This window comes from Telopea speciosissima, chromosome 1, assembly GCF_018873765.1.
Source record: "Telopea speciosissima isolate NSW1024214 ecotype Mountain lineage chromosome 1, Tspe_v1, whole genome shotgun sequence".
NCBI classification, from domain to species: Eukaryota; Viridiplantae; Streptophyta; class Magnoliopsida; order Proteales; family Proteaceae; genus Telopea; species Telopea speciosissima.
In genome coordinates this window covers 86,164,073-86,228,023 of record NC_057916.1, presented here as the reverse complement: position 1 = coordinate 86,228,023, position 63,951 = coordinate 86,164,073, and the positions used below count along the sequence as shown (strand labels likewise).

At 39.5% G+C, this 63,951-nt stretch overlaps 4 protein-coding genes across 5 annotated transcripts; 1 reads left to right on the top strand and 3 right to left on the bottom strand.

Moving 5' to 3' along the window:
• Positions 1–13,615: 13,615 nt before the first annotated feature.
• Positions 13,616–35,697, bottom strand: LOC122664160 (molybdate-anion transporter-like). 2 transcript variants are annotated; one of them, XM_043859864.1, is made up of 9 exons: positions 35,683–35,697; positions 17,323–17,519; positions 16,463–16,607; positions 16,212–16,380; positions 15,589–15,859; positions 14,884–15,149; positions 14,532–14,747; positions 13,998–14,106; positions 13,616–13,775 (listed from the first exon to the last, which is right to left on the bottom strand). In XM_043859864.1, the coding sequence occupies exons 2-9, from the start codon at positions 17,471–17,473 to the stop codon at positions 13,714–13,716; spliced, it is 1,389 nt and encodes a 462-aa protein (XP_043715799.1). In that variant the 5' UTR covers positions 17,474–17,519; positions 35,683–35,697; the 3' UTR covers positions 13,616–13,713. The 2 variants fall into 2 exon arrangements, with proteins under 2 accessions (XP_043715799.1, XP_043715806.1); XM_043859871.1 differs by having other exon boundaries at positions 35,679–35,696.
• Positions 35,698–36,033: 336 nt separating this feature from the next.
• On the top strand, positions 36,034–54,430 carry LOC122665007 (rhodanese-like domain-containing protein 14, chloroplastic). The gene is made up of 9 exons (XM_043861063.1): positions 36,034–36,358; positions 36,478–36,524; positions 37,269–37,361; positions 37,544–37,682; positions 37,779–37,881; positions 38,960–39,070; positions 46,934–46,941; positions 53,355–53,359; positions 54,418–54,430. Exons 1-7 carry the CDS (start codon positions 36,148–36,150, stop codon positions 46,935–46,937), a joined length of 708 nt encoding a protein of 235 aa, XP_043716998.1. The 5' UTR covers positions 36,034–36,147; the 3' UTR covers positions 46,938–46,941; positions 53,355–53,359; positions 54,418–54,430.
• LOC122665000 (MYG1 protein-like) lies at positions 40,363–50,133 on the bottom strand. Its single transcript, XM_043861051.1, is given in 8 exon segments — positions 40,363–40,809; positions 41,274–41,345; positions 47,360–47,479; positions 47,654–47,845; positions 49,175–49,273; positions 49,597–49,743; positions 49,829–49,972; positions 49,974–50,133. Coding segments are annotated over 8 exon segments (1,107 nt in total). The 5' UTR covers positions 50,082–50,133; the 3' UTR covers positions 40,363–40,584.
• On the bottom strand, positions 53,461–55,211 carry LOC122664989 (AAA-ATPase At2g46620-like). The gene has a single exon (XM_043861040.1). The coding sequence runs from the start codon at positions 55,021–55,023 to the stop codon at positions 53,530–53,532; it is 1,494 nt and encodes a 497-aa protein (XP_043716975.1). The 5' UTR covers positions 55,024–55,211; the 3' UTR covers positions 53,461–53,529.
• Positions 55,212–63,951: the final 8,740 nt, after the last annotated feature.

The following is a 63,951-nucleotide window of genomic DNA, read 5'->3' as shown; positions in this document are numbered from 1 at the left end:
GGGAAACTGTTTGTATTATACTTGTGGATATTGATACTTGGACCTTCCATAGAACAGATGCAGCTTCCACCCCCCAACCCCCTGGTTCCTAGGTTGATACTTTATTATTATTATTATTTTGCTTTGCCTTCTCATTCTGGGATTGATCATTTATGTGAAACAGCTCCTTCAGTGTATATGTTTTATGTCCATCTATGCATCCCATATTTGGATTTTGAAGAGCTTCAGAAATAAATTTTGTAGTATAGAGTCATGAATTCAAGCACTTATACTCTACCTATCTGAGGAATGCTAACTCATTAATTAAATTGGCTGGAAGAGTTTGAGTTTTGAACTACACATGGCTGGATCCTCTAAGAAATGCAATTGTCAATTGTTGACAATCATTATTATAATCTCTTTTTGCTTAATTTGTGTTTTTGTTTTTTAGTTACTTGATGTTTAGATGAGGGGAAAATCGTGTAGTAACTGTTATAAGTTGGTTTGAAAAATAATTTATTGGGTTCTCCTTTCTTTTTGGTAACAATATTTGCAGAATTTTGAGACAAAAAGAAAAGAAACATGTAAATGAAAAGGGGAAATGGAATGTATTGTTAATTTTACTTAAAACAGGTTTGGTTGTTCCATGAACGAGGATTGGAAGTGGCTAAAATTGCTAGTGATTTGTTTTTTTTTTTGGATGAATTGCTAGTGATTTGTTATTCATTTCTTTTGGTAAGGATTCAGGGTTTTATTGTTTTTATTTTCATTTATTTTGTTTACTTTTTACAAAGGAAAATGGAGATTAGCCAGTTTGGAACTTTCTTTTTAAAATTCATTACCTCTGGCTCAAATCTGAAATCTGAGTTGCTTCATCAGTATTTGATTGGTTGTCCACATCATCTGGTGGTTCTGATATCAGTTCTCCATGGCACTTGTTGTTCTATAGTGGAGTATTGATATCTAATGCGATAAGTTTCTGTCTGTCTGTTGCGTTATTCTTCCTTATTGTTCTCCTTTTGAGTTTTGAGATTCTCAAATTAGACTTGATGGCAAGCATCAGCAGCTCAAAACCCCCACAAAAAATTGAATAAGGTACATACAAAAGAGTCTTATTTTTAGAACTTCACCAAGTGATTCTGGTATCCAGTTGGTGTCTGCCAGTGCATTCATCGAGATTTTTGTTGTTTATTTTTTTTAATGATGATTCTCTAACCATGGACCAGTTTCTACAACCCTAGTCTTTTTGCATAAACGTTATTTCTTTTTACTAAGCCAAAATCCAATCACATGTATTGCAGCTGACCACCAAACTCTTCAACCCTAGCAATCAATAAGTATTGCAGCCAACCACCAAACTCTACTACCCTAGCAATCAATAACTTTAAAACGCCATAATAGCTAACATGTCATTATCCTATTTCCATAAATTACATCATTTGTGTTGAATTCTAGTTCCCAAACCCAGAAACATTTTAGAAACCTTAACCCTAACCGTAGAATTGGTTGAACTTTATGCTAGAACACTTTCAAGATCAAACTGACTACTTATTATGAAGCATGAGGTTGTTTGTGATAGTCCTGTATCATCATCAATGAAAGAGGAATTGATGATGACACAAAATAGGCTAGGGAATCAAAATTTTAGATAAGATATGGAAGAGATTAAGAGAAGGCAGAGTTGGTGCAGAAGAACTAGATGGTGGAGAGTTGAGAGTTGAGAGTAAAGCAGTGTATTTATATGTGTTTTTCTTCTTCTTCTTGTTGTTGTCGGTGGTGGTGGTGGTGGTGATGGTGACTGAAAACTTGGAACTAAGGTTTTGAGAAGGCAACATAGTAGAAAGGAATCTGCATGCCACCACCAATGGCTGTCTTGAAAAAGGTATCATTCATATGGGATCAACAAATTCAGAGCAGGAGAAAGAAATAATAATTGTTAACAAAAAAAACCCATACGACAGGGAAATTGCACTTTGCAGCATGGAAAAGTTTTTCCCTTGAGGCTTATGTTTGTAATCCAAGAAAAGAAAGGTAATGATTGATTTTTGTCTCTCTCCCCTCTTTCAAAAAATTTGATTTTTTTTTCTCCCTTTCTTGCTTCCAAACATAGCCTTAACTAAATAGGATAGGAAAAAGAGTAGTGGAGATTGATGACCAAGATACTGCAAATTTTTTGTCATCTCAACTCTATAGCTATCAAAAGTTAACTATTCTTAACCCCAACAACACCCTCACCCCAGAAAAAAAAAAAAAAAAAAAGGTAGTGATTGGAGAGGATGTAACTCCTAGAACTGGATTTGGGTGAATGTTGTGGAGAATAGATTCTAGGTGGTCAGGGATCAGCATGTATCACTGAAAAGTTAACAAGGACATTTATTAGATGACTATGATACCTATCATAGAGGGTGGACCTTGGTGCAACGGTAAAGTTGTTCCATTGTGACTAAGTGGCCACGGGTTCGAGTCTCTGGAAACTGCCTTTGTGTAGCGGGGGTAATGTTGCATACATTATAGTGGCAGGATCCTTGTGCACTGGGTATGCCTTTTTATGATACCTATCATGCCTTAATGAAGCAGAATGTTTGGGCAGTCAAGAAATAGAAACATTGTTGGCTCATTACATGCAGCGAATATGAATACATTTATACATTGTTCTCTCACAAGTCCACAGTATGACGGGATGCCGATTGAGATGGTTTGTTATGGGCGACAAAGAGAGGCCTGTAATGGTTTGATACACACAGCCAGAGGAAGTGGCTGCGACAGTGGGAGTGATATGGAACAAAGGTGGAAAAACTGGGCAGGCCGTAAATATTTGAGTTGTAGTCAAGATTAAGATCCGAGGGCGAAGGATTTATGTAAGAGATAACATAGGGTGTTCTAATTGATGCATCTTTTAATACTACAATTTCTAACCATGAGAATGTATCAGTGACAAAGGCCAAAGTCCTGCTCACAAGGAATGCTACTAATCGATAACAGATCCTGCTGCAAATTTCTATTTCTAATTTGGCTATAACCTTTGACAAGTTTGTAACAATTTAGTATGCTAAAATTATGCTTTCTTATTTCCCATTTCACACACACTCTCCTGGCATATCCTGGCATACCATGGCACAATTTTTTCTTTTGATGTGAAAAGAAAAACTCAAATAAACTACAGAAACAGAAAGTTAACTCATGAACTTCATGTCTCTAGCTTTAAAGGCTAAGTTATGAGCTATGCTAATGATTGATCTGTCCATCTTCTTAATACATGCATACACAAAGTCTTTCAAATTAGATAGCAAATCAAAGACAATAGCAAAAAGCTCCGGTGGCCCCCAAATCTCTATGGTTTCGAATCCCATCGATAAAGCCCTTGAGGCTCATTGCTGGATCCTCTCGCTTCAGCTTCTTGGGGTGTTCTTGCATAACCAGAGTTGGTAGACATCAGAGAGTTCATAGACGCTAAAGAGAATTGATAGTTATAAATGATGATGGTTGCACAGCTGGCTTCCTTAGTACTTGGATTGAAGCTGGCCATCGGTGATAATGATGTGGTAAGTATTGGTTGGGAGGTTGAGAGGAGGTTGGAGTTGCGGTTGGGTTGGGGGAGAAGATAGTTGGAGATATCATTTTCCCACTTGGTAATCTGGGAAATGATGGGGCAAAAGGGTTTGAATTGGTATTCTTGAAAATCAGACTATTTCTCATAAGCCAGAGAAAATAGGAGGGTGATTGAAAAGGTTATGAGGATACGGGCCGGATTATCATATTTGGTAAACCTTAATTAAACTCGATGAGATCAGGAGTATGAAGGTGTTCAGTACGCAAGCCAAGGGAGCAAATAGTCCAAATCTTATTGGAAAAATTACATGATAGGAAGATGTGCAAATCGATTTCCACCTCGAAATCGCAAAATTTACATCTGTCATCGAAGTTAATGAAATGAGAGATCAAATTTGAGGTGAGATTTGAGATTCCAGATGGTCTTCTATACCAGCCTTTCAACATCAGTTTGGTGGAGCTGGTTGGAGATGCCATTAAAGAACGAAGCGAGCCGCAGCTTTGGTTGTAAGGATTCCAGATCTGATAGTTGGAGAAATCACTTGATCAAAGTGGGATTTATTGCTGAGAGGGATCCTAACTATAGTTTAAGCAACATTCTTGGGAGAAAGTTTATAGAGCGATTCCAGTGCCTATTGTTAATCAGACCTTTCACATTGCAATAGAAAGGGTGTGCAATGACCAAGAGAGAGAGAGAGAGAGAGAGAGAGAGAGAGAGAGATACAAAAACCAGCGAATTCAGGCAACCAAGGGTCGATCCAGATTTTTATAGAGCGGTCATCACCAACCCTCCAACAAATGAGGTTGTGTAAATCCAAGAAGGTGGCCCTTAAACTGTTCCAGACCCAAGAGCCATTGTTCCATTTAACATTCTTATCAAGGATGGATGCATACTGTGGCACAATACCGGTGGCTCGCTAGTCCATCCCAAGTAGGAGCCTAAGATCCTGTGGTTTGGGAGAGACAGAAATGACCCTTTCTGAACGATGCAGCAGAGCATCTTTTTGAGAACTTGGGATCGATCACACATACAGCTCGTAACAGGATAGTAATAGACAGGTAGAAGCTGGAATTGGGGCACTGCAATTCATTTATTTGCATGGATAACCTTAGAACCAAACCAGCAATATCATCAAAAGATAAAAGAGAGAGAGAGAGAGGAAGAAGAATGAAATGCCCCCCCCCCCCCCCCAAAATCCACACTGCAAGACAAACACCAAAACTATTGTCTCAGTTTAATACATATCGCATAGAACAGAAGCATGAGATGCAAATTTTGTTCTACACAATAATTTACATTATCAAAGTCTTGGGATGATTTACAATACTCGACTGCGTTTTGCATCTCTAGATGCAACCTCCAAGTCTCCGATGAAGAAAAGGATCTTGTCAAGAATCCCTAAACAAGGTTCCTCTGCTCTCAGAGGTTCTTCTCTGCCAGAGATCACTTCGTCACCTTTTCTAGAACCCAAATACCTCTGGATTTCTCCTTGATGAACAAGATAGTAGTTATCACCTTCCTTAATAATTTTCAATCCCCTGAAATCAAAATTTGCATCCCATCATCACCAAAAATATAGTTGTTAAAACCAATTTTCACTTGAGGTATGGCAAGATATATAAAACAAGAAAGGTTAACTTACACTCCGACTCGATCACACCGGTCTTGCACTTGATAAACATCTTTCCATAACCTAGAACCAAGTGGGGCGTAGAAGGCGGACTGATCTTCTCCCCACCTCTCCTTGAATAGGTTGCACCACAGATTATTGCTAGAGGCCAAGACCCTCCACTTCCTGCAAACTTCACAAGACAAATTATTGATTACTCATCAACCAAATTGCATTAAAAATCACAATTTGGCCCACAATTCAACCCAAAACTGGAGTTTGCAAGGCTACTGAATTGGGCATGGTTGTAGAGCTACGATATATGCTTCTTAAATCTGATCTGATCTAATCTGGTGATTAGATTAAAGAAGCCAATATATATAGTTTAGATTGTAAGCTATAGCCAGAAGAACCCTGCTCCAACTTTTGTCCCTGCGTTTCCTAGAAAGAGGGTCGATGAAGTATTTGATACGATTACGAATGACCCAACAAAATTGAAGTGGTAGACAACAAATCTCAGAAAATGGAACCAAAAGATCAGGGTGAAGATGTCAGAAAACACCCAATTCAAGATGAATAAGGCAAAAACAGGAAATGTTCTTTACAGGTAAATCCTATCCTGCCCCTGCTCGATTGCAAGGGAAACTGAAAGAAGATGGGATCTCGGGGTTCTAAGTTCTAACCTTGTTGGGCGGTTGCAAGATCCTGGTGATCCAAGAAGAAGAAGATCTTCAGTGAGAGATCTGACGGTAATCCCTCCATTGGTTGGATAATTCAGTTCCAGAAAATGGAGATGGAACGATGCAGTCATGGACGATCAGGAAATTCCTGCTTTGGAGTTCGGATTCTCCTTCCCATTTAGCGGTTGAATTAAGAAAAAAAAAAATACTAGTAATAAAAAACACACCCGCATAGAGCATGGAATCTCGGATTAATCGATTTTTGTACTCAAAACTCAAAAGGCACAATTCACATTCTCCAGTTAGTCAATTTACCGCTGAGGTTGAAATGTTAAATTAACTAGGCCCTTGGCCTTTTTTTTTTTTAATTGGTTGGCCTAGAGAGTCAGAAAGATTGGAGAGAGAGAGAGAGAGAGAGAGAGAGGGGGGAGAGGGGTGTTTGGTATGTATTCTCAAAATAAATTATGGTTTAGAATGTATTCTGGAATGAGAAAATAGAGAAAAATCAAGTTTTAAAATGCATATTTAGACCAAGAATCTATTCAAGAATGCATATCACACACCAGCTATAATTCTGCTTTGGGATGAAAAATGATTTGGATAAACTGCGCCTAACTCAAGTATCAATCATATGGTATGACTCACAATTTATAATGTATTCCTTTGGAAAAGTTGCAGGAATGTCCCATTAAACTTTAGGGATAAGGAACCGGTACTGTGTGTGGGTGCATGCCCAGACACAGTCTGGCGTAAAAAGACCACCACACCCCCTGGGAAGGTGGAAAGGTCCAAGGGTGCGGCAGTCTTTTTGCACCGGGCTTTATATGGACGCAGGAACACGCTCACACACAAAACTGGTTAGTGTTCTTTCTCCCTCAACTTTAATACGTAGTAGTAGTTGTTTGTGTGCTACCCGAAAAAATAACAAGTAGGGAAAAGGAACGCTAATCGGTTGCTGGGCACGGCGTGTACTTGTATCTACACCCAGACACAATCCAGCGTGAAAAGACCGATGCACCCCTGGTCCTTTTCACCTTTCAATTCCAGAGAGTGGACCAATCTTTTCCCGCTGGGCTGTGTCTGGGTGCAGGTACATGCCGCGCCCAGGGAGTTTTCCTCTACCCATAGAGGACGGTTCACCCACCATCTTAGGGTTCACAAACCCCTCCTAGGGTTTTATTATATTCCAAAATACCCTCATGATACCCATTTCCGTCCTCTCCCGCCCCTTGATGAATGGGATCCCATTCACAGTGGGTGGAGGGAAATTTGGTCCTACTAATACGTAATAATAATTTGTGGCATCTTTGGAACCATCCACAGGTTTTTTTTTGGAATTAGGAGCTTTATATATTTTTTTTTCTATAGAGGGGGGGATTGAACTGAGGGGGGATGGTACCAGCCAGGAGATTCGAACTCAAGACCTCCTAGAGAGCATGGGCATGAAGCGCACCACGACTCACCAATTGCACTAGGTAGATGTTGGTAACCATCCATAGTTTTGGACACACTCACTCGATTAAGTTTCTCTATACCGTACACCGCGAGTATCCAAAGAATCTTCAACATCGACTTCTATTGGTACCATTTGATTGCATTAGAGAGGAATAATTTCAACAAAGTCAACAAAATAATTTCAACTTCGTCTACAAGAGGGTTAAGGGTAAAAATGTAACAATGACCTAAGAATCCAATCACATAATCACATTCACTGGTACGGAAGAGATTTATCTATTTCACAGGTGAAGGAAAACTTGGTCTCACATTCTCACCCAATAACACCTAATTAACATGAATGGATGAAGAGGCAGTGAAGCGGAGTTACCAAAGTTATTTCTCAGCCGCTGCTTTGCCGGAATCCTTTGGATTTTGAGGCAAAATCGTCATCTCTTCAACTGATTCTTAAAGAGTGTGCCAGATTCTTTTGGTTTTCTGCATCATCATCAGGCTACAAGGGTGTCCTCATTCTTCTACCTTCCTCCTCCAAGTGTTTCACCCAATCAGTGGTAGGAAGTATTATTTCTGTTTGAGGGCTCAACTTAATCTCAGACAGCTTTATCTTTGCGATCAACGAGGTCTCATCTTCCTTCTTAGTCGTTGGATGAATATCCCTTTGGATCCCTCTGAAAGGCGTTCTATCTTCTTCACCATGTTGGATTTCTATTGATAATGAAGGGTTAGCAGTGATTCATAGTCTCTGGGGTTGGTAATCACGCCCTCTACTTGCAACGAATCAGATTACTGTAAGTCGATCCATCTACTTCTCTATTTCGTGCGTATCTGGAGCTTTTAGAAGCATGCCTGTGTTTTTAAAATTTTACCCTATTCCTGGAGATTGCTTAGTTGTTTTAAGGGTTCTTCATCATGTTATCACTACTGCATGTAATCATATTCCTTATGCAATTGGTTTTTATCATCACGAGTTCTTAGCTTCTGGCTGGAATAAGATACTTGGCTCTCTTAGTTTCACTGATGTTATGGAGCTATTTAAGTGTGGACTATGTGGGAGGGTTGTTAAACCTTCATTAACCCTAGAGTCATTCCTTGCTGTGAATGTTCTTGTGGCGTTGTCGTGTCGAGCAACTTCTAATCCTATGGCTAGTCCTTCAACCAATCTTTCTTCCTTTGTTCTCGGTGAATGCTCTGGAGCCAAAGTTTTCGATGAACAGTTCGCAGCTGAGTTCTCAAATAAAATAGAATTGCCTACCATGCAAACTCCTACTGTGCAAGTATCTGAACAGGCACTTCATCAAGCATGCACTAATTTGCAATTTTCTGTCATTGGATGGGTCCGGAATGCAAAATCGGATGGCAATATTCTTCAAGGACAGATTAAAAACCTAATTACTCTCAAGGCCCTTTCAAAAATAGATCATTCATGGTCATAGAAGATGACCCTTTAGCATTGCAATTGGGTACCCCTGGTTCTGGTGAAACAAGTAAGAAATACAAGCAGGATATGGAGGCAGGGAGCAGCGAAGACTCTGAGACTTTGGTGGTTGGCCGCAAACAACCACCCTACGAGAAATGAAGATTCTGGCGTTGAATTGTCGCGGGATTGGTCAGCCTGCGACAAAGCGGGAAATCCGCCAGCTTATCAACGAGCATCGACCATTAGTGTGCTTTTTATCCGAAACAAAGTAATCCAGCCCTAATGTTCGTAGTTTTTGTCGGTCACTTAGTTTTTCTAATTTTGAGTGTGTCCCTGCAAGCAATGGTGCAGGTGGAATGTTGTTGATGTGGGCCAATAATGTCAAGTGTAACATTTTGTGGAGTTGTGAATGGTGTGTGCATGTTCAGCTGTACCTTTCTGAATTCAATCAATGGGGACTTCTACTTTTGTGTATATGAGTTGCAATGATAGCATTTGTCAGCCCCAACTTACAACACTAACTAATTTAGCTTCGGGAATCGAGAATCCATGGATGTTAGTGGGTGATTGGAACTCTTACCTTGGAGTAGAAGACAAAACTGGGGGTAGACCAATTACACCCTCCCAACTTCAGCCTCTGAACACGTTTATCAATCTAGCCTGTCTTGGGGATGTTCAACTCACAGATAGCAGTTTTACATGGAATAATAAGTAGTTTGGTGAGAGACGCATCAAAGCCAAGCTTGACAGATTTTTGGTTAATGCAGAATGGACACACTTATTCCCTAATGCAAAAGTCACCTCTGAAGTACTTGCTAATTCTGATCATAAGGCAATAATTCTTTATACAGATAGCAACCGAAATTTCCAACCAAGGCCCTTTAGATTTGAAGCCTTTTGGTTGACCGAACCAGGTTTTATGGATGTGGTACAAGAGGCATGGCAAGCTCAGACATACAGGGGTTCCCCCTCCTTTTGGATCACCAAGAAATTAACAGCTCTTCAAACAAGTCTCAATTATTGGAATAAACATCAGGTTGGAAATATCTTTCAGAACATGGAACAAGTTAAGGCTTATCTGGCATCTTTATATAATATAAGGCCTTCATTACTTGATGATCACTGGTTCTTGGAGGCGAAACATCATATAGCAATCCTCAAAAAGTTAGCCCATCAAGAGAAAATATTATGGCAACAGAAATCCAAAAGCAATTGGACCATGCAGGGTGATCGGAATACAAAGTTCTTCCATCTCACCACAGTATAGAGAAGAGCAAGGAACGCAGTGAGATTCATCAATTTTGGTGGGGTGACAATAACTGACCTGCAACAGATTGGGCTAACCTTTCTAGATTATTATAAGGAATTGTTCTCCACCTCCAACCCAAGCATTGAGGACAGCTATTTCGAGCCGATCAGAGGGCGAATTTCCCAGGATGACAATAGGCGACTGCTGGCCCCAGTTATTGAGACAGAGGTGTACAATACATTGAAGAAAATGTCTGCCAATAAAGCCCCCGGTCCAGATGGCTTCTCTGATATGTTCTTTCAGAAGACCTGGTCGATTATTGGAAGGGAAGTGTCGAATTCCATTATCAAATTCTTCAATACCGGTTCTTTCGCCCTCTCCATCAACCAGACTTATATTGCTCTTATTCCTAAGGTGGATCACCCTTCCTCGACCTCTGAATTCAGACCCATTAGTCTCTGTAACTTTATTTATAAGATCATCTCGCGGATTCTGGTGAAGCGTCTGCGTCCACTTCTCAACAAGATCATATCCTTCAATCAGAATGGCTTTATTAAAGGTAGACACATCTAGGATAATGTTTTGATATGCCATGAACTTCTGCACAGAATCAAGCATACTCGGCGAGGCAATAGGGGTTATTTTTCACTCAAGATCGACATGAATAAGGCCCATGACAGAGTAGAATGGCAGTTTCTCAGAAGCACACTCTCGAATTTTGGTTTTGATCACACATGGATCCAAAGAGTGATGTTTTGTGTGGAAAGTACCCAACTAGGCATACTACTCAATGGATCCCCACTGCCTTACATTAAACCTTCAAGAGGATTGAGACAAGGGGATCCCCTTTCATCCTACCTTTTTGTTCTTTGTGCTGAGGTTCTCTCAACAAAACTGGCCATAGAGTTGCAAGAAAGAAGGATTCGGGGTCTGCAAATCAAACGAGGTGGAGAACGAATATCTCATATGGCCTTCGCAGACGATCTTATTTTCTTCGAGGAGGCGACTATGACTGAAGCAAGAGTTATAAATAGTGTCCTTGATATATACTGTAAGGCTTCAGGGCAAAAGATCAAGCTCAGCAAGTCTATGGCCCAGTTCAGCCCTAATGTTCAATCGGCCACGAAGCGTCAGCTCAGGGAGTACTTTCAGATCATTCCGACTGCCTCACTCGATAAATATTTGGGCATTCCCTACACCAGTGGCAAGTTATCCAAGCAACAATGTACCAACCTATTATCCAGGGTAACCACCAAGCTTCAACATTGGAAAACGCAATACCTCACTCCTGCAGGCAAGACTATATTAGTCCAAGCCTCTCTTTCAGCAATGCCCCAGTATGTCATGTCTTGCTTCAAAATTCCAGCTGTAGTACAGAAATCATTGAACACAGTCAGTCGTAGCTTCTACTGGTCAAATGGGACTTCTTCCTCTATTCCTACTATCTCTTGGACCTCCATTTGCCAACCCAAAAGAAGAGGGGGATTAAACATTAAACTCTCTGCACCGATGAACCAGACACTCCTAGCTAAGAAGGGTTGGGAACTCATGTTTCCTCCTTCATCCTTGTGGGCTAGATCAGTGAAGGAGAAGTACTTCCCCAATACTAGCTTTCTTCAAGCCAAGTGCCCCGCGAATGCTTTATGGGGATGGAAATCGATTTGCTCCACCCGCGATCTTCTGAGGCTAGGCATATATCATCAAGTGGGTAATGGCACCACCATCAATCCATGGACTGATTATTGGATCCCTTCTGGTCCTCCCTCTTCAGCCCCATTCCCCCTTCTGCCCCATGCACCATCCTCGGTGGACTTCTTTATTGATCTTCACACCCGACAGTGGAGCAGAGAGAGGATTTTCCATTGGTGGCCCCCAGACATGGCTTGTAAGATTCTATCCATTCCAATCCCCATCTTGTACACTGAGGATTGTATCGTTTGGCATATTACATCATCAGGAATTTTTTCAGTGGCATCGACATATTCACTGGCGATTGACAAGGGTACATAGCCAACTGATAAGGCGTGGCTTAGAATTTGGCATCTCCCAATGGCTCCCAAGATACAACATTTGATTTGGAAAACTCTCCATCAGAAACTCCCTCTCCCAGATCTTCTTAATCTCAGAGGATTTAACCTAAATCCATTATGCCATATTTGTCAGCATCAGTCATAGACAGCCTCGCATTTGTTCTTCTCGTGTGACAGAGTATGGAATATATGGCAACAAGTGGGCTTGCTACATCTCTTCAACACAGAGGACATTCGCTTTGGAATTATCTCGGCCTTACACAGTCCACTTAGGACCAGTAGAGATAACTGGAGCCAAGTTTCTCTTTTTTGTGGTATTATCTGGCAAATTTGGATAGCATACTGGGATCTTGTCTTTCGACAGGTCCCCTTCAACCCTGCGGCTATTACCCTTAGAGCAATTGTGACTGCTAGGGATCAGGAGAAGAACTTCACTGAGCCTCCGAGGCGAGAAGTAAGATTGGTTCAATGGCACCCACCAGTAGCACCTTTTATGAAATTTAATGTGGATGGAGCAAGTCAAGGCAATCCTGGTCATGCAGGAATGGGAGGAGTTTGTCGATCTCCTAATGCCTCTTTCATTTGTGGTTTTTCTCAAGAAATAGGTTGGAATTTCGCATTGGTGGCAGAAGCTCTTGCTGTTTAGAAAGCCATGAGCATAGCTCTCCAGATGGGTATCTCCTCTAACATCGTGGAAAGCGATAATCTCTTGGTGGTGAATATTCTTCAGAACAACACTTTGGAAACACCTTGGAAGATACACTCTATCATTCAGGATTGCAGAGTTTTAGCTACTTGTTTTAATCATATCAGCTTTGTTCATACTCTTCGTGAAGCTAATTCAGTAGCGGACAAACTAGCCACCCTTAGAGCCTCTTTCCAAAATAGCCATGTCTGGATTGGTTCCCCACTCCCTGAATGTATCCTCCCTCACTTCTCTGACTCATCTGAAACATTGTTCCATCGTTAATAAAGGCTTTTTATCAAAAAAAACAAAACATGAATGGATGACGGTTGCAAGTACTATGTTTTCTCCGCCATGGAGGAGTAATTCCTTCACCATTAGTAATGTGACCATATATGATTACTAAAGTTTCAGGATTCAACAATGGAGGTTACTTCTAATATCCCCGTGATGCAAGTGAAACATCACTCAAATAGAATGAACGCAGCTGAACGATCCTCTTAATGGTTGAATAAAATGATCATGGAAATCTGTATACGCAGAAACCACCACATTTAAACATGTTAGAAAGAGCCTCAAGTTTAATCCATCTTCAAGACAAAGAACAAATCCTGCGCCAAAAATCCTCTCAACCCACCCAACCCCCAAAGAAAAGGAAAAAACATCCTTCAACTAAATAGATAAAGAGAAAATTACAAAAGGGAAAATTTAACTACTACAACTGAATAGATCATCGAAAAAACAATAAAATCTACAACTGAGATATACTGATACTAATATGGTGCTGAATGACCCGTCACAGCAGAAAGAGCACTCCCCATTCCGTACAGCACGAATGGCTACTTTTGAATTAGGCCTTCATCTGCAGAACATCACTGGCTTGAAAGGAGAGAGAATCTATCCATCCATCCCCCCTCAATCAATAAACAAAATATTTTATAACTTCCCCACTTCCTTATTCTATAACGTTGCCACAAATGCAACACCATTATGGCTGGAAAAGCTGGCTTTGCTTAACCATTCCCCGTATTTCCCACACTTTCATCTTCATACTCTCAATCAGATGTTTAATGGCTCTGCCTCCGTGTCCCTGTCTTTCATTGAAGCCCAGTCTTGTGGCTCTGTAAAACAAAGGGGCAAATGACAAAAACAAACAAACCCATAAGTCCATAAAAATTATAAAGACATCACCTGCTGTACGTACTTATATTCCATTGTTTATTTCATTTCAATGGCATAAAAAAATCGGCCAAAACACAGTGCAGAAACTCCAGATGCTACAACTAGAACTAGAACCATGAATTGGAATAAATTTACGCTGTATCATCGGGACCTGAACTTACTATGCCTGTGGCTCTCTGCAACTACCATGAGCCGCCTCTGTAAGATTGTTGCCACGAAGAGGAATATCGAGCACATGCCCAGCATGACAGTGATAGGAAAAGCATTAACCTTCACATAAAAAGAAAAATTTTATTCAACAATGGATAAAAACACAGACAGCTTCCTTGACACTTCCCAACATCTTGTAAAAAGGAAGAGTAAGAGAGAGATGAATGCCAATGGTGGTTAAGAAGCTGCATAGAAAGAGCTAGCAACGCAAAAGGTCACCCATGCAGACCAAAATGAAGAAAGAGACAGAATGGCGTCTGTGATAGCAATCAAGAAGAGCTTGCTGGTGCAAGGGGAAAATGTCCACTAAGATCACTGAAAAGCTTCTACGCACACATGGTAGAGTACAACTTTTCTGTTCACGTTCCCCACCTCCCCCCCTCCCCCCTCCCCCCTTTTTGTTTTCTTTTTTCTTTTCAACTTTCAGCAGTGAAACCCATAGTAAGTCAAAACAGTTAATGCAGTAAAGGTAGTAAGATACTTACATTGTACAACACGATGCACACAAAAATGTTAAGAGGGATGCGAAAGAAGTTCATGATGGTGCTTCGTGCCTCCTCTGGAATGTACTGTGACCTCATCTTCATGATTGATGGCCAGAATATCCCCACACAAGCCTCAAAGGTACAGAAGCCAAAGAGAAGAATGCAACCTGTAAATGATATGCTCCCACCTTTCACTTTTGTGGGAGGTACAAAGAACTGTTGCGAGGTAGAGTAACAACAGATGAAATCATGATAAAAAATGAATCATTAGATAAGAGTTTCTTTCATTTTTTTTAATAACAACCATTAGACAAAAATTTTGCATGAAAGAACTGGGTCCATAGGTACATACATTCGCAAGAACAGGAATCAGAAAGGTGAAGGCTGAAATCATAAAAACAATCTGCATGTAACTCTCAACTTTGAGGGATGCGCGGGCCATGAGCCTAGATGCGATGGAGCTTCCCAACATTGAAGCCAACATGAATGTTGCAAAAATGAAACCATGTGGTATGTCCTCATCATTTGGGCTCAAAGCAGGAGTCCATAGAAAGACAAATGTATACATTGAACCTTCAAACAATGATTGAATTGCTCCCAGTAGTGCAATCTTCTCATCTGATTTCACATACCACAAAAATTATGAAGTCTTCACAAGGAAAAGATGAGAGAAAAGCGAAGCAAAATTTCAGATAAATCAGGAATGACCACAGAAAGTGGAAAAGTGCCACCATATTAAATGCAAACAGCAAGGGTGTTGATCTCAATTGAAGCATTTAACCCAAGCGACTGAATCCCTCCCTCCCAAACCCTGTACTACACCCTTACAAATTCAGTTAAATGTACACAATAATTTAATTAATAAAGGCTATGACTACTTCATGATAGTGTTATTTGACACAGCAGATCTCCCAAATATAACTCATCAAAGATCAAACAGAGCCATCTTATCAATGCATGGGACATTCTTAAGACATACAAAATGAATATCCTAATGCCTAGTCTTTCTCAAAGAAGAACAAGGTACACACAAGCTAGAAAGAGGTTAGAGAGTTACCAGAAGCAATGGCTACAGCAGCACCCTTGAACTGGGAGAGCAAGTCCTTGCTCTCTGAAGGATCCCCGTAGTTCTCACTCCATGATGACAATATGATGGCCATCCCAATTGCAAGAAAACATGCCGCAGCATCAAAAGGAGCAACCGGGCCAAAGCCAAGAGTGTCAGCAAGCATATTGCCAAGCAACCCAGAAACAATGGCAATGAGACCATTACCAAGAAATATTGCCTTAGAGAATGTCAGGGACAGCCACTGTTGGTCAAAGCCCCTCTGCATGAAAGAAAAACATGATAAAATATCTGAACAAAACAAACATATTGATTGCACACACAAGACCACCACATAAGTAAAAGAGGCAACCCATCATATAGATGGTGGCTTCCATACTTTCAACCCATGGGTTTCACTACTTCAAAGCAAGCTGATGGTTGCCTCATGGTTCAAACATTCAATTATCAGAGAAGTCACAGGATCAGGTTAAGTTCAAAGCTCAGACCCACCAAATGTTGTGGACTTTCACCAATGCACAGAATCCCTCAATTACCAAGCATACAACAGATGAGAAGTCCACTCACAATGGGGGTGTACTTGCAAATTGAAGTGCGGAGTCCCAATTGCTCACCTTGTTGTGTTCTGCAACAAGCCATGATTCGAAGGCAGAAAAAAGAAGAGAAGTGGCGATTCCTCCTAATACACGCCCCACCATAAGAACTCTGTAATCAGGAGAATGCTTGGTGATGCAACTTAGGATGTAAGTTATGCAGTAAGTAACACATGCCCTCTTACGGCCCCTGTACATGGTGCACAAAGGTATGAGAAACCAGCAAACCAATTTGATCACTAACAGATCAAGTTCGGATAATGAAATCTTACTGTTTGTCCGCCAAAGATCCAACAATTGTGCCAAACAACATTGATGATCCAAAACCAGCAATAAAGAGGCGTCCAATCTCTCCCTTCCCAAAACCATATGTACTGTAAAGGTAGTAGACATATGGACCCTGCAGCCAATCCCCAGCTATTTGCCGCAGGAACCGTAATTAGTCAAAAAATGAAAAATTAATGGACTTAACTGCTTAGATATTCAACTTTCTTTAACATTTATAGAGCAACCGATTTATGCCATTTTGCAATTGAAAGAGAGCGAACCATCTCAGCTGCCTAGATCCATCACATACATTCTTCAAGAGAGCTACAGATTAAATTAGCCGATATATATGTCATTTCTTTTGGGTTTTTTTTTTCTATTGAGGGGGGGGGGGGGGGCGGCGGTAGGTGGGAAGAATTTAGTTTATTTAATTCTTTAAGGAAGAATCTAAAATCGAAATAAAAAAATATCACCGACGTCGGCGAAAGAAAGAAGGGAAACGACAAGTCGACACCACACAGACAAACTTTTTTGCTTCCACAGTAGTGAAAACTGAAAACTGAAAACTGAAAACACCGCTGGATGTAGATCCCACGTCTTAACGACTGAAAATGTTGATTACGAAACCCAAAAAACTCCTGGTTTCTCAAAGAGAAAGTGAGGGGCTGACTCATTCCACAGATCCGAGGAAAATAAGGCACGCATAGCATTAGAGTGCATTGTGTATAACCAGAGATACCAGATCCAACCCGTACGAGAAGTTTTAAAATTGAAAAAGAGAGCATGAGAGAGAGACTCCAAAATTACACCAAATTTTCGAGAAATCAAATGGGAAAATGTAAAGGGAAGATCAGATCTGGCTTACCCATCATCAGAGAGTACACGACGAGGTAATTGTTCTTGAATGAATTAAAAGGAGCAGAGGTACTGATGCGATCTTTGTTGGTCTTGCTGAACTCGAGGGTGCCGACAACCATCACGAGAACACCAAAAACAAGGTAGTAAAACACCTCCATTTCAGCAGATGGATCTGCTCGCTCGCGCGCGCGCGAGACACAGAGAAAATTATAAGAGAAACGACGAAGTAAATATGGCTTCTCTACCTTTCCTGGGAACTCTTTTTATGAGAGCGAAGGGGGAAATGAGCTGAGTGAGAAATCAAGTGTGTGCGCGTGTAGGATAGTAGGAGACACAATCAGTGTTTTTACGCGTACACGTGGCTACATCTGAGCTGTTGAAGCTTGTGATCTTTGTAGTTAGCTCTTTTATCTCTAGGTGTTGGGATCCACCCCTTCATGGAGGGGGATGAATGTTCACGTACGTGAGCATAGGTGAACAACTCACAGTCGCCATTCAAATGGAACATTCCCACAGAATAGATTCCATCTAAACAGCTGTGAGTTGTTCACGTGTGCTCATGTACCTGAACATTCCCTGCACTACCGTTCATGTGAGGGGTGAGGTCCCACTCTGTAATCGTCGGTCGTCAGGGAATGAGAGTGTGACAGTCACTGTGACTAACTGATCCATTATTATTGCTTAAGGTTGTGTTTGGTTGTGTAAATTAACAGAACGCAACTCTGTCGGATCGCAATTCTAAATTATTATAACCGTTTGGTTGCTTAATTCCAATGGATGACAAGAATTACATGATTCCGATTTATTTTTACCTCTTTAGGTGAACTTAGATATGCATTACAAATTCTAGGCTTAGTACAAATAGCATCATCCAACTTTGAATCATATGTTTCTTACCCTAAATCTTGAAACGATCTAAAACGACGATTTTTGTTTCTACGACGATCGTCGTCTTCCTGAACCTGCATTGTCTCTCTCTCGCTCCCTCTCTGCTCTCTTCCACACTGTCGACGAAAAGCTTTGTGGAAGCTTGGACGAAGCCTGCTACCAAACTGCTGAAAAAGGTAAAAATCTCACTCTCGCTCTATCACTACTCGCTCTCGCACTCACTCCCTATCTTCATCACTCTCGCTCTGCTCTCTTTCATACCCATCTTTCATCTCTGCTCTCTCTTTCTCTCTCGCTTTCTGTCCTAGTCTATTGCATATGGTGTCCTTTGTTTAGGGTTTTAGTTCTAATTTAGGGTTTTATTGTTTCAGGTTAAGATTGAAGATTTCCGACTAGGGTTCCTATTCAGGTGAGGTTCTACTTATCTTCTTTCCCTGTTTCAGATCTAATAATGGTAAAAAATTTCTAAATAGAAAGGGATGATTTTGAGTATGGTATGTGTACACTGTTTATTCTTAAGTGTGTTGGTAGAGATCTTCTTTCACAATTTTGCTGCATGATGGGAAATGTGTTTAGTTTTGTTTTGTACTGTTTTAACATGTTTTTTTTAAATTTTTTTTTTTTTATTGTATGTTTTTTTATGCTAACTTTTATGCATCAACTTGCATCATATTTGCATACACTATCATACACCATTGGTCATCCAACAACGCATGGTTTAACCCCATTATTTACACCTCGTAGTGTAACCCTGGGCCCGGTGTGTAGACATACGACTTACCCGTGGTGAAACTACAACTCTTAACACCGTATCGTCTGGTATATTAAAGAGGCTTGCACCGTCGTATCGCTTGATCATCTTACTCGTAGAAGTGGTGAGAGGAATAAAAGAGCACCTTGCTAAGGGAATCCTTTTTCGGTCCTATTATCCTCTAACCAGCATTCATCATAGAGGGATCTAAAACCCAACACTTAGGGGGAGGGAGTTCTATTTATATTGGTGGTTTGGTAATGTGGATCCTTCTTTGATACGTGTTCTGCTTGAATTAGTAGTTTCCGTTTAAGAATAGGAATCATTTTTGGAGAGTCTAATTGAGGCAAGCTTCTATGTCTTGTAGATCCGATAGGATTCCTTCCCTTAGTAGGGAACCGGAAGCTTAGATCTTCATGGTTTCCAGATTGGAATGTATCTCCTTGTCTTTCGGAGTTTAGCTCTTAGAAGGTTTTCATATCGGGAAAGTGAGACGAGACTCAGTGGATTACATTTCCTATTTTCTTGTCTCCACGTTTCTCATTATGAGTGGTTGGAATATTTAATGGGTAAACACAATCAATTATTACTTTAGATAGAGTCCTATCATCCTATGTATGGAAGACTTAGCAATGCATGAGATATTAAATCCTCTTATGAGATAGGAAACTAAGAGCCCGCTTGATAACCTTACGAGAAAAAGTTTCTGGTGAGAAACGGAAAAACACTTAAAAATCGTTGGATAACAAAGTGTTTTTTGTGACTGTTTTTAGAAACATAAATCAAAATTTATGCTCCCTGGAAGACTTTTGACAGAACATGTTTGACATGTTCTATCGTTTCTTGGCTGAAAATTGGAAAAGTGTGCCCGATAAAAACTCCTATATTCGTTCACTATGCTCTTTTGTAAAATTGGAAAAGTGTGCCAAACATATCCTTTTGTTAATTTAAAAAAAAAAAAAGAAAAAAAAAAGGTTTTGCTTGTTTCCAAGAACAGGTATACCAAGCGAGTCAAAAACGATTTCTCAACACAGAAAATGAAAAAAAACTGTTTTGCAGTTTCTCAGCATATAACTAGAACAGAAACACCTGTAAGGTTATCAAGTGGGCACTAAGCCCCCGTTTGATAACGTTTCTATTCTGGGAACGCCGTTACGTAATTTCCATCACGTAGCAAGCCAACATTAACAAAAATGATTAGAGCGTGATTACAATCACTTGTAAAATCCTGTTTTTTCAATCCACTATTTTAAAAGCCATGGTAATTTCGAGCTAATTTAGAGGGGCTTCATTTTGTTCAGGAGATAGTGTTCTTGCTCAACCTGTTCAAGTGAAATTTGTCCTTGCATTACCAAATAGTTGGCATATTCAACAAAATTTTTCTTCATAGAACCCATTGATGATCCAAATTGGGTGTTCCAACTTATTTCACACAACACAACCTGAGAAAAATGATTTTTTTGTAAACTACCAAAAGCAATTCTACATACACATGTCTAATCCAGCCAAGAATTTCACCAACTATTTGGTGGGTTAATTAAGCATTTTAGTTTGATTTGAATTGTAATCTAATATCAAATAATCCTTTGTTTAAATGAGCAAAATGCCAAAGATTAACCAGATTGAAATTATCTCCCCCAACCCCTTCCCCTTTTTTTGTTCATTCTTAATGGGCACTTCAAAAAAGGAATTGCTCGTGTGTCTTTCTACTCATAATATCTACTATATTATGATAAAATAAATTGAAATAATTCTCACAACTAATTATAGCAGGACAGTTGAAGCGTGGAACTAATCTCTATGCTGCTTAACCTGTTATCATCATGATCATTGCCTTCATCTTGATAGAGATTGGAATCATTAGGTTGGTCCATATGGGTCAGTGGCTTGCACCATTATTTCCTGATTAACAACCCTTCTAGTTCTGTTGATGGTTAGAAAACACAAGAACACATCATCTTCTAGCTCTCCTAGCTGCTGCAGGAACCAAGACTCATTACTCTTAAACTCCCTTACCACCTCAATCAACATTTGCCTTTGCCTCTTTAATTTGATTCTTCACACACATCTTGGCAATAGTCTTACTGTGCGCCATCTCATCATTTAACTTCACAATTAGCCTACTCATATTGTCCAGATCCCTATTCAGTATATAAACCCCCTTAGTTGCCTCATCAAGCTGTGCACCATGCCTGGCAATTGTGCTTGAATTAGGCGCCGTTCCTTCGACCAGACATAATCCTCTTTTTCAAGCCAGCTCAATAAACAGTGAACATGGCTGGTGAAGCTGCAAGTCCTACAATGTTGTGCACCACAAGGACTAGTATTGCAATTGCAAGTTCACCACAAGCCATTCCATGGCTTAATCCTGCAACTATCTTGCATAAGCTAATCAATTTTGTTATGAAAGCTTCCTTATATTCCTCATTTACATTTGAACTTGCCGCGTAAATTATTAAGTTGTTCCATTAAGGAGCAGAAATCTTCTTAGGTTAGATAATTAGAAACTTGTCTTTACTTTCAGTAGAAAACCACCCATGAAACATCAATTAATTAAAATGAAGATTCTTTCCTCCAATGAAAAGAATCAAATAATTGAAGCAAAGAACTAACTGTACATGGAAGGCAGTTGTCTTCGTTTTCTGTTTGATCAAAGGGTTTCTGGGATTAGGCCAAAACATAAAACCAAAAATTAGAAGAAATTCAGGTGAGGAGAAAAGCTTCATTTTTTAGTCTGCTATCTTCTTCGGATTTCGAGAGCTTCAGCTGAGGGAGTACTTCGGTCGACTGAGATGAGAAGGGGAAGAATTTCAGGTGAGGGAGAAGAGCTTCATCCGAGGTCTGCTACCTTCTTCGGATTTGCAGGGACGTATCACCATTGATAATGTGAAGAGCTTCACAGTATAATAATATCCATCCAAGACCTGTAATTATATACACACATAACTATACATCTATCATGTGTATTCTAAAATTGTAATCCATGAAATTTTATCAGCAAAATAGTCTGGAATATCCATCCGAGACCTGTAATTCTGTATCCACATAACTATCCATCTATCTTGTGCATATATTCTAAAACTGTATTCCATGAAATTTTGTCAACAAAACAGTCCAAAACAAGTGTTCATCAACATCCGTCAGATAAGTCCTAAAACCTGTTCGACATAGCTGTCCAAAATAACTATTAGTCCAAATTAACTACCTGTATCTGAGAATTTACATAAGAAATCTGTCCATCTTAGTTACATAACAAAATATCCATATACACAAAAGAATATTATGTAGCTACTCTCTGTCCAAATCCTCTACTGGGAAGACTGGACACCCTTTCCCTCTTGCTTTCCGTATGCAATTGGCACACTGGCACTCCACGTGTGCGTGTGCTCTGTAAAATGGGGTGAGCAGCTAACTCTGTGAGAAAGAATACCATTCATACCATGCTCATATGATGAAATCATGCTATGCTGTGCAAACTTATACTATGCACATGTCGTAAGCATAATCAACAATGATGCTATCTTGGCTACTGATACATCCAATATTCACCTGGCCAATCAACGGCCGCCATGTGTCACAGGGCGACCCGCTCCAGAACCAAGGGGAACGAACCGGGGTCCCAGCACCCAGGCGCGGCCTGCACCCAGGTGCGGCCACCACTCAGGCGCAGCCTCACCAAGGCGTGGCCACACCCAGGCGCGGCCTGCACCCAGGCACGACATCGTGGGCACAGACGTGAGGGGCACAAACATCGGGGCTACTCACCTATGACCCGATCATATCGCTACAGACTCATGTCACCACTAGGACTCTAGGCCACCGCTTAGAAGTCACGTCACCCAGACGGATTCAAGCACCAATGACGTTATCACCACACGCGGGTATCTATCCACCAAGGATCTTGATACCACTAGGACACTCCCTCCCGCGGGGAGATGGTCAATCAGGATAGAGCCCCGTTACCCAGGGCCTCTATCCACTCAACGGCACATTCGCCATCAAACTGGGACTCTCCACACCGCCATACACTACTATAAAAGGCAAGGTACACAACCCCATCAGGGGACATCAAAACTCATACTGAATAATCACTATTCATCTATTTGCGCCAGAAGATCTAACTTTGGCATCGGAGAGCCCTAGGCCGGAACCACACCGGTTCTCTCTGTTGACCCCTTGGTCCACTTGCAGGTGACGACACTCGCAGGACCGCTCGACGATTTCTTGACGCAACAGCTACATTACAATTTTTGCGAAGAACCATCCAGTAGTTCAATTTGGCAACAAACGGCATAGTCCAGGAAGTTATAATCATATAAAAACTGCTTGTGCATAACAGTGAACAACATTTACTGTTTCACCTCATGAACGGTAGAATGTTGATTTATGATATAATATACCACTGAATTAGTTAATACTACTTAACCAAACCTCAGTGAAGAATGCCATTTAGGATTTAATTTACAATCAGAGTTCACCACTGCCATCTTCCTCCAACAACAACAACTGCCAATGCTACTATCAAGTATCAACACAACAAACAGGGGGATTGTTCTTTGTGTGGGACATAGGGGCCACGCTGCTCATGGCAGCCAATGAGAGCCTGCAAGCTGGAACAATAGGAAGGTTACAAAAATAATAAAATGCATGTCTTCCATGTTCCAGGCAGCAATAACATCAGAAAACCAACCACCCTGTTGACATAAACGCCAAAACCACAACCAAGGGCTTAAATCATAAAGATCACTAACGGGGCTCCAAAGATACCTTTGGTGGGTAAATTGGGGTTTTGACAATTATTTCAACCCGTCCATAAATTTTATTTATCATAACTACTCGTAGAGCCTAAGTAAACAGTTTGAATTCAAACTTGGATCAGAAAAGGTTTAATTCACGGTCCAAAATTTAGGACCCTAAAGTTCCACTGAAGCTGGATTGAATTCCCAAGAGACAAGTCTGCTTTGACATACCTTCCTCCAGTTTTGGATGCTCTGGCATTTACATCCACATACCACACGATTTTATGTTTGGTAAATGTTTTGCAATAATCAAGGAAACATCCTCTTCGTGATGTGTGGGTACGCCATTCAATGTTTTTTAGGGATATCATTGCTTCTTTGTGATGAACCACAAATCATCCCAACCTATCAGAAGATACCACGTGTCTTGGAACAACGGGAGATCACCCGGACACCAACAGCATGAGATCCACTGGGGGGTCACCCACACTTGGGCGCCACCCACACGGGCGTCACCCACACTTGGGCGTCATCCCCCTTGGGCCAATGTTGACTTGTACATCCTTCCCCCTCAGGCCTTATCCACTGAAGAGTTGGGACCTCGACAGGGTGCAAGTACGAGTTGGACTACATGACCACCACGTCGCCAACAAGATACACACCACCACAAAGGCTCCGGGCCCTCACCTACCACTTGCGTAACCTAGATGGACTCAACCACCAGGGACCCTATCTACCACGTAGAAGGATCTATCCGTCGAGAAGGACAACCCTACTGGGACACTAAGTCTCACGGGAAGACAATCAACCAGGGAGGAGCCCTGCTACTCAGGGACTCTATCCACTCCGTGGTTCACTCTTCCATCTACGACGAAGACTCCACATCAACTAGGGACTCTCCACTCAGCCATGCACCGCTATAAAAGAGGAGGTATGTCACACCCTCAACCCATCTTGAATAATCTCTATTCATCTATTTGCTCAGGAGATCGCACTTTGGCATCGGAGAGCCCTAAGTCGGAACCACACCGGTTCTTTCTGGTGACCCCCTGGTCCTTTTGCAGGTGACGGCACTCGCAGGACCGCTCGATGATTTCTTGATGCAACACTTTGTTTTATTGTTTTTGTTTTTTTTTTTCCTTTTTCTTTTTTTTTGGGGGGGGTGGTGGCTAGAAAGATATATTTTATTTAACACCCTCCTTATAGGATTTATAAAGTGGATATGTGTGTCGAGAGTGCTATATGATCGACGTATTCCTTTAAAGCTTTCAAAAAAATTTTATAGGACTGTCATACGACCGGCTATGATGTATGGTGAGGAATGTTGAGCAGTTAAGAAGTGCCATATAAATAAACTATGTGTACTACAGACGAGGATGTTGACGTGGATGTGGCAAAACCAGGAAAGGTAAAGGAATGACCATATTAGAGATGGGTTGGGAGTAGAGACAAGGATGTTTCAGTTATTTTATTTTTCTTCTTTTACTATATTGATCCTGCTGCAATCGATCTCTTGCTGGTTTTCCTGGTTCGAGGTCGAGTTTGCAGAAATGAGTTCACGCTTTTTCTCGTTTGAAAAGGATTTATAAGGAAAGATCTTTTAAACCTTGGTAAGTCAATCAAGAAATTCCTCTTGCCCCTTTTCACCACAAAACTCTGGAACCTCAACTTTGATGCTATTGTCCCTATCAGAAAATTGTCGTGCGATGTCTTGGGGTATAATTGGATCCGGTTGATGCCTTTGAGGTGTATCTTTGATCCGTAAGGTATGAACCTGAGGAGCCGAAGTAGATGTTCCAGCTTCAACCTGTTTGTCGGTTCTCATCATAAAAGCAAGAGTCTCTTCCATAAATTTGTTAAGTTTAGCCTCATTCTTCTCAAGTCTTTCCTCAAGTTCGGCCTCACTCTTTTGTTGATTCTCAGCCAATTCCAAGTGCAACTCTGCGTTGGTGACATGACCACCTGTTATGATTGGTAACAGCCAGAAATTCAACTTTGATACCAATTTGATGCGAATCCGGGGTTCGAAAACCCGCCTCGGATCGCATACGAGCCCACACAAGAGTAAGATAACTAAAAACATAAGCACAAGTGGCATAACAGTAAATATTGCAGGTGTGTAGGAGCAATGGCAAAATGGTAAATAATGGAAGGTTTTAATGGGATGGCAGCACCGTAATTTAGGGAATCCTAAAGGACAGAGTGTGATTAAATGGAGAAGGGATATAAAGGAAATTCGAAATAAAGAGCAAGGGTAAAGTTGACATCAAAATCAACTAAAGGATTAAATAGGTTATGAGGGGCAAACCTGGAAACAACATGTAAAAAGGATTAAAGCACAGCCGAATGGTTATCTTCAACCTTACGAATAACCTAGAAAACAAAAACAGCTGCAGTTTGGAAGAGATTACTCCATCGTGGGTTCTCGGTTGACTCCGAAAGTTCATGGATGAGTCGACAATGAAGATCCCTCTTGGATGCACTTCATTATCAGCCCAAGCAAAAAGCAGAAGAGATGTATTTGATGTCTGAAACTGCTGCTGGAGGAGGAGTGTAAAGCCTGATCTGAAATTAGCTTCACAACTCACTGTTACGGAAAGGTTTGGAATGGGAATCCACAGGTAATGTCGCCCTAGGTTAAGTATTAATCCCCAATGTTTGAGACTAATAGGAGCAGATCTCAGAGAGATCGATGCCTCCCTTACTACACCCTGAACTTGTGTCAGAAACAAGGGAGGTTATACCGTTTTAGGGTATGCAACAGGGAGAAGAGGAAGAGGAAGAAGTACATCAGAGGAGAGAAGAAAAGCAAGCACGGCTCATGGCAGCCATAGGTTTAAACCAAATAAACTTTCATTCAAAATTCTCTATCCCAATTGTTGAGTACAGCCAAGTATTTAAAGGGAATAATTGCCTTAAACTGAAACAAAGAAATCCTAACAGAAATGGACTCAACTGAAACATTTTGACTCAAACTCTACTTCTATTTATGGTTGAAATAAGGAAAATAAAATAAAAACATTAATTCCTAATTAATCCAACGTTTAACTGCGAGTTCTTCTCATCGCAAATCTCCTCCCTTCCGCTGGCTGCTGCCACTGTCGTTCAAAGGTTAGGGATGACCACTCCCACGTCCCACAATATTAGTTTTTTTTTTAAGTTAGTTCCCTATTTTGCCCTCAACTTTATCCTTTAACCTTATATGTCCTATTTTTACCTTAATTCCTAGTTTACCGTCATTCTTTAAATGGTAAGCTCAATTCTGTCTTCTCCTCTGGTTTACCTTTATTTATTTTTTAAGATCTCCTTTAATTAAGATACTGGCATCCCATTATAAACTTCTGTTTATTTACAATTCTGCCATTGATTATCTAAACTCTACATTATTTGCTATCAGAGCGAAATCCTCTATTTCCGAAGGCATTAGACCCTAAATTTATTACTCTTTTAGAGCGGTTCGCGAAGGAATTTCGGGATTGATTGCCCAATATCAAATCGAATTTTGGGGACCTATGATTGGGTTTTCGAGAACTTACTGGTAGTACCAACAGCTTCTGTAATAAAGTATGCAGAATGCTAATAGCCTTAGAGGACGAGTCAGTGGTAATAGAAAAAGTGGATAACAAAAGTGACGATCAAGGTGAAGAGAACGGTCAGATCAAAGGTGCGGTTGAAGAGTTTATGGACGGTGCGATTCTAGTTGTGAAACCCTACAATCAGATTCCCATCGAAGAGATGTCATTTGCTAATGACCATCAGGTGATTGTAACGGTTGATTGTTATATGTGTATCATCGCCCCCATCAAAACCGGTGTTTGTGATTGCCGATCAAGTGGTGCTGATCCTCTCATTTTATGAAATTCATGGTCGAGATTTTCTCAACACCATGAGAGTTGATGCAAGAGCAATTTCTTGGACCGGGTTAATCCCATTGAGGGACCCATATGAAGACAAACCGGGTTCAAGTAGGATATTTAATTTATTATGGGCATGAGAACTCTACTTGGTCGCATGGTCTCTACACAAGCGTCTGAGCCAATGGGGTAACATGCCTAGGTATCTACCCAGGGGGTAGAGGCAATAAAGCAAAGGTGGCGTTGCTCCTAATAACGTAATGCGGATTCGGATCTTAACCACGATAGGTTGCTTTCACATTAGAGTAGTGGGTAGGTGTCAAAACCTAGTCCGCTCCACCGTCAGGCCTGACCGGACCAGGCGAATAAAGCCCAAAACCAAACCATCTATTTAATTGTGTTTTTGGTAATATACCATCCGTTTAATAAATAAAAGGGAAAATTACACGGCAACCCCCTGAGGTTTACTATAAAAAACATGGAGTGGATATAATCAAAGAGGATGCATCAATATCTGAATCCATATTCAATTATCATCCAAATATAAAAAACTATCCGAATTTACACCTGATATCCAACTATTCGAATATATAGATACAAATTTAAATTGAATTCGGATTTTCGATTATCCATTTATACTTCTAATTTTAAGAGGCTTTGATGAAAAAGAAGTTCATTCAATCTTCATCTAAATTAGCTTGTTTAATAAGTTTAATTGCTATAATCATCTCTAAATGAAAAGGTCTTCACAGAGAGGATTTCTTCTCACATCCTCTCACATTATGATATGTAAGATTTACATTAAAACACTCTCTCCTTAGAGAAAATGTAGGTTTCCTATTGAACAAATCCATCTCCTACCTTTCATTGGTACGATTTCTCACTTTTGCATCATAGAAAACTTCTAATCAGTCATTTTGCATGTCCTTGTGTCCGGCACAAGGGTGGCGTGTCTAGCTCGACCGGATGGATGACGTTGTTTCTCCCTAATAATAAAAAAAAGAAAAAATCCATTTAAGTACCTAATTAACCCACTCCCTCAATTCCCCTCCCTAGTTGAGATCAACTGACACTCCAAAGGCGTGGTGGATCATGGATGTGGTTAATGGTTTTTGTCGTTTCAGTGGACTTCCCAGTGGACCATAGACTCGGTAGTCGGTACTACGCCTGAGATCGAATTTTGAGATCACATTAATTAGTTCACATTAACAAATTTGGACTTTGGAGATCACATTATTGCCTGTATTAAAAATAAGGGAAAAATAATGACGGACAGTTTGTGTACGAGACTAATATTATTGCTAAAGAGTATTTTCACAGTACTTTAGTTCTGATTTTAATTCTATTTTTAGGACATAAACCCGTTGGACTAGGTGTTTGTGGAATGCCTCTTTTGTCTTGGTTTGAGTCATGAATAATTATCATCTCCAATTTGCAGGCACCTCAATTCGTTCAATTCCTCTAATAGGGGAGTGGACTCCATCTTGAGCAATGTTTTCGGGTAGGGGGTAGGGTGGTCATTTCTGTCCCCACGTGAAGAATTGAAGGAATTGGAGGGAGCAGCGAATTAGAGGGGATACCGATTCGTTGAGTCATTCTTGACAACGAAAACCCCATAGCTCTTCTTTCTATTGAAGAAATTAGACTAGCTGTTTTTAGTATAGGTTCTTATAAGAATAACTACCACCTCCAATTCACTGCCTACTCCAAATCCTCCAATTCCTCTAATAGGGGGAGTGGACCCCACCTTGGGCAATCTTAGGTAATGTGTTCGGGCAGGGGGTAGGGTGGTCATTTCCACCCCATATGTGAGGAATTGGAGGAATTGGAAGAGATAACGATTGGTTCTTATAAAACCCCAAGTCATGATGGTGTATCTGTCATCTTTTATCATAATTATTTCTACCAAACAAAAACGGAAAGAAAAACCTAAAAACTCAAAAATGCCCTAATAAAACTCCATTCTGGGACTTATTAGTTATCTTATTTCTTCAGTGACTTATTCCATCAAGCTAAAATGAGGGGCTTTTGACTTCTCTGAGCCATCTCATGGCATCTGACAAGGGTACCCTTCAAATCCTTATCTATTCATTTTAGCTATGGTAGTTAGAGATTTATAGAAACCTTAATTTATTCAAGGATATCAAAATTACTAAGAATGCCCTTGAAGTTACTCATCTACTTTTTGCAGACGATACTTTCATTTTTTGTCGTGCTAATCTTGAGGATGTTAACACTATTCAAATAGTCTTGAGTCTTTTGAAGCCCTCACAGGATTGTAAATCAACTATAATGAGAGTGAAGTATTTTTTAGCAAAAACACACCATCTCATTTGAGAATATATATTTGTCGTCTATTTGTATGCATGAAATATCTCCTTTTTACCTCAGAGATCCTCTTTTCATTAATAAGGTCAAGAAACAATATTTTCGACATTTAATTCATAAAGTCCAAAATAAACTTACTTCTTGGAAATCTTCCTAATTCTCCCAAGCTAGTAGATCTCTCCTAATTAAATCTGTGTTGTGATCAATGCCTACCAATTTAATGTCGTGCTTCCTAATTCCTAAGAGTGTCTGCTCTTCCTAAGTGCTAGGTTTTGGAGGGGGAAGTCCAAGAAAAGTAGGAAAATTTCTTTGATACCTTGGCCTCAGATCTGTAGGCCCAAAAATTATGGTGGTTTAGGGTTTAAGCTTGGTCACATTCATAATCAATCTTTGCTTCTTAGATTAGGTTGGTGGTTACTATCTAATCCTTCGGCCCTTTGGGCTAGAAGCTTAAAAGCTAAGTGTATTTTTATCAAAGAGAGGACAAGTGCTTGATAAACTTTGGATCTAACCCCTACTTTAGAAGAATCCCAAAATGGTGGAAATTCTAATGAGAGCTTAAGATTCATCCAAAATTAAAAACTTTTCTCTGGAGAGTGTTGCATAATAGTATTCCAACTACGGATTATTTAAAAAAATGGTTGAATGCAAAAAATGTTTGTGTTTGTGTTTTTTTTTTTTTGGTAATAACTATAACAAATCGGTTTGGCACATTTTTATCTCTTGTGGTATTATAAATCTAATATCAAAAAGAAGGAGAGGACGGACAGATTGCCTAAGTCGAACAAGATCGTTCTGTCATTAAGATAGTATTTGCACCCTATGACTGCAATGGGTTGCAGTAAATCTGCCTCTCAAGATAAATCAAGCCTGACTTGATTACTGTTTATAGAGACAGAAATCACCTTGAAACTATGAGATTTGTTAGTACCTGACTGACTGAATTCGTGGGTTACATATAGGCCCATGACACAATTCGGATGAATCAAATCCATTGGCTCATATGGCTTGATCTGATAGGTCATGACTATTGGGCTGGGCTCTCATGGCTATACGTATGGGGCTGCAACCATTGGACTCAACGTTGAACCAAGGGTTGCATCCCTCCTCTTTGATCAGCCACCGATCCAATGGTTGGATCCTAAGCACCCTTTGATCAGACACCATCGATCCTGAAAAGATTAAGGCGATATACTGCGAAGTGCAAAGTGTACCATCAAAGCGCCACATTGTGCCTCACGCACACACACACTTAGTTAGTAAGTTCGGGAACGACAATTGAACGGGAACGGATACGTACGGCAATTAAACGGACTAGACGGTAATAATACTTTTCAAAAATCCGGCTTCATAAAAAGCATACGATAATAATACGGTACGTGTTTAATACGGGTATAATACGGCATAGACGGCAATAATACTTTTAAAAAAACGGACATATATTCATTATATAACATGCATGCATCACCTAATAAACAAAATAATATCATGATTTTATGAACTAAAATAAACACAATAATATAATATGCTATATAACATCTCTAAGATTATCATTTAACATACCAAAATATCAATAATCTACAAGAAATGAATGTAGATTGTCCGAAAATGAGATGAGCAAATTGATTACCTTATCATTAAATCATTCTTCCAACATTACATTTCTTATTATCTACAATGAGATAACCATATATTTTTAACCGGATGTGTTCTTGTGAAGGGGGATGAATTCCCACTTCCCACTAATTAACCAACACAAGACAAGAGGGAGAGTTCTAGATATGGATCTCCACTGTACACATTAGCTACAAGAGATAGAAAAACAAGAATAAAATAGAATAGAGATTGAGTTGTTCTCGTCAATATCACACGATTCATTTGCTTCACTACCACCATCAAAGTTCAAAGACCGAGAAAAACAAGAAGAGAGTACAAGACCTAAGTGCCGCTTTGTTGAACGGAGATGGGGAGGATGATTGGAGATGGAGGGCGGCTCATCGCTTGCACCTACGGTTGGATGTTCAACGCAAATCGAAAGGGATGAAAGGGAAAGTGAAATCGTTTTCCTAAATTCTAATCTTTTGGGTATTTTTTTTTTTTTTTTAAAAAAAATGTATAATACGTATAATACGCATCTTATACGAGTATAATACTCGATCGATTAAAAAATATATTTTTTTATAAAAATACGGGAAAATACAGGGACGAGAGTATTATACGTTTAAAAATTTGGGTATGTATATAATACATGTATTATATGCGTATTTACTAACTAACCACGCACACGCACGCATGCCCATATGCGCGACGATCACCGTCCTCGCTTGCAAGTGCACTATACAATTTCTTCTAAGCACATGTGATAATAATAACTAACACATATAAACCCAATGAACTTTTCTTTCATACCCGATGTGGGACTAAAAGTCCCACACCAATATTTTGAAAATTTTGGTTTTTCCCAATTTTTAAAATAATTGAGTCTCAGTCAATAACTTCTCTATACATTTAAATCATACTTACATAAAGGTATCTTTCGACTTGAACCTTCATGTTGTCAAAATCAAAGTAGTCGAGGCCTTGAACTTAGAATTTATAGCGACAAATCTAATATACTAGACATATGACTTACTTGACAGAGTTTCAATAATACCCGCACATTTATGGTCTTGTGCCTTCATTTTAGGTTTTCATAAGTGCCTTAGAGATAAGCTTTGAATCTCACAGAAATTGCCCCACTTCCTGCACTTAGATAGATGAATATAATAATGTGCAAATGTATGACTTGCATTTCTTATAGGACATAGATTCATTAAAGGATTGATCATATCCTCTGTCAGTTTCTCCATACAAACATGCACTACCTTGAGATGACAAGAAATGCTACCTCTACTAGTTAAGTGCATAACCGGTTATTACTACAAGTGTTTTTCCATTGAACTAGTTGACTAGATATTGGTCTAGTGTCTAGTTGATTTTCATTTGCATATTATCTCTCATTTAAAAGCCTTAAACCCATCTCCTTGGAAGTCTTCCATACCACATCCCTACCTAGGCCTTTTGTAAAGGGGTCAACCAAATTTTTCTTTGATTTTACATAACTAATAGTCACAACTTCCTTGACGAGTTGTTCCCCTTACATAACTATGTCTTAAACTGATATGCCTTGACTTTCCATTGTAAACTTTATTATAAGCTCTTGATAATGTTGCTTCATTATCACAAGATATTGATATAGCAGACATTGGATTAGGCCACAGAGGAATCTCTATTAATAGGTCCCTAAGCCATTTTGCTTCCTTTACTACCATTGTTAAAGCAATAAATTCAGACTCTATAGTTGAGTGTGAAACCACAGTTTGTTTCTTGGATCCCCAAGAAATTGATCTTTCGCCCAAGGTAAATATCCAACCACTTGTGGACTTTAATTCATCAAATTCTATAATCCAATTTGCATTTGTATATCCTTCTAGTACTGCTGAAAAATCCTTATAACTGCATTTCAATGAATTTGTCTAGGGTTATGAGTAAATTTACTCAAAGCACCAACTGCAAAAGCTATATCAAGACGAGTGCACTGCATGACATACATTAAGCTGTCAATGATACTAGAGTATTCTAATTGCGATACACAATTTCTTTCATAAGAAGTTAACTTTGATAGAATGATCCTATAGGGTAGCAACCGGTTTACAATCCTCATGGTTGAATTTCTTTAATATTTTCTTTATATAATAAGACTGTGTTAAAGAAATAAAATCAGAGGATCTAACAATTTTGATTCCCAAAATTATATTTGCTTCACCCATATCTTTTATATCAAAACATGAAGATAGGAAAGCCTTTGTCTCTAATACAATGTTTGAATTAGTTCCAAAGATTAACATATTATCAACATATAAACATATTATAACACCATGTCCATTCTTGAATTTAGAATAAACACATTTATTAGATTCATTTATTTTAAATCCATTTACTACAACCTTTTGGTCAAATTTATCATGCCATTGTTTAAGAGCTTGTTTTAGACTATATAAAGATTTAACTAGTTTACAAATCTTATTTTCCTGGTCTTTCAATACAAACCCTTCCAAGTTGTTCCATGTAAACTTCTTCTTCTAAATCTTCATTTCTGAATCTGAGTTCGATTATTGTTTTTTCAGTCATTCTATAATGCTTGCGGGATCAGAAATAGAAAGAAAAGGAGGGCTTATGGTGGAGGTGGTGCCGGAGGTGGGGCTTCACGGTGGTGATGGTGTTAATGGTGGGTGGCGATGGTGGTAGTGGTAGTAGTATTGAGTATCTACATTGTAAAAGAAGATGATGATTTGGGAAAGATGAAGGCATTTTGGTCTTTTCAAATTTTAGCAAATATTTAGGGCAATTAGGTCTTTTCAAATTTTAGAAAAGATAGAAGAAAGGGTAGTTTGATCATTTTTTTTTAGCATTTAACACCTAGTGTTGACTTAAATGGCTTTAGGGGGGTAAAATAGGGGTGGTACGTGGACTTGTCGAACCTTAGGGGGGTACGAGGAATATTGGGTGCATTATAGGGGGTACGCGTATTTAACCCTTTTTAATATGGTGCACAAATTTTTTTTCAAATGAAGTTAAATATTATCATTTCAATTTTCACATGTGTATTTGAAATATGTGCATGACAATGACACCTTGTGAAAATGACATAACGATATGTCACTTAAATTATCTTTGAAAACATTTTTATATCCTAATTTAAAGGAGCAATGATCTTTTCGTATGTTGCTAAGCGCACAGATGGAATCCAAGAGAGTGAGTGGATGTCATCTGTGCGCTTAAAAGTGTACTAGAATGGTTGAATCATTCTCAATTTAAAGAACCTTTGAGAGTAAGACAAAAGACAATTAAAAGAGGTGTCGAGTTTTAAATACACCTATAGAGATATCATTGAGACATTCTCTTTCTTAAATTTTATTTTGGGAAAGAGATTGCTACCTGGGCCTCAGAAGGTCGTGCTTGGCGCGTTGGTCAAGTGCTCACTTGTTGAACGCTTGGTCACGGGTTCAAGTCTCAGAAACAGGCGTAAGTAGGGGTGTCAATCGGTCGGTTCGGTCCGATTTTTTTTGTTTCGATGCGATTTGATTTCGTGTCGGTTTTGATTTATAATAACGGATTGATAGCGGTTTGGTACTGGGTTTTTTGAACAGGTTGGGTTCGGTTTGTGCCTATTTTCTTCTCTTTCTATTTTCAATTACATAAAATATTTCATTAGCCCCACACTTAAAAAGGAGATCAATGGAAAAAGTATTGTTACAAATCAATTTTCCTATTTTCATAACCTCGTACTCATTGATTTGTAACATTTCCCCTTACAACCATAAATTTTCTCACTAATATTGAAATCAATTCAATTATTCATAACCTTATACTCATTGATTTTTTTATCGGTTTCATTCGGTTCGGTTTTCGATTTGTTATCGATCAGTCCAGTTTTCAACTGGTCCCATCATACCCCAGTCTAAAACTAATCCAATAAAGATCGGTTAGGTTCGGTTCGGTCTAGGGATTTTTTGGTCGATTTTGATCGATTTTAATGGTTCGGGTTAGGTTTTGACACCCTTAAGCATAAGGCTGCGTACATTTGACCCTCCCCAGGCCTTGCGTGTATACAAATCCCAAAATGATGCTTGCATGATGCAAGTTGCAAACATCATCTTGAGCGGGATTTTCACATTTTCATGGGGGTAGCACCGTACTTTCGTGCACTTCTATTTTATTAATTTCTGCTTAAAAAAAAAAGGTTCACATAGAGAGAGAGAGAGAGAGAGAGAGAGAGTGAGAGAGAGATTTTGGTTAAAAATCAAATCATAGGGAGATAAATCAGTAAAGAAGTTATGAATTTCCTAGGAAAAATCCATTGAGAGGAAACTTGATGAACCTCTGCCACGAATTTAGATTCTATGAGTAGAGAAAAATCCCAACAACAACTCACGACCAACCAATCTTACTTGGGCCACCACCACTGACCTCACAGTGCTACTGTTCATAATCTCATCGGGAGAACAGTAGCACAGGAAGGAGGAGGAGCCAACCCAATTAACGAAGAAGGAAGAAACAAAGGGTGATTAGTAGTACTGCAATCTAATTAAACACTCTTGAGAAATAGACAAATTTTACAGAGAATTTTCTAGTTTTTATCCGTTTCTTTATTAATTGTAACCATCATTCTCCTCCCTCAACCTTCTATTTCTCTCTCTTTCCGTCTCTGTTCGTCTCTTCAAGTCTGAAGAATGATCGCTCTTCGACTGATCATCACTTCATACCCAGCTCCTCCTTCACATCCCAATTCATCCATCATTCCCTTCTCAACTCCTAAATTTGGTTCTCTTTCCTTGGCAACAGGAGCCCTTTCTCCGTTGGGTGTGAAATTGTTTTCCCACTCCCGATCTACCTCCATTTCGACAATCCGAAGTGCTGCCACCAAGCCCGTGAAATCGCCAGGTACTTGCCGTTTTCGTTAATTTTTCAAAACCAAATGCTTATTACTCTGATTACTGGGAACAATTCGGGTTAAATTTAACCCCTTTCTCTGGAACTTTCTCTCTGGTTCGTGAGAGCAGCTGAAGAAGATTGGAAAATCAAGCGTGAATGTCTACTTCAGAAAAGGGTAATAAACTCCACCTTCTTCTAGCTTTTCTGATAATTTACTCTGTACTTGTACTCATTGGTATCTGAATTAGAGTAGTCTCAAATTTCCAAAAGTGGGCCTTCCAAGTACTGTAGTTAGAACGAAAATGGTGCACGCACGCAAACTTTATAGCTTATTGCTTCATGCAACTTCACAGCTTCTTGTTTCAAATCTCTTACTTACTACTAGCGTGGTTCATCAATCAATTGATATGTTTCATTGAACACATGAAAGATTCTGGATGTTGAATCAATTGCAGCAGCAGTGGGCTCTTTCCAGTATCGCCTGTGTCATGGAAACCATCTTCTTAGTCCTCGTAAATTCAATCACAGAATGAAATTCCTCTGCAGAGAAAACCAGTGGTATATGAGTAATATTACCTGGCCTTCTGCGAGTAGGTTAATTCTAGTTGGATCACTGCATTTCCCACCCATTAGAAAGAGAACTAAGAACACCACTGTTCTATGCATGAAACACGAGCCCTAGCCATTACAAACCCACTCCATTGCTTCTTAAAAAGATGGGGGAACCAAAAAAAGTCTTGAAGTCATGTTCTGTAATTATTATTAACCAGAAAGATACAGAGATTGAAGAAGATTGTATAATCTGCATTAATTACTTGCCCAGATGAGCTGCTAAGAAACTAACAATGGATACCAGTGTCTGGTTGGCTTTACATGTGACATGTTAAAACTTCTTACTGATGAACTATTAACACTGCAGGTACGCAGTGTGGATGTAAAAGAAGCCCTACGTCTTCAGAAAGAAAATAACTTTGTAATCCTTGATGTCCGTCCTGAGGCAGAATTCAAAGAGGTAATTTGAATTCTCTACACTACCACTGGAATTAGGCTAATTACTTCTTAACTTCTCATAGGTCTTTGGCAATTCCATGCAATCAATCAAACATGATATATCATCATACATGAGTTACAGATAGGGAGATCTACTTCTTTTATGTGATTATCTCTTGACTAGCTATTCCTCTTTCTATATAGGGTCATCCACCTGAAGCTATCAATGTCCAAATCTATAGACTCATAAAGGAATGGACAGCCTGGGATATTGCTAGGCGTGCTGCATTTGCATTCTTCGGCATCTTTGCTGGGACAGAAGAAAACCCTGAGTTTATACAAAGTAAGCTGCAGTTTTGTTAGTTCTGTAACAATCTACATTTGTTCCTTACGATTCTGAACTTTTCAGCATAAACTAAATGCTTGTATCTCTGAACAGGTGTGCAGTCAAAATTAGATAAGAACTCAAAAATAATAGTTGCTTGCTCATCAGGAGGAACAATGCGACCAACCCAAAATCTTCCTGAAGGCCAACAATCAAGGTGATTTTCACTCTCACTTTAAATTGTTATGCTTCATTATATAATAGGCTCCATTTCTCAGTGACTCTACTTGACTAAAAAACATGTAAAGACACTGATATTTTCCGAGTCTTTACATATCATATATCTAGATATTTACTTTTTCTTGCTTCTAACTTGTCAAATATGAACAATTTGTTTATATATATATATATATATATGACATGTATACGAACATAGAACTATAGAAATAGGGGAACATTATCTAGAAATCCCCATTTCTAAATGTAACATCAGAATGCTACCCAATTATTTTAAAACTTACCCATGATTCCAAGATTTGGGAGAGATGGAGTTTGAAAGGGGTTGGATAAAGATATTTCGATGGTAGGAGATGATTTTTGAGAAGAATGATGAGGATTTCACATCCAGTGTAGGAAGAGTTACTTTGGTAGTTAAGTGCATCTTATGAAAATAAGTTGATGGTTAATGCAGGGCCCACCAGGAATTTTCTCCTTATTTAACTGCACATGTGTAGCTAGATGATGTAGTAGCTGAGAATAACAAGAAGAATCAATATTTTCCAAATGTTTTTTAATGTTGGTGCAACTTGACATGGGAATCCTCATGCTTTATATTGAAGGGAAAGAACCATTATTGTTTTTGGTCTGAGCTAATTCGATCTTTGTGGTATTCATGAACATAAACATATTGGCAGTTGGAAAATTAACATAGCCCTACTTTGAGTGGTATCAAGAATCAAAGTTCGCCATGGATAACTCTGCATTCTCTGCTATGAATTGATTTTTTTTATCTTCATCACTTTTACTCCAAGCTTGTGCATGGTGTTCCCTTTCAAGTCTTGGTTTTAGGCTGTTGGACATGTTGGTAGTTCCATGTATTTCTGGTGTAATCTTCTCTTTCCCTTGTTATTCTATTCTAGATGAGTTCACTAGCCAGGTTTCCCCTAGAAGTAAACTGTTACAGTAGTGTAAATCCTAATTATTAAATCAACAACATTGCCGTCGTCTTGTCCTGGTTAAGGTCACGTCTTTGCAATGTCATTTAATTAATAACATGTTTACACTGTTTGGTGTAGGTCTCTAATAGCTGCTTACCTGCTCGTTCTCAACGGATATGACAATGTTTTCCACTTGGAAGGAGGTCTATACTCGTGGTTTAAGGAAGGATTACCTACAGTTTCAGAGGAGTGAGACAACTTGATATAAACTCCAGCTTTTGACACAAGTGAGACATTATTTTTCAATTCTCAGCACCAGTCTTCTCATCCGTTGCAAGAGGAAAAGATAGAAGAGGCACCAATCTTTTGTTCACACCCTGAAGCTGTATCCAGTCTAGTGTGATTAGCGGAGGTTGTACCTAAATTGGAGATTTAGTGTTTTTTTGGTGGTTTTGCTGATGCCCGCATTTTATATGATTGATGGAAAACTGTTATCTATGCCCTTTAAGGACCTCCATGCAGTGGACTGCTGCAATACGCTCATACTGGATCCCAATTCCGGCCAATTCGAAGCAACCGATTCTAGGGTTTTTTGGTCACCGGATCCTTGAGTTTTCAGATTTGAAGGCTGATTCTAGGGACCGATTATGGCTGATTCCAATCTGGGATCAATAGATGGGCTGATTTGACCCCTGATTCTGATTCTGATTCTGATTCTAATAATCCTGGATCTGCAAAAAGGGTTATTGGTTGTAACCATCTAACTTGGATCAAATAAGACAATCAACAATTGCATAATCTGATGAGTAATACAATTTTTCGGCCCTTCTTGGTGTAACCAACCATTGATTACACAAAAGAAAGACTCATTCTTCCATTAAAAAATGGCTAATTTCAATGTCCCAAAATATTTTGGGCCTCAAAATTGCACCAAATGAGTCGCATAGACTGAATGGGGGATTCACAAGGTATAGGGTAAATGCTCAATTCACTGACCCACCTGCAACACCCAAACCAAAAATCAACTCAACCGCATATCCATAGCCAACTTCCTAATCTTCCACACACGAAAATATTCTTCAAAGTTCAAACAGTTATGAAAATGGATGATGCATGTTCATGCATCCACACATGAGTAAATGCTCAATTCACCGACCCACCTGCAAGACCCAAACCAAAAATCAACCCAACCGCATATCCATAGCCAACTTCCTAATCTTCCACAAGAAAATATTTCTTCAAAGTTCAAACAATTATGAAAATGGATGATGCATGTTCATGCATCCACACAAGTACTTCAGTCCTGTCACGCTAAGTATTAATTAGTTAGAAGCTCCGACTGCTACAGATTTCTGGATTCTTAACCTATACGGTGAGATAATAGCTGGTATGATTTAATCGCATTGGAAAGTATTGAGCAAAGGTGGATGTGTAGACAAAAATTCAAACTGCCTCTATCAAATCTTTTTTTTAAGTAACCACACATCAGTTTACGAAGACTAACAAATAAATGGGAGTTCTCTGCCGATATGGTAACTTCAAAAAAATGATACATACCTTGTTAATGAACAACATATTCTGTGAAGAGTAAATCTAAAAACCTGAACCAAACCAATGTAGCAGACCAACTTGGTCCTTGGACAGCTGTTTAAATGTGCCAAAAAGGTCAGATTACCATAGAACAGTCGTCATGACATCCAGCTCAAACGGTACGATAATACTTGCTTTCAATACTTAAACGCATGCAGCTCATTCTTCACTGATTAAATCTTCAAAGAAGCTCTAGCCATAGCCAAAGCACCCTCGTAACTTGTGTTGCCTCCAATAAAACCACTCATATGGACAAAAACGCAACCAGAGATACCCGCTTCTTTGGAGAGTTCATCATCCCTTAAACCCCTCCATTGAGAAGGGAGGGGCTTTCGGCTCTCAAATTTATCAGGAGATACTGCCATTGCCTGCACTCGCCAACTTTTGCTCCTTTCATCCTACAGATTGCAATTAAAAAAAATCATAAGCATGGAAGAAAAGTTGCACAGATTGAGGAGAGGAAGTATTATTGCGACCCAGTTTCTCCTCACCCATGGTGAAGAAAGGATCTCCTCACCATGGAGATCTGAACCCTTTAATTACCATGGGGAACGGTATTTTAGACCCTGTAGAATATAGGGTGGGAGATAACGATGACACGGGAGTCCAATCGTAGGATCACATCACCAGTGGAGAGGAGATTCCCTCTTCCACACAGGTGAAGAAAAACATAATCTAAATAAAAATGGGAAACATGATCCAGTTGAGTTTTAAGAACACAGGGATTTCGAGTCATAATGATGATCTTTCCATATGAGAATTAATCTTTCATGATCCATAGTTCAATAGAGAATCGAAAAAGTCATTTCATCCATTAATATTGATGAGTATCAAATTTTCAGATGCAAGATGGCTACAATACCTGATAAATAACATATTTGATTAGAGGATCAATCTTCATCTCTTCCTCAAGCTCAAATAAGTGAAGCTTCCACTGCAAAACATGTTAAATAGAATGAGAACCTTCTGAGCTTGCAGACAAAAACATAAAAGAAAAAATACACAAGAACCAGTTAGGTACATTCTCATGAATCTTCAAAAACCAAAAGCTGCTTTCATTCAAGAAGAATCAAAAGGAGTAAGTCACAAGAAGCAAAAGGTAACACTCAGCCAATAAACACCCACACAATTACCCCTAACTACAGTGAGGCCAACTTGGCGATATGCAAGAAACTGATTAAGATAATTTTACAAATGGTTCTCCATGTGAGCACAGAAAATTCCAGTCCCAATAATGTAGAACAAGAAGCAATAGGTGAAAGGAAAAAGCTCTTTTGCTGGGCGTTCCAATACATTTCATCTAGTTCTTGTCAACTGATGACATGGCAATTCCAAATTCAATCATATAACACCATCCCCGACCCAAAACATATAGGCTTTGTGCCCTCTATTTTCAGCCGTCCATTCATTATTTACCATTTTCTGAAAAACTGGAATCTTCTGTGTGTTTCATCCCTTATTTTACCATGTTGTCAACTCCATTAGGGACCATGAACCCTAAATGTCCATAAAATTTGTGCCCCACCTAATCGACAAGTGGCAGATATTAGGGCCAACCAAGGCGTTGGAGAAGGTCCAAAATCAAGCCGACACCAACAAGGCAGACCAAGGAGCCCGCCTAGGTGACGCCTTGATAACTATGATTAGGGCCATAGAGAAAACGCTTATGTGGTCCATGCAGACAACAGAAGCCCCAAATGAAACTATTGCTATATTTTAAAAAAATGACAAGTAACAGTTCATAGGATTATATTAATATCAAATGATTGTGACTAAATAACAGGAAATAAGTGAAATGCTAATAAATGAACAGTCACTTCATTTTTACAACTTCCAATGAGAAATAACCTGTGGAAAAAATCATACAACATGACCCTGCCACAAGAAACATAACGCATAAAGCTGACAAAAATTGCCTAGAAGAAAGTGTGCATTGTTGGTTCATAAAACTAAAAAGCGAAAAAACATTAGATGTAGCCACTAGCATGAAAATTTAGCCTCAGTTTCTAAAAATTCATGGAATAAGAAGCAAGCTAAAAGGGAAAAATTTTAGTGTGATTAATTTGGTTACAAGTCACAGGACATTCGGTTCAAGAAAGCAGTACTTGACCAAATGTCCCAAACTTGTATTTTAAGGGTTAATTTCCAGCAACAAAATGACAATTATTCCAGGTTTTATCAGTACATGTTACATGGGTTCAGGTATTAGCACCAGGTATGAATATGTTGAAGAGTCGAGGTACGACATGCCTCCAAAACCTTATGATAGTAGGAAAATGTGTGACTTGACAAACAACAACAACAACTCAGCCTTATCCCAACTAAATGGGGTCGGCTACATGGATCCTTGCAAAGGCAAAAGATTAATAAAAAATTTAGAAAGAAAAAGAACAGAACAACAATTAACAACAACAACTCAGCATTATTCCAACTACATAGGTTGGCTACATGAATCTTTGGCCTCCAATCAGCTCTATTCAAGATCATACCTGAAACAAGACCTAAGCTATGCATGTCTTTCCTCACTTCTCCTAGGGTCATTTTAGGCCTGCCCCTAGCTCTTTTAGTACATTCAATCTGAATCAAGTCATTCCTCCAAACTGTAGTATCTGAATTCCTCCATTGAACATGGCCATGCCACCTCAGATGACTTTCTCGTAGCTTATCTTAAATCGGGGCAACTCCCAAATCAGCACTAATATGATGATTCCTTATTTTATCCTTCCTAGTTTTGCCACACATCCATCCCAACATCCTCATCTCTGCTACTCCTATCTTATATACATGACGCTTTTTTACAACTAGCTTATATACATGACGCTTCTTAACTGCCCAACATTCCATACCATACATCATAGCCGGTCGTATGACTGACCTATAAAATATTCCTTCAAGCTTTAAAGGAATCCGTCGATCACACCACACTCCGGATGCACCTCTTCACTTCATTCTACTATAATTCTCTGTGAAACATCATCTTCAATATCACCTTCCCTACTGATGATTAATCTCAGATACCTAAAATAATCACTTTATGGGATCTCCCTCTCATAAACTATCATCCCCTAACTATCCATCCTAGAGTTACTAAAGTTACACACCATATACTCCGTCTTCGTTCTACTTATTTTAAAATCTTTTGATTCCAAGGTTGATCTCCATGACTCCAGCTTGGCGTTAATTCCTGCTTTTGTCTCATCCATCAAAACAATGTCATCAACAAAAATCATGCGCCAACGAATCTCATCTTGGATGTCCCTGGTTAACTCATCCATGATAAGCCCAAACAAACAAGGACTTAAAGCCGATCCTTAATGTAACCCCATTGTAATTGGGAATTCACTACCATGACCCCACACAGTTCTTACAATAGTTACTACACTATCATACATACCTTTAAATATGTCTACATACATACTTGACACTTCTCTTCCCTGGCACATGCCAGATTAAATCTCTAGAGACTGATGCGGATCCAAGATTCAAAACCCGACTCAAATCGCTAACGGCCCACTTAGTTAACAAAAGTCCGAACAATAGACGGGCAATGGAAATCTTGTAATAACCAGAAATTCTAAGGTTTAAATTGGTAGATAAAGAAGAGAGTACCTAATAGGAATTAGCATTTATCTATCAAGGACATACTTGGAAGCAAATAGGGCATGGGACAAAATAGAATTAATGGAGACAGGAGGGGCACTCCAGGGAAAACAAGAAATAAGACAATTAATAGAAGTATTATTGTCAGTAAGGGGGCTATCTTCAACCTCCTGCAACTGAGTCAATGGCGGAAGCTCAGATTTGGTTCCAAAGGAAGAACTCACTCAATTGGCTTCTGTTTACCTTGAGATTTCAATCGAAGAACCATAACCGAAAATCCTTCTGAACCCCACTAATATCAGACCTAAGCAAGCAATATAAGTCAAGTAATGAGGGGCTGAAACAGATCTGGAGAAAGGGTCTTAGACCAGATCTGATTTCTGGTTATTGTTCATGATAGGGAAGTTGAATGGGGCTGAGAAAACTAGTATCTGAATCACCCACGGAAAGGGTTTTCACACCCTAAGTTTCAAACCAAACCAGTATGGGATTTCAAATCAATGGACTCCTCTGTTCGGTTCTGGTTTATCGCTAGTAGCAACAAGGTGATGAAGTTGCAGGAAATAAAAAGAGCAAAGATATAGCCAGGATAAAGAAACAGAAGAAGAGAGGAGAAGAGATTTCAGAGGAGGGGAGAGAGAGGTCACAAGACCTTGTTATCGTACCTATCCAGCACAACTCAAATAAACTTCATTCTCCAATCTGAATCTTACGTGATTACAAACTAATATTTAAATAAGAAAATAAAAGAATCTTAATAGTAATCTAAAACTGAAATTAAACTTGACCCTAACTGGGACTGGGACTTATAAACTCCTAAATAGACTTTATCACTAATCGCCCTTGCATTCTTCACAGTCTTCCTAGCTTCATTTCCGGCAAATTTATACCTTTTTAAATCTTCCACATCCTTAGTACTTTGCCAAGCCTTAAATCTAGCTTTCTTAGTCTTAATGGCTGCTTGGACCTCATCGTCCCACCACCAAGTCTCCCTAGGGGAATAGCGGATTTCTTTCGATTCCCCTAGTATCTCTTTAGCCACCTTCTTAATACGCGTACACATCTCGTTCCACATCAAATTAGTCTCCCTCAAAGTCCCACTTTCCTTGTTTGACCGCTTTGTCAGTAAATGACTTCAAGGAGTCTCCTTTCACGCTCCACTACCTTACCTCAGGGCAAGTAGGCTCACCTATCATATGTAATGAAACACATATCCATGACCACCAATCTATGTTGAGTGGCTAAGCTCTCCCTTGGTATAACTTTACAGTCCTTGCAAAGAAATTTGTTAGACTTTCTAGTTAGGAAGAAATCTATTTGGCTATTATGATGTCCACCTCTATATTAATTTTCTGTCTATACTAGGATCCATGTAGCCAACCCCATTAAGTTGGGATAAGGCTGTGTTGTTGATGTCCACTTTTGTAGGTGACTAAATGCTCTTCTCTCTTATCAAAGTAAGTGTTTACAATGGATAGATCATACGCAACTGCAAAATCCAAAATTGAGATACCCTCCTCATTCCTCTCTCCAAATCCATAACCTCCATGCACGCCTTCATAGCCTCTATGATCTCTCCCAACATGTCCATTCATATCACCCCCTATAGTAATCTTTTCTCCTTGACTAATACCTTGCACTAAACCATCCATGTGTTCCCAAAAAAAATGTGTGATTTAACCAAAAAGTGCAAAACAGAGGCGGTAAATCTTCCTCTTCATAGCCATGACCAAGAGTTCAACTACTGAGTGCATGCAAGACAAATGTACTGTTCCATACATGCGTTGTGTCATGTTGACAAGAATGAATTGTTCAGCAATAAGTGATAGCAGTGGACATGAGAGAGAGAGAGAGAGAGCTGAAATTCCACAATGAAAAGAAATGTCACCTAATAATCCATTTGGGCAACCTGTGTCAATGGTTCTTATTGGTAGAAATTCAAGTGAAAGGATTGATAGTTTCCCAGCTTCTGCCTTTTCCTTTTATAAACTAAGTTAGGGGAAGACTAAAGCAGTGTGGTTATTATTATTTTAAAGAGTTATTTTTATAGACGAGTTGTAATGGTCCTTTCTCCTCTTTAACAGAAGCCACACTGCTTATTCTTCCCCTGCTTAAAAATAAAAATAAGAAGAATAGGATTGATAGTAATTATTTTTTATTTTAAAGAGTTATTTTTATTAGTGGTTTAAACTGAGTTAGGGGAAGAATAAGCAGTATCGTTTGATTTCTCTTTAAAAATAAAAATAATAGTATTCTTCCCTTGGTTTCTTCTCTACTTTGATCTCTGATTGACTGGTTACTAAGTTCTTCTCCTTGCTACAAACATCATATATTTCCCAAGGATTTTCCAAATCATTCAATCCTTCCTACAACTAAAACATTTCAGAAAAATAGATGTATGAGATTAAACACCAGCATATAAATATTCAGACAATTAAAACATTAATAACATAAAACGGATAGATGATGATGTTTCACACAAAGAAGGTGACATAGATGATGATGTTTCACAAAGAATTAAAGTAGGATGGATGAAGTAGAGAGGTGCGACCGGAGTTCTATGTGACTGATACATTCCTTTAAACCTTAAAGGAAAGTTCTACAGGACTATTGTCCAACTGGCTATGATGTATGGGGTGGAATGTTGGACAGTCAAGAAGTAGCCATATAGCGAAGCTATGTGTTGCAAAGATGAGGATGTTAAGATGGATGTGCGACAAAACTAGGAAGAATAAAGTAAGGAACAAAAGTATTAGAGTTGATGTGGGAGTTGCCCCGATCAGTGACAAGCTCTGAGAATATCGCCCGAGGTGGTTTGGCCATGTGCAACAGAGGCCTGGGGATGCCCCAGTAAGGAGAAGTGATCCGACGCCGATTGAAAGAGAGCTAAAAGAACTTGGGGCAGGCCTAAAATGACCAAAGGTGAAGTTGTGAAGTATGACTTGCATAGTCTGGGTCTTGTGCCAAGTATGACCTCAGATAGAGCCTATTGGAGGGCAAGGATCCAAATTATCGACACCATGTAGTTGAGATTTTCTTGAATTCCTGGGCTATCCTCTTTCCTCTTACTTTCATCTTTCATTTTCCATAACTTACCTTTCTTATACCATTTCTTTTTAAGTTTCTCTTACTGTCCTTTCCCTTTTTGAGGACCTCAGTTTTCTCTACTTTATTTTTGAAAGGATCCATGTAGCCAACCCCATTTAGTTGGGATTAGGCTGTGTTGTTGTTGTTGTAATAACATGAAAGGGATAATTCAGAAACATGAAAGACAAATGCTGAACCCGCACAAAGAAGCTAAGCTGCCCTTGCCTCTAAGAAGCAGCATCAAACACACTACTGACTTACAGGGCAAAAACTATTCAATGTCATGATTTCTCCACTGGGGTCAATATCTCTCCTTGCAGCAAGACTCTCCATGACAATCGTTCGAGCTGGTAACCATGACCTCGCATGATATTGAACGTTCTGGGAATAAGAATACAAATTGTTGTTAGGAGGAGAAAAAATATACCCCTTAAGCCTTTCAACCATCAACACTTTAGCTATTTATTGCTTATTTGGGTTAAGAACACACTCTTTTCCAAATCAATTAGCAGGTGATCCGCAAAACAATCTCAATAGAGAAAAACAACAGATAACCTCTAAAAATTCACTGCCTGCCAGATTCATTGCGCGTTTAAAGGCCTCATTTTCCCTTTCAGCTGATTGGTCGGGATCAATCCAGTCCAAATTAAGTTTTCCAATTCTTGAAGACAAGTGGGTATTATTCACAAATCTTGGCGGCTGGTCTGTATCATACTGATTAACCCCATTGTCAATAGCATCAATTGCCTGTGATAAGCAAATAAAATTGTTAAAAGGTAGCTTGTTTTGGCACATCATGAGAAAAACCAACAGAAACAACTAGCTAAACACCCAAAGATGCATATGCCACGCTATAGTGTTAAAAAGGAATCACCGCAGAGAGAGAACAAGGTAGATAATGTTTCAAAGACGCTCATCAGGAGGAAAGGCAACAATATTAGGCATTGAGGCCTAAGCACCATAATTAAAGGTCCCTTTTTTTTCTTTTTCTTTTTTTTTTTTTTTTTTTTTTGGGGGGGAGGGAGGGGGTTGTGGCATGGAGCTTAAAGTTTATGCTTCTTTTTTACCCAAAGACATGAATAAATGAGGCTTAGGCCTCAATTTGTCCTCAAAATAACAATTAATAAAATTTCCATCTTTTTTTCCTGAATTTCCTTTTTTTCTAAGTGTAGATTTATGGGACCATCACTTGGTCGAACAGTAAAAAGGCTCAGGCAGCCAGCATGAAAAGCACTCACTTAGTGTAAAATTGCCAAAGTTCAAGTGTTCTAAAATGTTGTTTCAACTTCCTTTTTTCTTGTATTATTTTAAAAAATTACAAACTTCCGATGGTCACTTCATTAAAATATTCACATCTTGCGAATTGCGACGCCAAGCAAACATTGATTAGACCTCGCCTCACCAAGTAGTTAATGCAACTACATATTTAGTCTTTAAAAGAATTGATGAGGAATGGATAACCAAATTAGTAAAGTAAAATAAAGATTTTAAATAAACTTGGCTCATCCACTTGGATGCTCATTCATCACATAATGTATTTTAACTGATTAATATGCCCTTGAAAATCCCCACAACAATGTTGAACTACTAGTTTAGAAGACAATTTTCAGATTCATGGAATTGCAGGACTGCAAATTGCACTTTGTTTTACTACCAAATCTAAAGAACTTGTTATGGATTACAAATTAAACATCTGACATTAGACGCATTATACTCCTCACACTACTACCCATTCTATCCTCCTGGTGAGATTAAAATAAAAACTTATCTACATAAGATGCATGTCATGATATTTGACTAGAATAAAGCACACAATGAAAAGGCTTCTTCTACGGTTAATTGAAAAATAACAATTTAATCAGGGAGTCAACGAACGCCAACAAAATCTTTAAAGAGCAATGCTAGGAGGACCAGTGCAATTGCACCACCTAGTATCCCCAAATTGCTTGCTTTCGTTTGAGGAACTTCTGATTCCATGCAGTCTTATACAATGACACGGTCCGCCAAAATAGCTCATCCTAAGGTCCCCAGACGTTTCCCAATATTGAATGAACCTCTGAAGAGAGAGAGTTTTACCTCCATAAAGCTTTTATAGATAGCTAGAAACAACCGATGTACATCTGGGTGTCCTTCATCAGCTTGAAGCTCCTTTGCAATTATCTCCTTCCCAAAATGCTATAATAAGAAAACGGACATCAAACTGTGAAAAGGAAGACCTGAGGTTGCAATGATATTAATTGTACCGAGAATACTTGGAATCTTAGATGTGTTAAATAATGACAGGAAGCTACACTGCACTCTTAAGACTTGAAAGAGTCCAAACCCAACGTAATTTAAGAGGATAAATGCTTTGGATACTAAGCTAGAATGGATCGTGGTTGGATTATGAACTATGCAGAAATAAACCATTAAGCCTTAGGCCTTAGCCAGACCCACCCCATTCCCTGACCAACATTATGTGTATTAAGTAAAAAAGACTGACAGAAAAGTTGGATTACCTTATACACAAGTCCAGCACTACTGAGCTTGGTAGTGAAGCCATGACCAAAAACTTCATCAAAACCCTTCTGGTGATGATCATAACGGTCCCGGCTCGGATCGTAGACGCCTCCAACATCAAGCACCGCATCAAGCGTTTCCAACATCTATAGCACCAATTTAGTCAACCAATAACCCAAGACACGAGAAATTTTCTAAAATTGGGGGTAAACAAAGTTCGTTAAAGTATACCTGAGAATCTCGGGTTCGTACTATTTCTGCAGAGGAAAACTTATCGGTGAGACGAATCATGAAACAGCCAAGAGCTTCATCACAGTGGAAACTACCATTGTGAGTTCCAACTCTCTTCGGAGAAGTACTGACAGGAGAACCAGCGGGAGAAAGCAGAAACCCTGGGATTACTCAGAGTCGCCATGAGAGGAGCGACACCGCTGTATTTTTGGATGAGTAAAAGCTTCCTGCTCAGTCCACTAATCGACAACATAACCTGCCTGCCTATAGGCCTCTTTGGCTAATGGATTCGAAAAGGCCCGGGCGGCCTTCTTGAAGGCCATGGCCAGCCGAATAATTTCATGCGGGCATTTCATCAGATTCTCAACCCTAGCCCAGCCCACAAGATGCGGTTCCAGGCCGGCGTGGGTGGAAATTGGTTGGGCCAGATCGGACTAAGGTTAACCCAACTGCCCAACCATTTCTTGGGGATGTAACAAAATGATACCGCACTACCCCGAGTTCAAATAACCATCGTTTTGGGGATTTTATGGAAAACATTCAAATTATCCCACCCATTTTTCCTATCCCATTTTTTCCCACAAAACAAACAAGCCTTTAGGGGAAATGGTGAAATGACTGCCCCTCCCCTAGTGAAATTAAAAATCCTTCCCTTGTTGGACGCCCCTATGCGCTCTCATTGGTCCCCACGCTAGTGCATGGGCCATGCAGCCGGGCAGTGATCCCCCTCCCCTTTTTATTATTTTTTTTACAAAAAAAAATTCTATGAGCCGTCAGGGGAGGATACACTAGAGCCTCTTTGTCTATGTCTGTACTTCTCATATGAAATGACCTCGCTCTCTCTTATGTACATTATTGTTTTATCGAATCTAAAGAGGGCAAAAGAGGTCCTTTCATGTTTCATGGAAATCACTTGCAAACCATGCAAAAACATCAAAATCATATGGTTTGTAGATTCTCAGTAGAACTAAGGCTCACCTTTTTGAGTTTTGAATTCTTTAGTTGAGATTTGATATTATTCTAAGAAACTACTCGGGTTTAAACTATGCATTAACAGAATAGATTTCGGATCTAAAAATATTCTAAAACTCAACATTTTATTTTCTCGCTTTAAAATGCATTCTAGACCCATAGTCTATTCCGTGAGTGCATCCAAACATTGATTAAAACTTTCAATTAGTATGTACAAAGAAATGAGGATATTATGCTTCTCTTTCACTTTTTCTGGTTTTTTGAATTAAACAAGGTTCCTAAATGCTCTTGGTAGAAACCCATCTCCACACGTTCATTACTTTTTGTCATGTGGATAGCGTATGTAGTTATTATAACTATTGGATGGAGAGGTTATGCACTCTTCCATAGCTTGGATTTTCAAAGCTCTGTTTTTGTCACATGGCAAATTCTAGTAAGATTGAAATTTTAATCTAAGCAAGGACCTAAGGGTGTGCATTTTTGCCAAGTTTAGGTCCAATTTGAACTGCAATACTGTAATTATTGGCATTTAAAATGGGTATGTAAGAACCAAGACTACTCTTTTTCTTAATTTTGGTTTCCTCATCAATTTAGTTCTCTCTACATGTGTGTTGGGGAGGTTGGGCCGCGGAAAGAGCGTGTGGATATTACATTTTCCCATTCCTTGTTGCTCTCCCTCCCCCCATAAATTACTTTGGACAGGCATGTCTAGTGAGCAAACATGGTGAACAGTCAACACACATAGTTATCAGGATACACAATTATGTCAACCATAAAGTGGAATTGAGCCAAATTGTCATAAACCACATTGACAAGGCCTTCCTAGCTAAGGAATATGCAATTTTATTCACCTTCCTAAAAATATACCTGCAAACTTATAATCAACAAAATAATTGGACAAGTGTAAAATAACCCCAATCATAGGTTGCAGTAATACAGGAACGATATTAGTTGCTTTTGAGACGTATGACCAGAGTTCCTTGCAGTTTGTTTCCACAATAATTTGCTCCATGCAATTTGACAGTGCTTCTAATATTCCACTTCGAATAGCCAAAGCTTCACCTAGTAAAATGCAGGTAAAAGATGCTGGTTCAGATTTCACAAAATAGATCTGGCCACAAAATAGATCTAGACCAAATGATCTCTAATCACAGCCCTAAAACCCCCACCCTTTATTACCATCTTGACTTCACGCAACATTGATGTTTAAATTATAGAAAAGGAGGGCGGGGGTGTGGTAGGCTACCTCACGCGCGGCTTGTTAAAGTAGTTCAACACATTTTTATCTGTAGAAGAGATTGTGGCACCATCCGAGGTATTTTTGTGAGTCCTCTAAATTGGGGACTTAACTCCTCTAAGGTTCCCTATCCGGTCAGGTTCGTAGGTTCCTCTCATAAGGGATTGGAAATGATGACCTCACCCCTTGCCCGAATACACTACCCGGATGGGGTGAGGTCGTCATTTTCACCCTCCCTATGAGAGGAACCTATGAACCTGACCGGGCAGGGAACCTGAGAGTAGGGTTGTAAACGGATCGAATTTGGCTCGGATAGTGCTATATCCACATCCGATTAGCTTTCAGACGGATTCGGATAGTGCTAAACAGATACGGATACGGATCGGATATTTTATCCGTTTATATGTAAATATAGCTTTTCAGATAGCTATAGCCTATCCGTATTTGCATCCATTTAGCTTTCGGACGGATTCGAATAATGCTAAATGAATACGAAAACGGATTTCAGCTATTCATTTACACCCCAGCTTGAGAGAAGAAAAATTCATAAATAGGATGACGGGTCCAGACTCCAGACATGTCTCTCAACTTGACTTCCCCTGGGGTTATCAGATACTCGTGTTATAGCCACTAGAGGTAGTTGGGCTTGCAAGAATTTAAGTGTGCCTTTTGAGCTGTTGTGATGACTTTAAGGGGGTCCATGTTTTCCGAGAAAATTTTAATTCATTCCGTGCATACCACATGTCTGTACCATGCAATGTACAAAAGCCAGAGCACTCCCGATTTTTCTAAGATGGTTGATCCCAACCTAGAATCCATGCGAATAGTCTCCCGTTGTGTTATTCCGATGATGGGAAAGAGAACACCCAAACCATACAATTTTAATAAAAGAGCAATTTAACAATATATGCGATGGGGTTTCCACACCTTCGACACATCTCAGACAAGGAATTAATAGGTACCTATCTGTGTAGAAAGACTGTCATTCTCTGGTATAGTTTCACAGGAATGATGCATGAGAAATGTGGAATGAATGGATTTGCACAAATTGGAATGAAATGGGAAACTGAGACATTAATGTGCATCTTTTGAATATCTCCTTATATATTGTACATTACTGAAAGAAATAAAAATGATTATTTACAAGCAGCAACACCTTTTCTAAACTATTTTATCATCATCATCATCTTTTTTTCCTTTTTTTTTTTAGCTTAAATATATAACTATTTAAAAGGCATCCCTGAAAAATTAGAGAGAGAGCACGAGTTTTCAGAAATTTTTTTGAAGGAGCCGGAGCCCGTGTATTCCAACATTTAGGTTGGGTTTGGTATGAATTCTGGGAATATATTTTAGGTCTAGAACAGAATTGGGTTTTCAAAATACATTCTGGACCTGAAATGTATTCCGAGAAATGAAAACCAAACAAACCTGGGGGCAACATATCGTAAGCGCCGGTACCGACTCGTCGGAATTGCACGCCGTCGTCATATGGTCACCCTTCCTTCTTCTCCCCCAAACCCAGATCCAACGGCCCCGATTTTCTATTGCTCTTCATCCTCAACAGACTGTACAATTTCCTGAACTCTCTCACAGTGTGGACGCTTTCCCTGCAAATAATCCCACCACCGCCGCCACCGGTGCCGCCGCCTGGATCCCCAGCCTCGTCAGCCAATCGTCCGTTCCCCGACGTACTTTCGCTCAATCGCTGCCCTTGCTTCCCGGGACCCTTTCTTCCATCACCGTGGGTTTGGAGCGCATTGATCACGGATTTCAGTGCCCGACTGGGTGAGCTCCGGTTCACGATCATGATCTCTCCGATCTCTGCCGGGCTCAGAGTCGCTCCGCCCTGAAAAATCTCCTCCACCTGAGGGAAAAGCTTGTGATCCTTCACCCCTAAGTAACTGTTCGCTAGAGTCTTGAACGCAGGGAAATCGCAGAGAGGAAAGTGTATGTGAACGTCGATTCTTCCCGGTCTAAGGATGGCGGGGTCGATGTGATCTTTACTGGTCATGGTGAATACCATCACCCGCTCTTCCCCACAACATGAGAATATCCCATCCATGAAGTTCAGAACCCCGGATAAACTAACCGCCGACGATTTCTCGCCCAGGAACCGATCGAGATCCTCTATGACTATAACAGATCTGCTTGTAGTTTGTAAGAGAAGCATCTTCAGATCCGAATCGTCGGAAGCTTTAGAAAGATCGACGTCGTACACGTCGTAACAGAGGAATTTGGCCATGGCGGCCACAAAGCTCGATTTTCCGGTACCCGACGGCCCGTACAGCAGGTAGCTCCGCTTCCAGACGCGGCCGAGCCGATGGTAGTACTGTTTGGATTTGAGAAACGACTCAAGATCAGACTTAATTTTGTTCTTGAGATCAGAATCCATGGCGACGGTGTCGAGGGTGGACGGGTGGCTGAAGGGCACGGATTTCCATCTTCCGCCGCCGTTGCAATGCTCTGTTTCGGCGTTCGTGTAGAGCTTGACTTCCTTCTTCCTCTGTTCAATCTCGTCGGTGACGGAGTGGATGTGTTGCAGATAAGGACGGATGATCCGACGCTTATCTCTCTTTTTTATCTTCAGGACTAACGTACGAGAAATGTTGGTTCCGTCGCTGCTCGTTTCGTTCTTCCAAGAGACTCTCGCCCCAAGGAACGTGTCGAGGACTGTTTGGTTGGTATCGAGCTGTAAGACGATGTCGTTCGTTTTCCTTCCTGCGAAGAGGTTCGCGAAATCCGAGTCTTCGATGGAAGCCAAGGAGCTCAGGTACGTGGAAACTTTTCTATACAGCTGGTTCTCTTGGAAACTCTGGTTGAATTCGGGAACTTTGTAGAACTGATATACGTGAAACCGATCGTCAATCGATCTCCACCATTTCTTCAGGAGAAAGGAGAGAGTCGTAGCCCTTAGGAACAGTCGGAAGACCACCACGAAGACACCGGCTACCACAAGAAGAAGAGAAACCGTGTTGCTCGGGAGCATGATTCCGATAGCCGGAATCCGAATTGGTATCGCAGAGTCGGAAGAGGAGAAGCTTAATTTACTGGATACTACATGAAACGATGAGAGTAGCCCAGGAATTCGTTCGTCTCCACGACAGTTCTGAACCTTCAGATTCTAATTCGTTCACGAAAATCTATGAAATTCGACAACATATAGTGACACAGAAGAGAGGTTCGAGATTGAGAGAGATAGATGTAAGAATGAAAGTTTCATGGAGGAACAAACGATGAAACCCTTATAATGGAGTTCGTGAGAATGAAAGTTCTTGAAGCAAAATTCAATGAGTCAATGGCGGAGAACGAGAAGAGAAGTAGTAATTATTTTCAAAAAAAGCTGAAACGCGAGAGTGATTCAACTTTCAAATTTCAATTGGGAAAAGGAAGGAAGTGAAGCTGCGAGCCTGCGACCTCTTCCGCTCATCTTTTATTGCTGGAATCTTTTTGAGACTACTAATAATAAAGTCTAACCGCGAATTTATTTGGACTCGCAGGCTTCTGCCAAACAAATGCGACTGTACGCGGAATTACTTCACCGAAATACAGTTGGGATTTGATCGGATACTTAGTATTATTACAGTAACTTATGATTAATAAATCAATATCTGGTTTTATTTTCCGTTCTATTCTCCGAGAAAGAATATTCTTTCCTATTTGGTTACGACGATAACACGGTTTTAATCTCGGTATTGGCCGATACAGATCAGTCTTGTCGAACGATTTTACGAATGATACAGAATCAACAATGTATTGATATCGGCCTCGATTCCATCAAATCCAAAATAAATTATTTAATTTTAATTAATTCACAATAATATAGGCGATAGTATCTCCAGAGGAATGACTACGAAGTTTTTGCAAATAGGAACGGAGTTGGGTTCTCTATTGACATGATTGACGTATTGTGTATTCATGAAAATAGAGATCCACACAAATGCAAATACATATTTGTGTGTTTCAGACTTTATCATTTGAAGAACCTTACATGTTATACTGTCACATATTTTGTTTACTAGGGTTTTAGTGATAGTGATCCTGAAAATCTGAGAGATCTTTATCGTATCTAACTGGTTGTACATCATTACACAAGGTTCATTGAGTTTGCTTGTGAACGAAAGTAACGCTTAACATAGAATCTACTTTTTCGTTCGAGAGAATATCTAAAGAGGGAATCCTTAATATGATTGGATGAGATTCCAAGTCCAAGCCTGATGGTTTAATTATAAATTGCTTCACAAACAGGGGAATTTCATTGCGTTCTTCGTTCTCTTTCTTTTGACATTTTATAGGGTGGATTAGCATACGAATTTGTGAAAGCTAAAGCGTCGAAACCATTGTGGAAGGCAAAATGGTTTATGAAAGATTAAAGGTGTCAAAACAAAATCGAAATTGAACCAAACCGTTTAAGTCGGAACAGGCAAATCGTTTAAATAAATGGTCTGATTATAGTTTCAGAAATGCCACCATTTAACTAAACGGTTCGGTCCGACTTTAACTGATTAATCCAATGGTTTCAGGCCATTTAATCCAATTACAACCGATTATAATTGTTTAAATCAAACATCAAAATATTCAAAACCTAGCAATAGCAACGATTAAGTATTAACCACTAAGTCATGTTTCTTCAATAAATGATTTCTTTTTTTCAAAAAAAAAAAAAAAACTAATAACTTCATAATTAATAACTAATTACTAATAACTATTTAGTATTATTACATAGAAGGTAAATCGTTTTCTACCCAAAAAAAAAAAAGAAGGGTAAACAGTGATTGAAGGTACAACATTTTCATGGGATCCATCGTCCATTGAAAGTATTTACTAATTAAAAGAGATGCACTACAGGCTATAACCCATTTTCTAATAAAAAATGCAGGAGGTTTGGTTTGAAAACTATGAAACTATTTAGTATTATTACATAGAAGGTAAATCGTTTTCTACCCAAAAAAAAAAGAAGAAGGGTAAACAGTGATTGAAGGTACAACATTTTCATGGGATCCATCGTCCATTGAAAGTATTTACTAATTAAAAGAGATGCACTACAGGCTATAACCCATTTTCTAATAAAAAATGCAGGAGGTTTGGTTTGAAAACTATGAAACTATTTAGTAAATCAAGGATGTTATTCATAATCGGCTAACCCAAACCGTGTAGAACTATTTAACCGAAAATCGTGTAAAACTGTGTATAACCATTTAACCGAAATCGTTTACTAAATGGTTACGGTTTTGGATATGCAACCATTTAGCTAAACAGTGTGATTACGATTTCTACCCTCAAGTAGTCCAAACCGAACCTTTTAACACCCTTATGAAAGATATACAGAGGGAGGGCCAAAGAAAAGGTCTTGTTTGTCAACCAATTGGTTTGTTGGTGTCATAGTTTAAAAAATCGGATTGGAATCAAGATTTGGCTAAGAAACGATTCTTGATCAATTCCATCTAAGCTCAATTCTACATGTACTAATTCTGTTCAAGTTACACCGAGTTAAGACAAGGTAGAATCACTACAATGACACACTAATGGAGATGATGGAAGATCCTGGCTAGCAACAAGCCAAAGAGAAAAGTGTTATTGCATTGTTCTATATATTTTTCAGGAAGGGTTCTCCAAGCAGCTCACTTAGAAAAGAATCTCAAAGTGGATCTTATGTGAGCCTAAATTCTATGAACAAGTAGACCCCTTGGTCCTTACCTATAAAGCTCAGTTCAATCAGAATCTACCAAAAGGGCAAAAAGAGCTTCACGAAATTCACGGCTATGGGAAGGTGGGCCGCAATGATTAGAGTAACTATAAATGTGCATAGATACACATGGGGATGCATATTAATACATGAAAGAATATTTTGATTGACTTAGGTCTTGAAATATAACACGTGACCAATCCACACTATTCATTAGAATTACAATGATTAAAACAATCATATTACTCGTTCACGTGACAAAAATGAAACTCACTTTTGAAGATCCCTATCTGTATGAAAAAAAACTTGAAGATCCTTTTTTCCTTCATTTAATTATGGGGCACTGTTTTCTGTGTTGCAGAGCAGGCTACGCCCAGGCACATGGGGGTGGGCACAATGATCACCCTGCCCCTCTACACAGGCTACCCATGTGTCTAGGCGCAGCCTACGCTGCGACACAGAAAACATTCTCCTTTAATTATAATTCAAAACTGTAACAGTGGAAGATGGTTGTGAGATGTGATATGAGGCTAAACAATTGGGCTGTTATTTCAAGAACAATGAGCCAGGCTATAAGACTGTTTTTCTCAAGGAATGCAGCCTTTGTTCTGTGAGAGAGAGAGAGAGAGAGAGGAAGGTAAAGCCCAATTAGGTTTTGGATCTACAGTTTACAAGGGAAAGATGTGGGGTGAGACATGCAAATCAAAATTCAAATACCGAATTACCCCGAGAGAGGTTTGTAATAACATTTCAGATTGATTGTTAAATGTGGATTGAGCAATCAATGGAGACATTTTGTTTGTTGGTTGGGAATATAAGTACAGTGGGGACAACTGGCTACCTAATCTCTCTATTTCAATCAAGTATTCTTAATGAGCAATAATGAACCAACCCCTTGTGTTCCTCTTTTTCTAAGAAAAGAAGGAGATTAGAGAAAAGGCTAGAAGAGAAAAACAAAAAAAAAAGGGTATGATCATTGAGGGGTTTCAAAGGCAAAGATTAGGTAGTGACAGGTGAGGGGCTGCACTTGCTACCCCTAGCTAGTGCAGGACCATCAATTTTTGAATTGGAGGGTATGGTATCTCTTAATTCTTAAATGGGTGGTTTAAGGAGGAGGTCAGGACTCAGGAGGGGTATCTAGCCATCTGAGTTTGGGCCTTGCCCTCTCCAGTCTCCTTTTAACTTTTCCCTATCCAAATAGGGTTAATTACATAATTTCACATGTATATCTCCTGCAATCTTCTCATGTCCTATTTCCCTTATAGCCCAAAGCCTAAAGTCAAAGTCTATATTAGCTTACTTTTTTATGTTTAGGTGCCAAATCTAAAGTTATTGGACATATTCTCCAATTAAAGTAAAATATTCATTAGATTCCAGTCTTTTCTACTAGTTTCATTTCTTGATGCTATAATTGCTACCCTTCCATATTCATTTGTCAGGTATCGCCCCTATGCCTTAATACAGGTACACATGAAATGATCGATTGTTTTTTTGAAATCTCAAAAATGTTTAGGGGTGCAGTGGACATTTCATGTATCCCTGTATCAGGGCATAGCAACGGTGTGACTTGCACAAGTGGGTGGCGTTCTTTCTCGCCTTATACTTTGTATAGACATGCAAATTTTAATTTATACTATGAGAAAAGAATCTGTTGCGTCAAGAAATCGTCGAGCGGTCCTGCGAGTGCCGTCACCTGCAAGTGGACCAAAGGGGTCAATAGAGAGAACCGGTGTGGTCCCGGCCTAGGGCTCTCCGATGCCAAAGTTAGATCTCCTGGCGCAAATAGATGAATAGTGATTATTCAGTATGAGTTTTGATGTCCCTTGATGGGGTTGCGTACCTTGCCTTTTATAGTAGCATATGGCGGTGTATGGCGGTGTGGAGAGTCCCCGTTTGATGGCGATTGTGCCGTTGAGTGGATAGAGACCCTGGGTAACGGGGCTCTATCCTGATTGGCCATCTCCCCGTGGGAGGGAGTGTCCTGGTGGCATCAGGATCCTTGGTGGATAGATACCCGCGTGTGGTGATAACGTCCTTGGTGCTTGAATCCGTCTGGATGACGTGACCTCTAAGCGGCGGTCTAGAGTCCTGGTAGTGACATGAGTCTTAGCGATACGATCGGATCGTAGATGGGTGGCCCCCACCTCACGTGCCCACGATGTTGTGCCTGGGTGCAGGCCGCGCCTGGGTGAGGCTGCGCCTGGATGTGTGGCTGCGCCTAGGTGAGGCCGCGCCCAAGTGGTGGCCGCGCCTGAGTGAGGCCGCGCCTGGGTGAGGAGGCCGCGCCTGGGTGAGGCCGCGCCCTGGTGAGGAGGCCGCGCCTGGGTGAGGCCGCGCCTGGGTGAGGAGGCCGCGCCTAGGTGAGGCCGCGCCCTGGTGAGGAGGCCGCGCCTGGGTGAGGAGGCCGCGCCCTGATGCTGGGCCGCGCCCCCGAGTGGTGCTGGGACCCCGGTTCGTTCCCCTTAGCTATGGAGTGGGTCGTTTGTGACACGTGGCGGTCATTGATTGGCCCGGTGAATATTGGATGTATCAGAATCAAAAGGATATTTCTGTTTCTTTTTTTTTTTTTAATACAAATCACAAAGGCAATAAATTTAAAAGAACATTTTTGATGTAAAATACTATTTCTCCAATGAGAGTAAAATTCCGTCATTTCAAATTACTCAAATCATTCAAATCTATACTACAAAAAGGTACAAGAGAATGACAACTCTCAATTCAAGAATGGAAAATGATAGGGTGGGTGGTGGCAAGGAACTTAGTTCACCTACCCATATGTGAAGGCTTCATGTTTATAGTTCATGAAGATGTGTCATCACGAAACTGTATGTTGAGATTCAATACTCTGCACGTATGGGGAATTGATCTAGATTTGGTGGCAAGAAATATATGCTGCCAACTCTTTTTCACGTTTTATATTGTAATCATGGATTTGGAATCAGATTGATCTAAATCGATCGTCCATTGAGTTTCCACATAGTTCCTAGTTCCTGACTATTAAGTTAACCAAAAAAAAAGAAGATGTAGAGGGTGGTTCCTTTAGGAGACTTGGCTGCAACTCCTACTATTTGGGCATGGAAGGGAATGCAGAGAGGGGGAGTGAGAGAGAGATGTATATATATCCGGAGGAGGAGAGGGTGGGGTTAGAGGGAGATGCAGAGAGGTGGGTCATGGAGGGGACACAAAGGTGGGGAGGGGAATGCAAAAGTTGGAAGGTAGAATCGTAGAGAGAGAAACAGAGAGAGAGAGAGAGAGGATGCGGAATTGGGAGAGGGTGAGATATCTGGTCATACCCTATTCATGTTTCAAATAAAATATTTAATAACTGAGATTTGATGGGATTAGATCGATGGTTATTAATCGAAGATCGACCTATCAGTTTATAACAATCAAAAGAAGGTTACAACTTTTCAGTTCACTTACTACTTTGATTATAATAAGATGCACCTAAGATTAGACACCCCCCAACACCCACACCTAAATTTTTTTTAATTTTTTAGTAAGAACACTCACACCTAAATCATATCCCTTAAAAAGGTAAACAGGTATTACTTGACTCTTTAACCCCACCATACCCATTGTCTCCTCTATTGGAAAGCTACTTTCTGCTTGGTGACCTATAGAGCGACAACTACTATTAAGTATTGGAATGGTAATCTTAGATAATGGAAAATGTTCTCAGCATGGGGGCGTAGGATGCGCCCGACACATGGGAGTGGGCAAAATGACCGTCCCACCCTCTGAATGACCAAAATGGTTGCTGCAACCTTCCTTGGCTCCACATGTGTTTGGACGTAGCTTGTGCCCCATGCGCTCCCGAGTAGAAAACATGCCCCATTAGATAAAAGGACACACTTGCTTCAAGGTTATAGGAAACGAAATCGGATCATGGAATTGGGTCGAATCAGATAGGAATTGGTTGGATCCAATTCTTGATTCCTTTCGATTTTGGATTAAAAAATTGGATTTTTTTTGTAAGGTTGAAACCTATTCCAGATGAATTCAGGATCGTCTCCAGGGAGCCCAGCACCCAGGGTGTTGCTAAGGGGCATCCAGCGGTTGAGCTGTGCCACACACATCTCGACACACACTTAGGGATGTGTGTGGCACAGCCCAACAACTGACAGCATCCTAGGCATGCTGGGCTCCTTGAAGACGAGCTAAATTCGAGGTCGAAACTGGAATTCACGGAGGCTGATTCCATTTACTTGAACCTTAACTTACTTGCTGAGCATAATAGTAAATAATAACAAACTAAATACATAACATAGGTCTAATAAACTATTTTTTTTTTTTGGTTCAATATGTCGTACGTCTCCTTTGTGAAACTTGCACGTAAGTACTTTAAAAGTGTTTGTGTTTTTGTAATTTAGTCTTTGTTTTGTTTGGATAGATAGCCTTTTGGTTTTACTAATAATTTAAGTAAGCTTTTGTCAAAGTGTGAACCGTTTTCAATGGCGTGTGAACTGATTAAGTACAGCTTCGCGTCAAATACAAGATATCTATCTATATTACTATATATGACTCGGTCTCACTTATAGATGACTCACATTTAGGAAGCCAATTTTTTCGTTTTTAGTTTTCGAGTTGAAGGCCGACATCCGCTCAACAATGAGGTTGTTCCATTGCGAACCTCGTGCATTAGATTTAATTTTTTTTTTTTTTTTCAACAGTAAGATTGTTTCATTGTAAATCTCGTGCATTAGATTCAATTTTTTCCCTCTTTCTTTGAGTTGAGGTCTAAGTAAAGGACATTATTATAAACCGATATCAATACTTACATTGGTCTCAACTGATATCGATATGGATTGAAGTACTAGGTTATATCGGGTCGATTCAATCTCAAAAAATCATTTTTTGGGTGTTCTATTGATATCGTATCCATTAATTATTGACATCGAGTGCGTCCAATGCAATACCGTGTTTTAGAACCCTGGTAAGGGGGGTTTCTAATGGCATGACTCTCTCTCTCTCTCTCTCTCTCTCTCTCTCTCTCTCTCTCTCTCTCTCTCATCCTGCATTGCATCACTTGTTGCACTCTGGTCTATGATTTAAAAAACAAAAACGATATTGATCTTTATTGATACTGATACAGATTGGTCATATAAAGTCAAATCGGACGATTTTATGTTTACTTTTCTTTAAATTTTATTTTTTGAACAAATTTATCTTGACTTAAAACAACCACCTATACAGGATTGAACAAATATTAATATCAAGGATGACCGGTCGATACGCCCAATCCAATATCATTTTTAAAAATTATGCTTTGATTAGCATTAGGAATATTGGCATAATCAGTGTTTCAAATCTTGGAATCGCTAATACAATCATCTAGTGCCAAATACCAATTCGAATCGGCCAGAAACTAACAGAATCGTCCGAGTCAATTAGTACCAATTTCGATACAAATTGGCCAATTTGACCGGTCAGATTCCGATTTTGAAATCATGGTTATAATATTCTGTTGTCTCTACTACTTTCTTAAACTTTTGTGGTGGAGGTGGTCCTTCGCTCACCATAGCCCATAGATAATTCCAATGCTCGTTAACTGATTAATATTACTTTTACACCCGCGCGAATGGCCTAATACATCTTAATTGTATTTTATTCCTATTAATTAGGATGTTTACGTAGTATCATATATGAGTATTGACTAGTAATAGTGGTATATGGATGGTGACATCATCTCCCTCCCTAGCACTTCTCCTTCTGGAAGATTTGTATAATAGATTAATCAATGTCACTGTTTCATACTTTCAATCCTCGGACATCATCTACTATTCTAATCCAAAGTCCAAGTTCTATTAATATTGGTTTTATTTTTTCTTTAAAAAAAAAGAGTGTCAAGAAAAGAGAGAATATGAGTCGTATACGCCGGCAATTTATGCAATCTTTTTTCATATTTTTCCCCCCGCAAACTTCTTATCTTTTGAGTATGAAGTGTTGAAGTTTTACGCGAAAACAACGGTCTCACATCAGAAATGAATAATTCAATAAATATATATATATATACATAAAAGTGATTTCTACCCAAGTCAGATTAAGAATATCCCTTGAGAAAGATCTCAGCAGCTCCAATCTCCAACAACCTCAGAATTTGCTTAATTTAGGAAGAAGTAGTGTCCACCCAAAAAAAACAAATTGGTGGGATCCACCATGAATATGATGAATTATATCCTTTAATTAGAGTGCTTGGACCATGTTTAGAACTAATTAATTTGCCTCATC

What these genes read in the sequence shown, in the direction of transcription:
- LOC122664160 (XM_043859864.1), bottom strand. Translation starts at nt 17,473, where the DNA reads ATGGAGGTGTTTTACTACCTTGTTTTTGGTGTTCTCGTGATGGTTGTC. An exon ending in CGTGTACTCTCTGATGATGG is followed by an intron (nt 16,608 to 17,322) that starts GTAAGCCAGATC and finishes TGCGGCAAATAG; the next exon opens with CTGGGGATTGGCTGCAGGGT. An exon ending in TGCAGAGAGCCACAGGCATA is followed by an intron (nt 13,776 to 13,997) that starts GTAAGTTCAGGT and finishes TTTGTTTTACAG; the next exon opens with AGCCACAAGACTGGGCTTCA.
- LOC122664989 (XM_043861040.1), bottom strand. Translation starts at nt 55,023, where the DNA reads ATGCTCCCGAGCAACACGGTTTCTCTTCTTCTTGTGGTAGCCGGTGTC.
- LOC122665007 (XM_043861063.1), top strand. Translation starts at nt 36,148, where the DNA reads ATGATCGCTCTTCGACTGATCATCACTTCATACCCAGCTCCTCCTTCA. An exon ending in CTGAGGCAGAATTCAAAGAG is followed by an intron (nt 37,362 to 37,543) that starts GTAATTTGAATT and finishes CTTTCTATATAG; the next exon opens with GGTCATCCACCTGAAGCTAT. An exon ending in AAACCCTGAGTTTATACAAA is followed by an intron (nt 37,683 to 37,778) that starts GTAAGCTGCAGT and finishes ATCTCTGAACAG; the next exon opens with GTGTGCAGTCAAAATTAGAT.